The 72,089-nt window shown below is 45.2% G+C and overlaps 2 protein-coding genes across 2 annotated transcripts; both read left to right on the forward strand.

The window, feature by feature from the left end:
- Positions 1-17,430: 17,430 nt before the first annotated feature.
- Positions 17,431-36,745, forward strand: LOC310872335 (protein NLRC3-like; the record flags this gene model as incomplete). The annotated part of the gene is made up of 7 exons (XM_083784114.1): positions 17,431-17,524; positions 17,989-19,825; positions 22,969-23,145; positions 24,304-24,432; positions 25,039-25,088; positions 26,693-27,260; positions 36,631-36,745. The coding sequence occupies exons 2-7, from the start codon at positions 18,072-18,074 to the stop codon at positions 36,743-36,745; spliced, it is 2,793 nt and encodes a 930-aa protein (XP_083640240.1). The 5' UTR covers positions 17,431-17,524; positions 17,989-18,071.
- A 737-nt stretch (positions 36,746-37,482) lies between these two features.
- Positions 37,483-45,481, forward strand: LOC310872395 (uncharacterized protein; the record flags this gene model as incomplete). The annotated part of the gene is made up of 8 exons (XM_083784246.1): positions 37,483-37,510; positions 37,652-37,701; positions 38,084-38,298; positions 39,751-39,986; positions 42,689-42,811; positions 43,372-43,513; positions 44,758-44,790; positions 45,237-45,481. Exons 1-8 carry the CDS (start codon positions 37,502-37,504, stop codon positions 45,479-45,481), a joined length of 1,053 nt encoding a protein of 350 aa, XP_083640372.1. The 5' UTR covers positions 37,483-37,501.
- Positions 45,482-72,089: the final 26,608 nt, after the last annotated feature.

Raw genomic sequence — 72,089 nt, forward strand, 5'->3', positions numbered from 1 at the left:
TTGTGGGGATTAGCTAGCATATAGTGGAGGATATTAATGACACGATCGTTCACTTGATGGTACAAGCACCAAATTTGGCACACAAGTGCTTCAGAACCTACTATCTCAGAAAAGTACGTTGTCCACTTGAAAAAACTAAATGGCCACCATTTTTCAAGATGGCCGCCAAATGAAAAGGGCCTTTTGTGGCGGTTCTGGACAACCGTGGGTCCGACCGACTCGAGACTGGGCACTGCACTCGGTTCTCGGGTTATGTGGATTACAGATGTACAGACACACACAGACTTGAATATATGTCAATGGTCAATGCCCATTGGTTTTTTTTTAGATGATGGGTAAGAAGAGAGAGATGTGATGTCAGGTGGTGTGGGCTAAGAAGTGGTCAGGGCTATATGAGATGTACAGTAAGTGCAAAGAGAGATGGTGAGGGAGGGAGAAAATTATTTGTACCAATTGACCAGACAGTAGACAGTAGTGTAACAGGTTAAGGTGAGTATAGAGATGGAAATGTTCTAGCAAGAGAAGCCAATGTATTGATAATATGGGACATAGTATGTGTCAGGAGTTATTTGTGACAGAAGGCTACCAGTGAGAGGGAAGATGTATACGATGGTAGTGAGACCAGCCATGCCGTACGGTTGGAAACGGTGGCACTGATGAAATGGAGGCACAGCTGGAGGTGGCAGAATGAAGGATGCTATGGTTCTCATTAGGAGTGAAAAGGAAGGACATTATCAGAAATTACTGAATTAGAGGATCAGCCCAGGTTAGAAGGTTTGGGGATAAAGCAAGAGAGGTGAGGTTGAGATGGTTTAGACATGTGAAAAGGAGGGATGAGGGTAAATTGGGAGAAGGATGCTGAAGATGTAGCTGCCAGGTAAGAGGATGGCCAAAGACGAGGTTTAAGGATGCTGTGAGAGATGACATGAAGGTGGCAGGTCACAGAGGAAGATGCAGAAAACAAAAACAAATGGGGTCCATGTGTGGTCTAGCCCTATGGAATGTAAAATTCAAGCAAGTACTAATGAAAAGTATTTAAAATATATAGTTTTGATGCTCATCCTAGATCCTACTACTATAGGGGATGCAAAGCAATAAGTCCGTTTATCCGTCCGACTTCTCCTACCAAATCACTCCGTTAGCACACATCTCTCTATGCACAAAAAATGATGCATGCCACAGAAATCCATCTGCACTACATTGCATCCATGTCATATTTACTGTACAAATATTGCTTTTGTATGACATACTGTTATTGCACAACATTTCACTGTGACACAAATTACATTACAATTTCCACATTAACCGAACCCCTCCCCTTTTCCCTGCACGTGCACACACACACACACACACACACACACACACACACACACACACACACACACACACACACACACACACACACACACACACACACACACACACACACACGGTACTGTACAGTACACTACAGTATGGTACCATGCAGTACGGTACAGTACAGTACAGTACAGTACGGTACAGTATGATACCATACAGTAAGGTACAGTACGGTACAGTATGGTACCATGCAGTACGGTACAGTACGGTACAGTATGGTACAGTACAGTACGGTACGGTACAGTACAGTACAGTACAGTATGGTACCATGCAGTACGGTACAGTACGGTACAGTATGGTACAGTACGGTACGGTACAGTACAGTACAGTGCCGTACAGTATTATACAGTAGTATGGTACAGTACATCACAAAGGTATAGCCAAATATATGCTGAAATGCAAAACCAATCTAATTTTGGTGGCCATCTTGAAATATCACCGCCATATTGGATTTTTGGATGGCTCGGTTTAAAAAGTTAAAGAGTTGACCAAAGGAATGTTCACGGCAAATGTCACGCTTGTATCACCAAGCGAACAACCGTTCCAATGATCTGCTAATTGCACAAATTCTGTGTGTGTGTACGTCTGTAATCCACGTAACTCGAGAACCGTTCGCCCCACCGACTTCAAATTCGACACACACGTTCCACACACCCACAGGGAGTGCAGTGCCCGGTCTCGAGTTGGTCGGACCCACGGTTGTCCAGAACCGCCACAAAAGGCCTTTTTTATTTGGCGGCCATCTTGAAAAATGGTGTCCATTTTGTTTTTTCAAGTGGACAACGTACTTTTCTGAGAGAGTAGGTTCCGAAGCACTCGTGTGCCAATTTTGGTGCTTGTACCATAAAGTGAACGATTCTCATGATATATTGACTTAATATCCTCCACTATAACATTGGTCATGATAAAACCATAGCTATCACTGCAGCGAGTAGCCAACATTATGCAGTGACAGCGTTATGTAGGTAGAGTAGGCTATTTCACGGCTTTTAAGAGCTCCAAAACTGCAGAATGTTGACATATCGTGGTCTGGGGGGTCGGACTGATGCCTGCTAATCAGCTAGCTTGCATCCGAGTTGTATCACCGGGGCACCCGCGATACATAAAAAAGAATAAAGCGCCGATGCGGCGCCAAATGAATGGGTAACATTGTATGAATGCAACGCCGTATCATATCGTTAGTTCACGTGAGGTAACGTTAACCTTTGCTAGAGATTGCGATATTTTTGGCGATGCAGATTGTTAATACATTCAAATAATATTGGTTATTATAATATTTTTCCATAATAAAGGACATAAAAGGCTTCTTACCTCGTCTGCCTTTCAACCCTCAGTGATGTTGCTCTGTTTGAAGTCCCGTTGAGATATCCCTTCAAACGAAGGGGATTCTACCCCTCGCCCTCGGCCCTACCCCTCGATCCAAAGACAATTGAGATAACCCTTCCCCCTCACGTGAACACGCATAAGCAAGGGCAAGGGCTAAGGGCCAGGACGAAGGGGGAAATTGGGATTGAGCCCAAATCTCAGCCACTTGTTCACTCACACTCCATCACTCCAGCATGGCGTTATGGTGTTACTGTAAAATTGGTGACCTACTGAAACACGTGACCATCTTGTGGACTTCACACAACACACATGGAGGTCTTTAAATACGTGGCCAGAACACCAGCTATAGGTTGAACTCTGATAATGAACAAACCGCAACGATTTACATTCGGACACTGACATTGTGCGATTGTCTACTTACTACACGATTGTCACATATTCCAGCAGGTCACCGATTACACTGTAACACCACAATGCTGGCGTGAGCCAGTGTGAGACAGGGAGTGGCCGAGATTTTGGCTAAGAATGTTAACCAATCATCTCTCCTCTTCCATGTTGCTGTGTGGCATGGTTGTTATGAGTCACCTGTAAGGTGTGGTTCTCAACATGTGGGCTGGGACACCCAGGGGGTCCCCACATGCTTTTGGAGGGGTCCCCAGATGACAGTAAAGTGGCTTTTAAGACCTTTACAATATACAAGAACAATTGACAGAGCATTACTGCATCAAAAAGTAATCAACAATATACTATATAACTATATAATATATAACTATATACTATATAAACTATATAACTTATACTATAAAAACTGTCTTGATTGATTAAACATGGGCTTTAGCCATTTTGACCTGAGGACGAATCTACGAATGTCTTCTACATCCTGACAGTTTTCTGAAAAAGCTATGTTTCTATGTCAGTCGTCAGTCATTTTTCAAAAATAGCAGACCTATAAGCAAGTGGCGCGCTACGAGCTTGTAGATCTGCTATTTTTCAATAGCTAAAGCATAACATAATGCTAACACCAAAAGGGGTTCCCGCCCAGAATGGGTTTTAAACATGGGCTTAAATTTGAGAAAGGGGCAAAAATGTGTGAGCTTGTAGATCTGCTAGTTTGACAATATTTACCCATGGACTCAAACTTAATGTAATGTCTCGACTCTTACATTCCAAGTGTTTTGTGGGGGTCCCCACAGTTCACATGTGAATGTTTTGGGTGGTCCCCAGTTCACATGTGAATGTTTTGGGTGGTCCCCAGTTCACATGTTAATGTTTTTGGGGAGTCACGGCCTGAAAAGGTTGAAAAATGAGAATCACTGAGGTAGATAACAGATAAGACTCTGCAGGGGGACCAGTTCTGTTGGATCACATCAAATAACGCAGTTGTTTCCTGGTGTATTGTGTCTGTAATGTCTTGACAGGTTTCCTGAAGACCAGAGATGAGTCGCCGTGAGGAGAGAGAGAGGAGGGAGCTGACAAACATCTCATCCACAGAGCAGAGATGAGACGCCGTGAGGAGAGAGAGGAGGAGGGAGCTGACAAACATCTCATCCACAGAGCAGAGATGAGACGCCGTGAGGAGAGAGAGGAGGAGGGAGCTGACAAACATCTCATCCACAGAGCAGAGAAGAGACGCCGTGAGGAGAGAGAGGAGGAGGGAGCTGACAAACATCTCGTCCACAGAGCAGAGATGAGACGCCGTGAGGAGAGAGAGGAGGAGGGAGCTGACAAACATCTCATCCACAGACCAGTGTCTCCAACAACCAGCTACATGTCTGTGAAGAGTGACACGTCTATGGGAAAACCTCCTGACTTCAGTGATGAACCTGGACCTCCTGATACACAGTATGTCAATCCTCCTATTAAGCGTCGCAGTCCCGCCCCCCCCCCCCCCCCCCCCCCCCCCCCCCCCCCCCCCCGAGAGACCCGGAAAAGAAATCCCTGTTCATTTTCCTCATAGACTTTTCAGAAAGTATTTATTTAAAGCTGTTTACGCCGCGGACAAAGACAACTCTTGTCTTGACAAATCATGACAATAAACACAATGTTTTGGGCCAAACAAAGAATTAGACAGTAGAAAAAACACTTTTTTGTTGTTTTTCTTCTTTGTAATTATTTGTTTGGTCCAAAATATTGTGTTTGTTGTCATGAATTGTCACGACAAGAGTTGGCTTTGTACGACGCTTAAAAGGTCTTTAAATAAACACTTTTTGAAATGTCTTTGAGGAAAAATGCATTGGGATTCATTTCCTGTGCCACTCGTCGTTCTGAAAGGGGGCGGGACTGGGCCTGGCGTCGTCATGAAAGGGGGCGGGACTGGGCCTGGCGTCGTCATGAAAGGGTCTCAGTGTGGTGTTCAGTAGACAGGCTGGCTGCTTGTGTGCATGTACAGTATGTGTACAGTATGTGTACAGTATGTGTACAATATGTGTACAGTACCACCTATACATTTAAACCATCACCTGTTAGTGTAGGCCTATTGTATATTTAGTAACTTAAAGATGCCACACAAGGTTACAGTACAATATTAAGCTTGATGTTTATTTCCCAAGTGAGAAACAGACTGGAAGCTCTATCGCCACATAATAAAGTCACTTCCTCCAAGCTGGTGGTTTCCTGTTAGACCAGAGCCATAGAGTAAGACAGGGTTACGACATTGAGGGGGCAGAAAGCTGAGTCCAGTGCATTCTGCCAACTCCTGGTCCAGGACTTTGTCACTGTTCGCTATGCTCTTCACCAATAGAAGTCTAGACGTAGAAGATTGGACTGAAGCCCCATGAAGTGAACGGAGTTGTCAACTCTGTCTTACTCTATGGCTACTACTGACTGCCTAGTCCTAGTCTGGTTTACTTGCGCCCCCTTCTTGGCCAGGCCCTGTAATAAAACAATAAGCCACATGAGGTCTCAGGTTACCATGAATTTTACAATGGGTGAGAGGCGTAGTGAGACATGAGCACATCAAGTGTCTCCAATCAGAATCAAGTATTGGGACTATAACCGTTTTAGAACTACAATTTTGACATGCCTAGTAAAACCACAACATAACAATTTCTATTATGTTTTTGGCCATTTTATTCAGTTTAGTTGTTGCTGCAATGCTGTGAGATAAAAGTAAAAGATGTTACCCTTTTGGAAGTAAAATGGAATGTAACAATACAAAATAAAAAACTAATTGACAATGTCATTCACACAATTTCTATGATTCCAGACATCTGTACCACAGAGCAGAGTCTCCAACTCCCAGCCTTCTGTCTATGAAGAGTGACTTTTCTAAAGACATTCCTCTTAACTTCAGTGATGAATCTGGACCTCCAGATACACAGTATGTCAATCCTCCTATACAATATATACACTAACACTATACAATATAACACTATACAATATACACTATAACACTGTAGTCTTTGCATACGCATGTAAGGTCGTCAGGGCTAGGGCAAGTGCTAAGGGCCATGATGGAGTTGTTATCATACAGAATAGGATAACAATAGTAGCCTATGACTGGTAGAACATGGGTGCAATTTGGGAGGAATAAAACACCTTTCTTTCTTTCTTTCTGTGTGATAAAAATACAAATGAAAAAATGTATTTTTGGGCAGACTCTTGTTGGAGCCTCATTCATTCAATGTCACTTTGACCACGCTTCCACCTCTTGGTTCTCCAACATCTCAATGTCACTAACTAAACTTCAGACCTCCCAAAACAACTGAACACATATTGAATACATTGACTTCTTTGTTTCTATGATTCCAGAAGTCTGTACCTCAGAGCAGAGTCTCCAACTCCCAGCCTTCTGTCTGTGAAGAGTGACTTTTCTAAAGACATTCCTCTTAACTTCAGTGATGAACCTGGACCTCCAGATGCACAGTATGTCAATCACTACTGTACAATATACATACACTATAACACTATATTCAGAAGGCTTTAGTCTTCATGCTGAATCAATAAATAGTCCCCAAATCTCAGATAAAATATGTAGGCATGTGCCCCCAACATATTGGTCGATCAGCACATAAAAAAACGATATATATATATATATATATATATATAAAAGCAGAGTGCACTTGTATGCCTAAATGCATGCATTATAGGCAAGTTAGTCTATAGAGTCCCATATACAGAAACTGCCCCGCAAGCCGACACCTTTTTATTTATTTATTAGGATATTTCTATCATGCGCGATTGAGGCTGCTCACTCGGCAGCCTTCTACTCGAAGTGCAACGGTTGTGAGCTTGTAGATCGGATCTCGCGGACTCGCGCTGCATGTTAAAAAACAAATTCACAGTTATAATAAGAACATAGGCTTATCTGCATTCTGCACTGTACGAATCCAACATAGTTTAGTGTAGACAGTAATGCCTGCAGTAGGCGGCGGCAGGCCTAATGAAATTGTTTTGTTACGGAGATCCTTGAGTCAGTTGACTGTCGGTGTGTGTGTGTGTGTGGGGTGTGTGTGTGTGTGTGTGTGTGTGTGTGTGTGTGTGTGGGGGGGTGTGTGTGTGTGTGTGTGTGTGTGTGTGTGTGTGTGTGTGTGTGTGTGTGTGTCGGAGGGCAGACAGCAGCGTGCTGCCGATCCGATTCACATTGGAAAATGAATAGGGCTAATTAGCCCTATATAAAAAATAGAAGACCAATATTAGCCTAATGAATGCAGCGTGTTTGAAAGTCGGCCAGTCATATCAGTTTTAAACCAGCTCACCTCCACTTGTGAACATGACGGACACACAGACAGAATTTATAATAATGTATATTGATATTGATCACATGGATGCCACACACAGAATAGTTTAACTCACTGGATAAACTCACTGGATTATAATTTCTTCAGACAAGAGGATCCCAGGCCTACGAGGTAGGCCTATAATATATTTACTTATGAATGTATGGGCTACTGTTCTTTATCGCGCAACAGTGTCGAGGGCCCATGCAGCCCCCCTCCCTCTCTCGTCTCTCTCTCTCGCTCTCTCTGAAAAGACGACTTTTGCATTGACATATCCGATATTTTAAATATCGGATATGTTTTACCTCTGCAAAGGTGTGAGTGAGCACCCGCCTTGGTCCCGAACTTAATTAAATAAATTATAATTATATTGCTTCAGCGGAGCACGCACCTTTGTAAGCTTGGATATAGCAGTGACCGCGGCTGTGATCTCAGACAAACTGCTGTCTGCTGAGTCATGCTTGAAGCCTTTTATGGTCGATATGGGGTGTGGATCAATGCAGATGAGGTTGTCGGTTGCTTTTCCGATCACTTTGCACCCGCTGCTTTCAGTATGACATACACCTGCGATACGCCAGCGCACCTGTGGTACACACCACTCTCTGAATAACACGTCATCTCAACGTAGCTTGATCGGACGGATAAATACGATATCTGTTTCCGTCACCGTTACACTCTGGCGCATTTCGTTTTTGAAGAATCAGGACCAATAACACTATACAATATACACTATAACACTATATACACTATAACACTATACCACTATACAATATACACTATAACACTATACAATATATACACTATAACACTACTGTACAATATATACACTATAACACTATACAATATATACACTACAACACTCTCCCTACAACATAAAAAGAACATAAAAAGAATAAACAGGCAGACAAACTGAAATCAACAACCAATTCTTCCAAAGCCCCTCCCGCCCCAAACAAGTCCCGACGCTCTCTGTCGCGTCCTGCTACAACGTTTATAACCCAGAAAACAATCCACAACCCGCCCAAAGTCAAGTGCGCGCAACCGCGCTAAGTATTAAATAAATAAATAAATAAAGTCCGCGTTCGTCCTCTTCCTTAATTGAATGCGGCACGCCCGCGACAGTCTTTAGTAGTTCCAAAGAAAGTTCCAAAGAAAAGAGCTCCTCCGCTCTGAACTAAACAAAAAACAAATGGGATACCCCTTAAAGTTTGTAATCCAACAGAAAGCCTTTGGCTCGATCTCACCGGTATGTAGGTTGTTCAATCTCCAATGGCAGAAAACCCCTGACCGGACTCCAGTCCAAACGCCGATCACCCGACGGAGGCAGCAATTAAGCGGTTGCGTAATTCCCCGACGGTCCCGACAGTTCAGTTGCTATAACGGCTGCAGATAGCGCGATCAAACTTAATACTTTCATCCGACTGCTACCTGGCGCTCCTCTTCCCCCGTGTAGGCCTACACATTCATTCAGATTTTTTCCCCCTGTTCCCCGTGTGTCACTTCCTCCCTATGTCACCTTGTGTGGGTGGTGACATCAGTCTCTGTCACCTGTCACTCATCACTGTCCAAGGCCCATTACCATTCTTATGAATAGGAGAAAATACTATGCATCACACATATTTCTTTTCATAAATACCAACATGTATAAGGAAAACAAAGTAGAAAAACATTACAATGTGCTTCGTCACCCCCCTTCGTCACCCCCCCCCCCCCCCCCACCCAAGCTGGAAGCTGTTCTTCAAGTCCTACCAAAGTAGGGTTTGAGGTTGACCACATTAATTGTGTCTACTTTATTGTTGTCCCTCCATTTCACACGGTAATTTACCGGACCTGTCAGACTCGTCACCTCAGCTGGACCTGACCATTTAGGCGCTAGCTTGGACGAGAATGCGTCTATTGCTTTTGAGAGTGGGTGTGCTCTCACCCAGACCAAATCACCCGGCTGGAACTGTACATTTTTTTTAGTATTTGGCTTGTCGGGCCTGAGCAACACCCACCCTTCGTTTGACCTCCTCTATCATGGCTTGCTCTCTAGGCTATAGGAGGGCTGTGTGGGCATAGGTGGGGACAGCACACGACCCATGGACAGCTCAGCAGGAGTACGGCCGGTGGTCTCATGCATGGCAGTATTGACTGCGTATCTGAACTCGGGCAACCATTGGTCCCACTTGTTGTGCTGGTCTCCGACGAACGAGGCGATCATGGTCTTGATGGTCCTGTTTGCCCTCTCCGTGAGGTTGGCCTGGGGGTGATAGCTGGTGGTGAACTTGTGTTTAACCCCCTAGGTCTTGCAGAGATCATCAAAGACGCTTCCGGTCAGTTGGGGGCCTCGGTCGGAGATCAGATACTCAGGGACCCCCCACCGGGTGAATATTTCATCCTTGAGGATCGCACTAAGTCTCTGGGCCTTTCCATCTCTCAACGGGAACATCAGGTCGATCCTGAGAGCCTCTCCTGCCTGGCTCACCCGGGTGGACTGCATCATCCCGGATGGTTTCTGATTATCTGGCTTGTACTGGTGGCAAACCAGACACCTCTTCACATGCTCCCAGACATCCTTCCGGATTGTGGGCCACCAAGCCACCTCGAGAGCACGCAAGAGAGTCTTCAGCTTGCCCAAGTGTCCACTCATGGGTCGGTCGTGGAAGTACTCCAGGAAGCACTGGACAAGACTCCCAGGCACTACGACCTGGTATTTCAAACCACCGTCCTTGGTCGGCATCCTCCGATACAGGACTCCCTGCAACTCCTCATAGCCAATCCGATCTGTCCGTTGGTCGGAGGGATCCAGTTTGTCCCGTAGATCTTTGACTTCCGGATCGGAGCCTTGTGCTTTGGCTAAGTCATCCAGGGTGGTGGGGAGTTCCGAGTTGCCGGCCACAGCCACTACTGCACAGAATGCGGGCTGCTCGGTAGGAGTCACGGCCCGAGACAGGGCGTCGGGGACGATGTTCAAGTGACCCTTCCTGTAGTGGATGTTGAACTGGAACTCCTGGAGGCGTATAGTCCAGCGAGTGAGCCTAGAGGAAGCCTTCGGGTTGCTGAACGCCCACGTGAGTGCGGAGTGGTCGGTGTATACATCGAAGTCCACCCCTTCTAGGAAGTACTTCCACTTCTGCACCGCCCACACCAAAGCGAGACATTCCCTCTCGGAGGCAGAGTCCCCGAGAGGTAAAGGCGATCACCTTCTCTAGGCCGTCCACCTGCTGGGTCAGCACAGCTCCCAAGCCGACACCACTGGCGTCGGTATGCACCTGGAATGGAAGTGCCAGGTCGGGCTGGACCAACACTGGTGCCTCGACTAGCGCCTGCTTCAGCTTCTCAAAGTTCGTCTGACATTCCTCTGTCCAACTCCATCTTACCCCCTTCTTCTTCAAGTGATTCAACGGCACCACCAGGTCCGCGAAGTGAGGAATGAATTTGAAGTACCACCCCGCCATTCCTAGAAATCTCTGCAGTGACTTCAAGTCATGGGGTGCTGGATACTTCATCACGGCAATGGTTTTTTCTGGGTCCGTCTCGACCCCTCTGGCAGAGACAATGTGTCCCAGAAACTTGAGTTGGTCACAGTAGAAGTGACACTTCTCCAGATTCAGGGTGAGGTTTGCAACGTGCAGTTTGGCGAACATGGCATCAAGGTCTTTCAGATGCTGCTCAGGACTAGGGGAGAACACTATAATATCATCGATATATACAAAGCAGCATCGTGTCTTGAGCTCCCCAAGCACCCTCTCCATCAATCGCTGGAAAGTTGCTCCGGCATTCTTGAGCCCAAAGGGCATGGTTCTGAACTGAAACAGTCCAATGGGTGTTATGACCGCCGTCTTGTGCTTGCTCTCCTTGTCCATAGCCACCTGCCAGTATCCAGCCTTTAGATCCAAAGAGCTAAATTGGCATGCCCCATGCATTGACTCCAGGATGTCATAAATCAGGGGCATGGGGTAGGCATCTTGCTGGGTCTTGGCATTGAGCCCCTTATAGTTCACACAGAACCGATTGCTCCCATCTGGCTTCTTGACCAACACCACGGGTGCGGCCCAGGCAGAGTCTGAGGGCTCCACGATTCCCTTGCCCAGCATCTTCTGTATCTCGTCCTCGATGATCTGGTGTTTGAACGGTGAGACTCAGTAGGCTCTGCACCGCACGGGTATCTCATCCATGGTGTGTACCTTGTGGGTGGCGACGTTCGTCCTCCCCAGCTGCCCGGAGCACACGGAAGGCCACTTTAGGAAGAGGCACTCCACCTCAGGAGGGACTTCCGGGAATCGGGGTAGCGAAGCACCCACCGGATTCCCCACCGAAGGCGTCACTGGCACGGCCAGATACAGGTGTACAGACTGTGGGATCGGTGAGGCCCGGGAGGCAAAAGGATGGTATGTGTAGCCATCTGATCCCCAGACCCCATAGGTCTTGTCGCCAAAGTTGATGACCGTCTTGGTCTTGAGGCAGAAATCAAGGCCCAACATCAAGGGGAAGGTTAGGTCGTGGTCGTCAAGGACGTATGTATCCACAGACCACATATGACCATGCCAGTCAAAGAGCAGCTTCACCTTCCCCACAGCCTGATGCTGTTTTCCGTCCGCGAGGATGAACGTCCGATCCTCACACGTCTTCAGCTGCTCGTCGGCACGGCAGATCTGCTGCCAGCTGCCCCTTTGCATCAAGGTATACGAGCAGCCCGTGTCCATCACAGCGTCGAACTCCACGTCTCTCGTGGCAATGGGCACGAACAGTTCCTCCTGGCTGTGTTGCACCATCTTGACGTCTGCGTGGGTCACATGGGCTCCTTTACCGGATGCCTTCTTAGATCCTTTGTCACTGCTCTGCTGATTCACCTTCTTCCAGTAGGCACCGGAGGCTTCACAGTCCTTCTCCACCAAGGAGCCAACCTTCACCAGCTGCTCCACCGTTTGCACGGCCCCGCAGAGACAGCCAGCAACCCGAGGATTGCAGTTATTAAGGATTTTCCTCGCCAGCTCACTCTCAGTGATGTCTGGTTTCCACTTCAGACATAGTGCACGGTAGTCATAGGCAAAGTCACGAAGACTTTGGGCAGGAAGCTGCAGCATGTCACGCAGCTTCTCTTCCACCTCAGATTGATAATCGGTGGGTAGGAAGGCCGCCAGAAAGGCTTCCTTAAACCCCGCCCAAGACGTACACTTCTGTCTCTCGGCTGTCCACCAACTCCTGGCGGACCCCTCCAGGACACTCGAAAGTGTTCCCATGAGTTCCACATGGGCCTAATGGAGAGGAAGTTCTCACAACCCTCCACAAAGTTCAGGATATCGGAGATCTCCTTAGATCCGTCATACTTTGGAAACTCCATTCTGATGGCTGGCTTCATGTACTGGTAGGCAGTGGCTGGCTGAACAAGCGGTGCAGTAGTGGGCTGGTCAGCAACTAGACTGGAGGTCCGCCCCTGGAATGCCGTGATGGGAGGCGCAGTAGCTGGAGATGGAGCAGTAGCTGAGCTAAGGGGCTGTCCCTGAGGCGTGGCCGCAGCTATGCTGACAAGCTGTCCCTGAGGAATAGCAGTAGCTGTGCTAAGAGGCTGTCCCTGAGACGTGGCCGCAGCTATGCTGACAAGCTGTCCCTGAGGAATAGCAGTAGCTGTGCTAAGAGGCTGTCCCTGAGATGTACTGACGGGACGAGCTGCAGCTACGCTAGGGGGCTGTCCCTCAGGTGTAGAGACGAGCTGCCCAGGGAAGGGCAGGCTCAGAAAGTCAGGCCCCTGTGGTGTCGGGGGGGTATAACTATAGGGGGTGCTAGTGGGAGGACCGTGAGGTGTCCGACCTCCATAGTAACTGAGGTCGGGGGGCGGTGGTGCACGGGCCCTCGACTGGCGTGACGCGAGGGCACCTTTTATTTTGGTGACCTCAGCATTCCACTTTCCATCTCTCCTCATTAGACACTCCATCACTCCCTGCTCTAACTGTCTGACCGAGTTTCTGACGAGAACTTGCATGTCCTCCATCCTGCGGTCAATGTACTCCCTTAAGACTTCTTCCCTATTGATAGTACTCTGAAGTGATTTGTCGAATTCCCCATGCACATGCTATACCTGATTATCCAGGATCTGTAGCTTGTCTCTAACCATGGCAAACTCACGCTGCACTAGGGTGTCAGGGCCCTCGATCTCCTCTTCCTCCTCTGATTCATCCCCACCCTCCTCATCTGAAATGTACAGCGAGCTAATGAGTGAACTTAGTTCACCTACAGGGTTGCGGTGCCCTTGAAATGACCCCAATTGCTGCATTGGAATGCTGTCTTCCCTGACCTCTGGAACACCGGCTGTCTCCTCTGCCCCAGGTTCTGGGTTCACATTCTCACCGTTTCCCTCCATTGTGTTTTGTATGTCTTTTTCAGATTTTCTTTTTTTAGTAAAGATTAGTGTAAGTTTTTACAGTGTACTTTTGGGGTTTTTTTTTGTAAAAGTTGGCGTTAGTTTTTACAGTGTAGTTTTGTTTTACCGTCGTATAACAAACACAGATTCAGGCTCTCTCTATTAAATATACATTCCTAGATCCCCGTATGGGCCACCACCTGTAACAATCGCCCCTTGTGTCTTAAGGCAAATTATTAACTAAACAACAGATTCGTAGGGATATAGTTCAAATTATTTATATAGAGATGCTGCAAACGTATACTGTCAAACAAAACGGTGTACTATCAAACCAAGCACTTGGCAAAGTGCGTCTGTCCCTGTCGCTCTCCCTACAACATAAAAAGAATAAACAGGCAGACAAACTGAAATCAACAACCAATTCTTTCAAAGCCCCTCCCGCCCCAAACAAGTCCCAACGCTCTCTGTCGCGTCCTGCTACAACGTTTATAACCCACAAAACAATCCACAACCCGCCCAAAGTCAAGTGCGCGCAACCGCGCTAAGTATTAAATAAATAAATAAATAAAGTCTGCGTTCGTCCTCTTCCTTAATTGAATGCGGCACGCCCGCGACAGTCTTTAGTAGTTCCAAAGAAAGTTCCAAAGAAAAGAGCTCCTCCGCTCTGAACTAAACAAAAAACAAATGGGGTACCCCTTAAAGTTTGTAATCCAACAGAAAGCCTTTGGCTCGATCTCACCGGTATGTAGGTTGTTCAATCTCCAATGGGAGAAAACCCCCGACCGGACTCCAGTCCAAACGCCGATCACCCGACGGCGGCAGCAATTAAGCGGTTGCTTAATTCCCCGACGGTCCCGACAGTTCAGTTGCTATAACGGCTGCAGATAGCGCGATCAAACTTAATACTTTCATCCGACTGCTACCTGGCGCTCCTCTTCCCCTGTGTAGGCCTACACATTCATTCAGCTTTTTTCCCCCTGTTCCCCGTGTGTCACTTCCTCCCTATGTCACCTTGTGTGGGTGGTGACATCAGTCTCTGTCACCTGTCACTCATCACTGTCCAAGGCCCATTACCATTCTTATGAATGAAAATACTATGCATCACACGTTATATTTCTTTTCATAAATACCAACATGTATAAGGAAAACAAAGTAGAAAAACATTACAATGTGCTTCGTCACACACTATACACTATAACACTGTACAATATACACTATACACTATAACACTATACAATATACACTATAACACTGTACAATGTATACTATAACACTGTACAATATACACTATAACACTATACAATATACACTATAACACTATACAATATACACTATAACACTATACAATATACACTATAACACTATACAATATACACTATGGCCCTCATTTATCAATCAAGTGTAAAATCTGCCACAGATTCGAGTGCAGGTTTCGTAGTACACCCACGTCGCCACAGCATTTATAAAGTGATCGCAAACAGCTGATCCTTCCTTAATTTCGTTCTGACACTGTACAATATACAATATACACTATAACACTATACAATATACACTATAACACTATACAATATACACTATAACACTATACACTATAACACTATACACTATACACTATAACACTATACAATATACACTATAACACTATACAATATACACTATAACACTGTACAATATACACTATAACACTATACAATATACACTATAACACTATACAATATACACTATAACACTATACAATATACGTACACTATAACACTATACAATATACACTATAACACTATACAATATACACTAACACTATACAATATACACTATAACACTGTACAATATACACTATAACACTATACAATATACACTATAACACACTACAACTAGCCTAGGGATAGAAAAACCGTTTAGCTGACATTATCTGGTTAATTATTAGCCACATATCCAACCCAAAATATAAATGTAATAATGAATGAATGAATCAATGATGGATTTTGGGTTCTACATAGGAACCAGGTGGCTCCGATGAGGATGTAAATATGTAATCATGTCCACAGAGAGAGGCGTGGTGAGACTGAGCAGAACCCTGGACTGAAGACACCCAGTCAAACCAAACCTGGACTGAAGACACCCAGTCAAACCACACCTGGACTGAAGACACCCAGTCAAACCACACCTGGACTGAAGACACCCAGTCAAACCACACCTGGACTGAAGACACCCAGTCAAACCACAGCTGGACTGAAGACACCCAGTCAAACCACCACTGGACTGAAGACACCCAGTCAAACCACACCTGGACTGAAGACATCCAGTCAAACCACACCTGGACTGAAGACACCCAGTCCAACCACACCTGGACTGAAGACACCCAAAAAGGAAAGGAAAGGTACTATGTTTACCCAGGGTAACTGGACTAAGCTCAAGAACTTGTTTACAGCCAGGCCCAGTCAAACCACACCTGGACTGAAGACACCCAGTCAAACCACACCTGGACTGAAGACACCCAGTCAAACCACACCTGGACTGAATACACCCAGTCAAACAACACCTGGACTGAAGACACCCAGTCAAACCACACCTGGACTGAATACACACAGTCAAACCACACCTGGACTGAAGACACCCAGTCAAACCACACCTGGACTGAAGACACCCAGTCAAACCACACCTGGACTGAAGACACCCAGTCAAACCACACCTGGACTGAATACACCCAGTCAAACCACACCTGGACTGAATACACCCAGTCAAACCACACCTGGACTGAAGACACCCAGTCAAACCACACCTGGACTGAATACACCCAGTCAAACCACACCTGGACTGAAGACACCCAGTCAAACCACACCTGGACTGAAGACACCCAGTCAAACCACACCTGGACTGAAGACACCCAGTCAAACCACACCTGGACTGAAGACACCCAGTCAAACCACACCTGGACTGAAGACACCCAGTCAAACCACACCTGGACTGAAGACACCCAGTCAAACCACACCTGGACTGAAGACACCCAGTCAAACCACACGTGGACTGAAGACACCCAGTCAAACCACACCTGGACTGAAGACACCCAGTCAAACCCCACCTGGACTGAAGACACCCAGTCAAACCACACCTGGACTGAAGTCACCCAGTCAAACCACACCTGGACTGAAGACACCCAGTCAAACCACACCTGGACTGAAGACACCTAGTCAAACCACACCTGGACTGAAGACACCCAGTCAAACCACACCTGGACTGAAGACACCCAGTCAAACCACACCTGGACTGAAGACACCCAGTCAAACCACACCTGGACTGAAGACACCCAGTCAAACCACACCTGGACTGAAGACACCCAGTCAAACCACACCTGGACTGAAGACACCCAGTCAAACCACACCTGGACTGAAGACACCCAGTCAAACCACACCTGGACTGAAGACACCCAGTCAAACCACACCTGGACTGAAGACACCCAGTCAAACCACACCTGGACTGAAGACACCCAGTCAAACCACACCTGGACTGAAGACACCCAGTCAAACCACACCTGGACTGAAGACACCCAGTCAAACCACACCTGGACTGAAGACACCCAGTCAAACCACACCTGGACTGAAGACACCCAGTCAAACCACACCTGGACTGAAGACACCCAGTCAAACCACACCTGGACTGAAGACACCCAGTCAAACCACACCTGGACTGAAGACACCCAGTCAAACCACACCTGGACTGAAGACACCCAGTCAAACCACACCTGGACTGAAGACACCCAGTCAAACCACACCTGGACAAAGTAAGAATCTGCACTCATTGAAAATTCATAGTCAGACTAAATGTGACCAACTTTGACTGGGGCCCATTGGAGAGTCGATTTCAGCTCTGACACTTATTTCAAACATGCTCTAGTGAAGAGTCTGCCTGTGCTATTAACACATTTTGGATTAAACAAAAATATTAGTTTTTCTCCTCTGGTGAAAAGCTGGAGGCTGCTCGATGGCAGGCTCTCAGTCAAATCTGGTCACAAATGGTCAAATGATCTGTCTGTATCAATTATATCTAAGTGCAAATAATGAAGCTAAACATCTATCAACTCAACAACTGGACAAAAACAGCTGATCTTGTGTCGTTACCTTTGGCAAAATGTTTCTTATCAAAAAGCATATTATCTGGGGCTAATTAATTAGTAATGTGTGCTGAAACATGTAACGTTATAAATTAACCTGAATGTTTTAAACATAAATGTTCTTCTCATTTCAGATGTCCGTCTGCAGGTTGATTTGAACGATTATAAGGTCAGTTTGGAGGTCAGTTTGGACAGTCTTGATAGAGTGAAAAACCACATGACGGAAGAGTCTGGAGACTCCTTCACCAGCACCTACTCAGAGCTCTACATCTCAGCGGGACAGAGTGAAGGGGTTAATAGCCAACATGAGGTGATACAGCTTGAGAGAACTTCCAGCATGAAGACCTTCCATGACGATGACGATGCAATCAACTGCTGTAAAGTCTTTGAGATCATCCTCCCTGGCAGAGAGAAACCCAGCAAAACAGTTCTGACAAATGGCATCGCTGGCATCGGAAAAACATTCTCTGCGCGCAAGTTTGCTCTGGACTGGGCAAGAGGTTTGGAGAATCAAGATATAGATCTCCTGGTTCCCTTTTCATTCCGGGAGCTGAACTTGGTCAGAGATAAGCGGTACAGTCTTCTCAACCTGATCCATGATTTCCACCCAACGTTAAAGAAGGTCACAGCAGAGCAGCTCGCTGCCTGGAAAGTTTGCTTCATCTTCGATGGCCTCGATGAAAGCAGGTCTCCGTTGCACTTCGACAAAAATGAAATCATCTCTGATGTCACAGTGACATCATCGGTGGATGCTCTGTTGACAAACCTCATCAAGAGGAATCTGCTCCCCTCGGCCCTCCACTGGATAACCACCAGACCCGCAGCAGCCAATCGGATCCCTCCTGCATGTGTTGACATGGTGACAGAAGTGCGAGGGTTCACAGACCCCCAGAAGGAGAAGTACTTCAGGAAGAGATTCAGTGAAGAGAAGCTGGCCGACAGAGTTCTCTCACACTTGAAGACATCGAGGAGCCTCCACATCATGTGTTACATCCCACTCTTCTGTTGGATCATTGCTACCGTTCTGCTGGACATGTTGAAGAAACACACCATGATAGGACAGCTGCCCAAGACCCTGACTGAGATGTGCTGCCACTTCCTGTTGGTTCAGACAAACACGAAGAAGCAGAAGTATGACGAGACTCATGATGTGAACAAGAAAGAAACAGAAAAGGAGACTCAACAGCAGCTCACTAAGACTGACAGGGATGTTCTTCTGAGTCTGGGCATGCTGGCTTATAAACACCTGAAGAAAAGTAGCATCATGTTCTACCAAGAAGACCTGGAAGAGTGTGGTCTTGATGTGAAAGACGCCGCGCTGTACTCAGGAGTGTGCACACAGATCTTCAAAACAGAGAGTGTGCTGTTCCAGAAAACGGTCTACAGCTTTGTTCATCTGAGCTTCCAGGAGTTTCTGGCTGCAGTCTACCTGTTCCACTGTTTCACACAGAAGAACATGGAGGTCCTGAAGACATTCCTGGATTATGACTACAGTGGCCACTCCCTCTCCGACTTCCTGAGAGCTGCTATAGAAAAGTCCCTGGAGAGTCAAAATGGCCACCTGGACCTCTTAGTCCGCTTCCTTCATGGCCTCTCACTGGAGTCCAACCAGAGTCTGTTAGGAGACCTGCTGGGTCACACAGAGAACAGTCCAGAGGAGATCCAGGAAGCCATCCAGAACCTGAAGAAGATGTTAACTCATCGTGACACCTCTCCTGACAGATGTATCAACATCTTCCACTGTCTGATGGAGATGAACGACCACTCATTACATCAGGAGATCCAACAGTTCCTGAAGTCAGAGAACAGAACAGAGGAACTGTCTGTGACCCAGTGTTCAGCTCTGGCCGTCATGCTGCAGATGTCAGAGGAGGTTCTGGAGGAGTTGGACCTGACAAAATACCAAAAAAACGCATCAAAGGAGGGGCGAAGGAGACTGGTCCCAGCTGTGAGGAACTGCAGAAAGGCTCGGTTAGTAGTTAACACATTGATTGACTGCCAATCACGTCATGTTACGTCGCATCGAATCCATGGCTTGACTGCCAAGCACGCAGTATTGTGTCCTATGGTCTTTTCAGTGGATTAGTATAGATGGCGCTCTTCATCAACGTTCTGTATGAATGATGCTAGGTTGCTAGGCAACAGATAAAACCAGAAATGAACCAGAAGTGAAAGTCTGCCTCCCGTCCGCCTCAATTTAAACAGAAATGTGCTTTGGATAAAAGTGATACATAAATGCACCATTTACAATGACTCAGCATTTTATACAGCCGGTTCCATGTTTTCCCGATCTCAACCCTGTCTGCATGCACAGGACTGCTTCAATCTCAACCCTGTCTGCATGCACAGGACTGCTTCAATGTCAACCATGTCTGCATGCACAGGACTGCTTCAATGTCAACCCTGTCTGCATGCACAGGACTGCTTCAATCTCAACCCTGTCTGCATGCACAGGACTGCTTCAATGTCAACCCTGTCTGCATGCACAGGACTGCTTCAATGTCAACCCTGTCTGCATGCACAGTACTGCTTCAATGTCAACCCTGTCTGCATGCACAGGACTGCTTCAATCTCAACCCTGTCTGCATGCACAGGACTGCTTCAATGTCAACCCTGTCTGCATGCACAGGACTGCTTCAATGTCAACCCTGTCTGCATGCACAGGACTGCTTCAATGTCAACCCTGTCTGCATGCACAGTACTGCTTCAATGTCAACCCTGTCTGCATGCACAGGACTGCTTCAATGTCAACCCTGTCTGCATGCACAGGACTGCTTCAATGTCAACCCTGTCTGCATGCACAGGACTGCTGTAATGTCAACCCTGTCTGCATGCACAGTACTGCTTCAATGTCAACCCTGTCTGCATGCACAGGACTGCTTTAATGTCAACCCTGTCTGCATGTACAGGACTGCTTCAATGTCAACCCTGTCTGCATGCGCAGTACTGCTTCAATGTCAACCATGTCTGCATGCACAGGACTGCTTCAATGTCAACCCTGTCTGCATGCACAGGACTGCTTCAATGTCAACCCTGTCTGCATGCACAGTACTGCTTCAATGTCAACCCTGTCTGCATGCACAGGACTGCTTCAATGTCAACCCTGTCTGCATGCACAGGACTGCTTCAATGTCAACCCTGTCTGCATGCACAGCACTGCTTTAATGTCAACCCTGTCTGCATGCACAGTACTGCTTCAATGTCAACCCTGTCTGCATGCACAGGACTGCTTTAATGTCAACCCTGTCTGCATGTACAGGACTGCTTCAATGTCAACCATGTCTGCATGCGCAGGACTGCTTCAATGTCTTCACTATAAAAGCATGCAGCTTTCACAAGTTGGCCCATAAGTTGGAAAAGGATTAAGAATTCTGTGGCATTCCACAGCAATTCTTTCCAAAATCTAAAACAAAAAATATAATAAGGAATTAATTTGGTTAATGGTAATGGAGAAATTGTAAAAGTTGTAACTTTATTAATCCCAAAGTTATTCCCAATAGGTATAAAGTCTGCGGTTCTATGGCTATGGGCTGTGGCAATCATTTAGAAAAACAAAAAGCAAAGAAAAAAAAAGGAAAATAACAAAAATTGTTCATTTTTTGGAACCATGAACTTTATAAATATTGAATGATGAACTGAACTAGTTCACTAGTCACTTAGATGTTCTTGGCCGCTAAGAAATAAAACATCGGGGTGCCATTACTATTCCAGAGGTTCTCAACCCGTGGGCCGCGACCCAAATTATTTTCCAAAACATAATTTGCAATTCAGTTGCATAAATGCAGTGTTTGTATTGGGGGTGGGGAAGCGGGGCGGGGGTCGCGAGACATGGCCAAAGCATCCCTGGGGGTCCCCAGCCCAAAAGGTTGAGAACCCCTGGTCTATTCCACAATACTGTTTATGTATGGATAGGAGATGTTTTAGTTAACTTCCATGACAGTGAACTATAGGTATCATTCATTTTGTATTGATAATCTCTTATTTAATCTGCATTTACAGACTTGTTGGCTGTGATCTCAGTAAGACATGTGTTGAAGCTGTGTCTTCAGCTCTCAGCTCTAATCCTTCCCATTTGAGAGAATTGGACCTCAGTAAAAACGACCTGCGTGACCCAGGACTAGTGGAGCTGCTCTGTGCTTCACTGAAGAGCCCACACTGTGGACTGGAAGTTCTAAAGTGAGATACATTTACCACATTTATTATGATCACTTCTGTTTTATTATGTACTGTATTATGTGAATAGAATATGAATGCTGTGGTGAGAATGTATTAATATGCTTGATATAATGGTAACCCAAGCCTATGTGTCTGAGTAGACGTTAAAATTACCCCAAACATGTTTCAAAGTGTAATATCTCTTTAAGGCGAATGTATCATACTGTATAGAGTTTCTGACTATTTTGGACTTGCGACCCGTTGTAGCTACGCCACAGTTATCAAGCTTCTTAATAATATTATAATAATTAATATTACGGAGGAAAGAGCAGAACATCGTGAAAATAGCAGATCTTCAAGCTCACCGTGAGGCGTTGTGAGCTTGTAGTTTGGTATTATTTTCACATTAATGTAATGGCTACAATTCTAAGTGATTCTAAGGCTGGGGGGGGGGGGGGGGTCCCGACTCCCCAGTTCAAATATACTTATGTTGGGGGGTCCCCAGTTCAAATATAATTATGTTGGGGGGTCCCCAGTTCAAATATAATTATGTTGGGGGGTCCCCAGTTCAAATATAATTATGTTGGGGGGTCCCCAGTTCAAATATAATTATGTTGGGGGGTCCCCAGTTCAAATATAATTATGTTGGGGGGTCCCCAGTTCAAATATAATTATGTTGGGGGGGGGTCCCCAGTTCAAATATAATTATGTTGGGGGGTCCCCAGTTCAAATATAATTATGTTGGGGGTCCCCAGTTCAAATATGATTATGTTGGGGGGGTCCCCAGTTCAAATATGATTTATGCATTTATACATTTACAATGCATATTGTAAATGTGTTGCATGTATTTTCAGATTTCCATATGGGGCTATTACAGTCAGCAGGTTGTTAACTTCCATGACATGAGTGAACTAGGTATAATTCGTTTTTATAATCTCTTATTTAATCTGCATTTACAGACTTGCTGGCTGTGAGCTCAGAAAGACAGACGTTGAAGCTGTGTCTTCAGCTCTCAGCTCTAATCCTTCCCATTTGAGAGAATTGGACCTCAGTGAAAACGACCTGCGGGACTCAGGACTAGTGGAGCTGCTCTGTGCTTCACTGAAGAGCCCACACTGTAGACTGGAAGTTCTAAAGTAAGATACATTTACCACTTTTATTATGATCAATGTTTTATTATGTACTGTATTATGTGAATATAATATGAATGCTGTGGTGAGAATGTATTAATAAGCTTGATATCATGGTAACCCAAGCCTATGTGTCTGGCTGTATCAAATATGAATGGACATCATCAACGGCGCACAGCCACTCCCCTGACAGAAAGGCCGGGGTGGTCATATAAGAACACAGTTCTTATATGAAGAGACCTAAAATCGCCCTATGGAGATTACAATGCAAATAAAAAAATACATGAACCTGTGTATTGGCGCCCTCTACTGAAAGTAACGTCAGACTTTGGTGCTCTATATATTAACACTTTAAGGGCTATAGAAGATATAATCAGACCACCTAGGCTGACGGGATTGATCAATTACCTTTGGAGCATAACGCATATACTGTAAGTATTTGCAGCTTTTATTCACGAAACCCGGCGGAAAATAGTCCCATGGTTTGTTGTTGAAGAGAAAAACATGCCGCCATTACGATGTGAAACGAAAACAGCCTCCACAGCATGTTGTCGTCCAAACAAACCCCCCGTTCACTTGCATTGAACTCATTTTCCCAGAAGCCCTAGCAGCCCAGAGCATGGCTAGATTTCCGGTTTCGTCATCATAACGCAACGGCCTCGTCACCAGGTCCACGACAAATCCGCTCTTTTTTAATTATTAAAAAACGGCGAATTAAACACATTAAACAACTAGCGGGTTTAGCGTATTACGCAGCACCGACACATGGATTAAATAGCGGGGAACACGGGTTAGGCAGTAGTGTTAATTAATATTAATGCTACGAAAGAAAGAGACAAACTTTGTAATAATAGCCGATCTGCAAGCTCACTGTTGTGAGGCGTTGTGAGCTTGTAGATTTGTAATATTTTCGCATTCATGTATTGCCTACAATTCCGAAGGGTAGCAGTTGGAATCGGAATATGATTACGGTATGTTGGATGCCAGGGTTTGTTTTAATTCAACTAAAGCATCCAGGTGTGAAGGCACCCTAAGTGGGACAAGAGAGTCCTTTAATAGATGCTGGAAGCAGGTTCTAAATCCAGGAATAATGGATATTGTAATTGTGTTATTTATTAATGAATTCATTCATTTATTTATGTATGTTTTAATCTGGTGTTTCAGACTGGCTCACTGCTTGTTGTCAGAGAGATGCTGTGAAGCTCTGGCCTCAGCTGTAAGCTCTAATCCCTCCCTAAGAGAGTTGGACCTGAGCCTCAACGTGGTGAATGATTCAATTCTGGAGAACTGCAAGTGAGTAGAGTTGGGCTGTGTCCATGTTGGACAGTGCAGTGTTTCCCTTAACAGTGTATTCACTCTGACACGACATCACAAAGCATGCAGAGAGAACAATGCAGTGCCTCAAAGAAACTGGAAATATTAACCTAGCATTTGTACTCAAAACTAAACAACAACAACAAACTAAATCTAATAACAAGACATATCCAATATGTAAAGTTTCTGACCGAGGCTAACTCATTGATTTATATATTTTTTTAATTAACATTTTCAGTTATTTCATGTCATATGAAAGCAGGGAATCATATCTTCAAATTTATATATTGGTTGTTCAGTTTAACCACCCGTTTTGGAGCTATGGCTTATAGAGTAATGTCTTATATAGAGTAATGTCTTATAGAGTAATGTCTTGCAGAAAACAAGTTGAGAAAACAGGCTTGAAAGGTTCACTTCTGTGGACTCTAACATTACATCTAGCTACATGTTTAAGCACTTATTTCAGCTCTGACATTTATTTCAGACATGCTCTAGTATGTGAATAGTGACAGTCTGCCTTTGTTTTTAACTCATTTTGGATTAAAAAAAAAGAACATTGATGCATTGTTGTTCTACTTCCTACAGAGTCAAACATGGAGGAGAAGATTGGTTTAATTCTACACTCATTTCAAAACGTGAGTATCTGTCTGTGTCAACATCACACATTAAAGGTATATTCAGTGATTTCACTTAATTCAAATATCACTTATTTTTTTGTTTTGTTGTGATAATCCTCTCTACTATAGAGTGTGCTGACCACATAAGGAGTTCCTCCCTGTCCCCAGTTAACCCCTGGGGGTCAAAAAACCTTAGGTTTCGTTTTTGGCTCTCTATCCTGATTGGATGAAAGGCTTAGGTCCCAGCCAAAAACGAAACCTAAGGTTTTTTGAGTGAAATCACTGAATATACCTTTAACATTGTATACACTGTTGTATACTTGGTTGATGTTGTCCTGAAAACTCTTGTGCTCTCTACTCTCTGCTCCCTGCCTGGTCCTTAACACCATCAAGATGAGGTCATGTGGTTTGACAGAAACAATGGGCCTCATTCACTAACCTGGTCGTAAACAACATGTATTTCATCTATATTGGCACAAGTTCAGTTCTGACGTGCGATGCATGAAAGGTGGTGCAGAGCCGTGATCACAGGTGGATCTCGTTTTGGTTTGAAAGTCACAAGTGATCTCCCGTGTCGATCATTGGCATGGTTCCACGCTCCATTTAACACCATACAAGACAACCGGAAATATAAATCACACGTGTGTGAACTGAGCGGTGCACTATACATTTACTGTTATAGTTACTGTACTGCACACAGAGAGACAGACAGGTACACAGAGAGACAGACAGGTACACAGAGAGACAGACAGGTACACAGAGAGACAGACAGGTACACAGTAACACAGAGAGACAGACAGGTACACAGAGAGACAGACAGGTACACAGTAACACAGAGAGACAGACAGGTACACAGTAACACAGAGAGACAGACAGGTACACATAGAGACAGACAGGTACACAGTAACACAGAGAGACAGACAGGTACACAGAGAGACAGACAGGTACACAGAGAGACAGACAGGTACACAGAGAGACAGACAGGTACACAGAGACAGACAGGTACACAGAGAGACAGACAGGTACACCTAGAGACAGACAGGTACACAGAGAGACAGACAGGTATACAGAGAGATAGAGACAGACAGGTACACAGAGAGACAGACAGGTATACAGAGACAGACAGGTACACATAGAGACAGACAGGTACACATAGAGACAGACAGGTACACAGAGAGACAGACAGGTATACAGAGAGACAGACACATAGAGACAGACATGTGATTGGGGGGGGGGGGGGGGGTCCCCAGATGGCCAAAAATGTCAAATAGTGTAAGAAAGTGGAAAATATTGTGAAAATAGCAGATCTACAAGCTCACAATGCCTCAAACTAAATGGAATGCCTAGAATTCCAAGTGCTTGTCAATGTTGGGTCCTGAGTTAAAATGTTATTATTTTGGGGGGACTAAAACTGTAGATCTGTGTGTGTGTGTGTGTGTGTGTGTGTGTGTGTATGTGTGTGTGTGTGTGTGTGTGTGTGTGTGTGTGTGTGTGTGTGTGTGTGTGTGTGTGTGTGTGTGTGTGTGTGTGTGTGTGTGTGTGTGTGTGTGTGCGCGCGTACATGCGTGTGCGTCAGTCAGTGAATGATGTATTTAATGTTTACTGTGTTGTTTTCTCATCAGATTTCCAGCGTCTCACACTGGACTCAAACACAGCACACTGTGACCTCTCTCTGTCTGAGGACAACAGGAAGGTCACACGGGGGTCACAGAGGTCAGGGGGTCAGCGTCCTCCTGATCACCCAGACAGGTTTGATGTCGATGAACAGGTTCTGAGTTCACAGAGTGTGACTGGACGCTGTTCCTGGGAGGTAGAGTGCAGTGGAAGGGTTCGTATAGCAGTGGCTGACGGAACAATCGGCAGGAAAGGATATGGTGATGACTGTTCGTTTGGAGGGAATGATAAGTCCTGGAGTCTGTACTGTGATGGTGTTAATGGTGACAGTTACTATGTCAGCCACAACGGACAGCAGACTGTCCTCCCTGTCTCTGCCTCTAGAGGCTCCAACAGAGTCTCAGTGTATGTGGACCATCCTGCTGGGACTCTGTCCTTCTACACAGTGTGCTCTGACTCACTGAGACACCTGTACACCTTCCAGACCACGTCCACTGGACCTCTCTATGCTGGGTTCAGGTTCAGGTTACCCTACTCCTCCTCCTCCTCCTCCTCCTCAGCGTGTCTGTGTGAGCAGTAAGTATAATGACACACACACATTTAATTCCAGACCACGTCCACACACACACACACACACACACACACACGTAACACACACACGTAACACACACATAACACACACACACACACACACACACACACACACATACACGTAACACACACACACACACACACACACACACACACACACACACGTAACACACACACACGTAAAACACACACACACACACACACACACACACACACACACACACACGTAACACACACACACACGTAACACACACACACACACACACACACACACACACACACACACACACACATGACGCAGCATTTTATACAGCCGGTTCCATGTTTTCCCGATCTCAACCCTGCCTGCATGCACAGGACTGCTTCAATGTCAACCCTGTCTGCATGCACAGGACTGCTTCAATGTCAACCCTGTCTGCATGCACAGGACTGCTTCAATGTCAACCCTGTCTGCATGCACAGGACTGCTTCAATGTCAACCCTGTCTGCATGCACAGGACTGCTTAAATGTCTTCACAATAAAAGCATGCAGCTTTCACAAGTTGGCCCATAAGTTGGAAAAGGATTGAGAATTCTGTGGCATTCCACAGCATTTTTTTCCAAAATCTAAAACAAATATATAATAAGGAATTCATTTGGTTAATGGTAATGGAGAAATTGTAAAAGTTGTAACTTTATTAATCCCAAAGTTATTCCCAATAGGAATAAAGTCTGCGGTTCTATGGCTATGGGCTGCGGCAATCATTTAGAAAAACAAAAAGCAAAGAAAAAAAAAGGAAAATAACTAAAATTGTTCATTTTTTTTAACCATGAACTTTAGTTCAAAATATTGAATGATGAACTGAACTAGTTCACTAGTCACTTAGATGTTCTTGGCCGCTAAGAAATAAAACATCGGGGGGTGGGGGGGGGGGGGGGGGGGGGGTGGGGGGATTATGCCATTACTATTCCAGAGGTTCTCAACCCGTGGGTCGGACCCACATTATTTTCCAAAACATAATTTTCAATTCAGTTGCATAAATGCAGTGTTTGTATTGGGGGTGGGGACACATGGCCAAAGCATCCCTGGGGGTCCCCAGCCCAAAAGGTTGAGAACCCCTGGTCTATTCCACAATACTGTTTATGTATGGATAACTAGATAGGAGATGTTTTAGTTAACTTCCATGACAGTGAACTATAGGTATCATTCATTTTGTATTGATAATCTCTTATTTAATCTGCATTTACAGACTTGTTGGCTGTGATCTCAGAAAGACAGGTGTTGAAGCTGTGTCTTCATCTCTCAGCTCTAATCCTTCCCATTTGAGAGAACTGGACCTCAGTAAAAACGTCCTGCAGGACTCAGGACTAGTGGAGCTGTGTGCTTCACTGAAGAGCCCACACTGTAGACTGGAAGTTTTAAAGTAAGATACATTTACCACTTTTATTATGATCACTTCTGTTTTATTATGTACTGTATTATGTGAATAGAATATGAATGCTGTGGTGAGAATGTATTAATATGCTTGATATAATGGTAACCCAAGCCTATGTGTCTGAGTAGACGTTAAAATTACCCCAAACATGTTTCAAAGTGTAATATCTCTTTAAGGCGAATGTATCGGCTACTTCATCATACTGTATAGAGTTTCTGACTATTTTGGACTTGCGACCCGTTGTAGCTATGCCACAGTTATCAAGCTTCTTAATAATATTATAATAATTAATATTACGGAGGAAAGAGCAGAACATCGTGAAAATAGCAGATCTTCAAGCTCACCGTGAGGCGTTGTGAGCTTGTAGTTTGGTATTATTTTCATATTAATGTAATGGCTACAATTCCAAGTGCTTCTAAGGCTGGGGGGGGGGGGGGGGGGGGGAGTCCCGACTCCCCAGTTCAAATATAATTATGTTGGGGGGGTCCCCAGTTCAAATATAATTATGTTGGGGGGTCCCCAGTTCAAATATAATTATGTTGGGGGGTCCCCAGTTCAAATATAATTATGTTGGGGGGTCCCCAGTTCAAATATAATTATGTTGGGGGGTCCCCAGTTCAAATATAATTATGTTGGGGGGGGGGTCCCCAGTTCAAATATAATTATGTTGGGGGGGGTCCCCAGTTCAAATATAATTATGTTGGGGGGTCCCCAGTTCAAATATAATTATGTTGGGGGGTCCCCAGTTCAAATATAATTATGTTGGGGGGGTCCCCAGTTCAAATATAATTATGTTGGGGGGTCCCCAGTTCAAATATAATTATGTTGGGGGGTCCCCAGTTCAAATATAATTATGTTGGGGGGGTCCCCAGTTCAAATATAATTATGTTGGGGGGTCCCCAGTTCAAATATAATTATGTTGGGGGGTCCCCAGTTCAAATATAATTATGTTGGGGGGTCCCCAGTTCAAATATAATTATGTTGGGGGGTCCCCAGTTCAAATATAATTATGTTGGGGGGTCCCCAGTTCAAATATAATTATGTTGGGGGGTCCCCAGTTCAAATATGATTTATGCATTTATACATTTACAATGCATATTGTAAATGTGTTGCATGTATTTTCAGATTTCCATATGGGGCTATTACAGTCAGCAGGTTGTTAACTTCCATGACAGTGAACTAGGTATAATTAGTTTTTATAATCTCTTATTTAATCTGCATTTACAGACTTGCTGGCTGTGAGCTCAGAAAGACAGGTGTTGAAGCTGTGTCTTCATCTCTCAGCTCTAATCCTTCCCATTTGAGAGAATTGGACCTCAGTGAAAACGACCTGCGGGACTCAGGACTAGTGGAGCTGCTCTGTGCTTCACTGAAGAGCCCACACTGTAGACTGGAAGTTCTAAAGTAAGATACATTTACCACTTTTATTATGATCACTGTTTTATTATGTACTGTATTATGTGAATATAATATAAATGCTGTGGTGAGAATGTATTAATAAGCTTGATATCATGGTAACCCAAGCCTATGTGTCTGGCTGTATCAAATATGAATGGACATCATCAACGGCGCACAGCCACTCCCCTGACAGAAAGGCCGGGGTGGTCATATAAGAACACAGTTCTTATATGAAGAGACCTAAAATCGCCCTATGGAGATTACAATGCAAATAAAAAAATTACATGAACCTGTGTATTGGCGCCCTCTACTGAAAGTGACGTCAGACTTCGGTGCTCTATATATTAACACTTTAAGGGCTATAGAATAATATAATCAGACCACCTAGGCTGACGGGATTGATCAATTACCTTTGGAGCATAACGCATATACTGTAAGTATTTGCAGCTTTTATTCACGAAACCCGGCAGAAAATAGTCCCATGGTTTGTTGTTGAAGAGAAAAACATGCCGCCATTACGATGCGACACGAAAACAGCCTCCACAGCATGTTGTAGTCCAAACAAACCCCCCGTTCACTTGCATTGAACTCATTTTCCCAGAAGCCCTAGCAGCCCAGATCATGGCTAGATTTCCGGTTTCGTCATCATAACGCAACGGCCTCGTCACCAGGTCCACAACAAATCCGCTCTTTTTTTAATTATTAAAAAACGGCGAATTAAACACATTAAACAACTAGCGGGTTTAGCGTATTACGCAGCACCGACACATGGATTAAATAGCGGGGAACACGGGTTAGGCAGTAGTGTTAATTAATATTAATGCTACGAAAGAAAGAGACAAACATTGTAATAATAGCCGATCTGCAAGCTCACTGTTGTGAGGCGTTGTGAGCTTGTAGATTTGTAATATTTTCGCATTCATGTATTGCCTACAATTCCGAAGGGTAGCAGTTGGAATCGGAATATGATTACATTATGTTGGATGCCAGGGTTTGTTTTAATTCAACTAAAGCATCCAGGTGTGAAGGCACCCTAAGTGGGACAAGAGAGTCCTTTAATAGATGCTGGAAGCAGGTTCTAAATCCAGGAATAATGGATATTGTAATTGTGTTATTTATTAATGAATTCATTCATTTATTTATGTATGTTTTAATCTGGTGTTTCAGACTGGCTCACTGCGGCCTGTCAGAGAGATGCTGTGAAGCTCTGGCCTCAGCTGTAAACTCTAATCCCTCCCTAAGAGAGTTGGACCTGAGCCTCAACGTGGTGAATGATTCAATTCTGGAGAACTGCAAGTGAGTAGAGTTGGGCTGTGTCCATGTTGGACAGTGCAGTGTTTCCCTTAACAGTGTATTCACTCTGACACGACATCACAAAGCATGCAGAGAGAACAATGCAGTGCCTCAAAGAAACTGGAAATATTAACCTAGCATTTGTACTCAAAACTAAACAACAACAACAAACTAAATCTAATAACAAGACATATCCAATATGTAAAGTTTCTGACCGAGGCTAACTCATTGATTTATTTATTTTCTTAATTAACATTTTCAGTTATTTCATGTCATATTAAAGCAGGGAATCATATCTTCAAATTTATATATTGGTTGTTCAGTTTACCCACCCGTTTTGGAGCTATGGCTTATAGAGTAATGTCTTATATAGAGTAATGTCTTATAGAGTAATGTCTTGCAGAAAACGAGTTGAGAAAACAGGCTTGAAAGGTTCACTTCTGTGGACTCTAACATTACATCTAGCTACATGTTTAAGCACTTATTTCAGCTCTGACATTTATTTCAGACATGCTCTAGTATGTGAATAGTGACAGTCTGCCTTTGTTTTTAACTCATTTTGGATTTAAAAAAAAAGAACATTGATGCATTGTTGTTCTACTTCCTACAGAGTGAAACAGTGTAGTGTCAGCTAGTGGAGACGTTGTGTTAGACAGTTAGACATTGATGCATTGTTGTTCTACTTCTTACAGAGTGAAACACTGTAGTGTCAGCTAGTGGAGACGTTGTGTTAGACAGTTAGACATTGATGCATTGTTGTTCTACTTCCTACAGAGTCAAACATGGACGAGAAGATAGGTTTAATTCTACACTCATTTCAAAACGTGAGTATCTGTCTGTGTCAACATCACACATTAACATTTTATACACTGTTGTATACTTGGTTGATGTTGTCCTGAAAACTCTTGTGCTCTCTACTCTCTGGTCTTGGCCTGGTCCTTAACACCATCAAGATGAGGTCATGTGGTTTGACAGAAACAATGGGCCTCATTCACTAACCTGGTCGTAAACAACATGTATTTAATCTATATTGGCATAAGTTCAGTTCTGACATGCGATGCATGAAAGGTGGTGCAGAGCCGTGATGTGTGCAGATCACAGGTGGATCTCGTTTTGGTTTGAAAGTCACAAGTGATCTCCCGTGTCGATCATTGGCATGGTTCCACGCTCCATTTAACACCATACAAGACAACCGGAAATATAAATCACACGTGTGCAACTATACATTTACTGTTATAGTTACTGTACTGCACTGTGCTCTGTACTGTATTGTAGTGTACTGTGCTCTATGCTGTACTTTGATTATTTTGGGGAAAAAATTGTTTGTTACCGTGTGTTAGACAGGTACACAGAGAGACAGACAGGTACACAGAGAGACAGACCGGTACACAGAGAGACAGACAGGTATACAGAGAGACACACAGAGAGACAGACAGGTACACAGAGAGACATACAGGTACACAGAGAGACAGACAGGTATACAGAGAGACAGATGGGTACACAGAGAGACAGACAGGTACACAGAGAGACAGACAGGTACACAGAGAGACAGACAGGTACACAGAGAGACAGACACATAGGCCCTCATTTATCAATCGAGTGTAAAATCTGCCACAAATTCGAGTGCAGGTTTCGTAGTACACCCACGTCTCCACGGCATTTATAAAGTGATCGCAAACAGCTGATCCTTCCTTAATTTCGTTCTCACGTTAATAAATGTCACGGCTGAATTTGATCTGGCACGCCCTAAGAAATCAAGCCTCGCCCTCGTTTTTGCGACCTGAACCACTGCTATACGATCTGGAAACCATGGTTACCGTGCCTTTCTGCCCGCCTCACCCCCCTCTCTCATACACACACACACACACACACACACACAGACGCACACAAGCTGCACGCACACGCAACTTGCAAGCCCAACTAACTGGTGTGTTGTTAAATAAATAAACAACGAACACCTGCATGAATTAAATAAAGTTGTAGGCCTACCCTGTCTGTTCCCTCTCACCTCGCTTGCCTTGCTGTCATGTCCACGCACGCACGCACCTACATGACACATTAAATAAAGATGTCTGTTTCTCCTCTCGCTTCGTTTCCCTTGCTGCCCGCCTCACCCCCCGCACACATATCGCAATTTTTCACTGTATGAGTGTGTGTTGTTAGTTGTATATTAAATCATTAAAGTATTTTTAATTTAATATACAACAAGATATATTAGTGAACGAAAACCTGAACCTGTGAACCATAATTAAATAACAAATAGGCACACACACGCTGCTGTTTTGCAGGTGCTCCTCCTGTCCAGTGTGTCTGTCTGTCTGTCTGTCTGTCTGTCTCTCTCTATCACAGTGGTCCGTCCGACGTTCGACAGTCTATTTAGATTGCCTCGCAGACGTTAGTCACTGCAGTGGCCGCCGGCCGGGCTGTCAACTGTCATTATATGAATGTGCAGCAAAAACCGTATATAGCCTCATGTGGCTGGTGGTTGCTTGGCTGGGTAATATACCTATATATCTCCGATGCAGTTCCCACTTGCGCTGGGAGCCTGGCACGGTACATTTGGCATTGAGCGACGCGTCGGGTTTATTATATTGCACATACCGTAAGAAAGACATCGGCCTTCATGCTGTAGATTAAGCTACAGTAGGCTATACCACGTTGGGACTGCTGCACTATACTCTCCAACGTCCCGTCATGGAAATATTTCAGCACAGACAGCCCAAATCCTCGCATGTATGCGCTCATGCAAAACACTGTTTAAATGGCTTAAGCATCTCTTGCAACATTGTTTTTAATTGCGCGATTTTATCTCCTACTAATTTCATATGACACATGTATTCCTTAACATTTTTATTTATTTATTTTTTACATGTAGCCCATATACATTATACATACCTTTTATATAAACATTTTAGGAGTGAATACATATATGTTTAGATGCCTGTGACAGCCTCTCAGCAGTTCAGACAAGGCTGCTCCGCTTGTGTAAAACAGTAAAACAGCGTACGCCAGCTGAAGAGTAGACGTGACTATTTGTCCTACTCAAGTTCAATTTCAAGCTTTGCCGGAAATGTTAAATGCCGAAAATGTCGGTAATTTCGGCGTGCGCCCATATTTTGGCGTACGCACGGTTGATAAATGAGGGCCATAGAGACAGACAGGTGATTGGGGGGGGGGGTCCCCAGATGGCCAAAAATAGTGTAAGAAAGTGGAAAATATTGTGAAAATAGCAGATCTACAAGCTCACAATGCCTCAAACTAAATGGAATGCCTACAATTCCAAGTGCTTGTCAATGTTGGGTCCCCAGTTAAAATGTTATTATTACGTGTGTGTGTGTGTGTGTGTGTGTGTGTGTGTGTGTGTGTGTGTGTGTGGGTGTGTGTGTGTGTGTGTGTGCGTGCGTGCGTGCGTGCGTGCGTGCGTGCGTGCGTGCGTGCGTGCGTGCGTGCGTGCGTGCGTGCGTGCGTGCGTGCGTGCTTGCGTGCGCGTCAGTCAGTGAATGATGTATTTAATGTTTACTGTGTTGTTTTCTCATCAGATTTCCAGCGTCTCACACTGGACTCAAACACAGCACACTGTGACCTCTCTCTGTCTGAGGACAACAGGAAGGGCACACGGGGGTCACAGAGGTCAGGGGATCAGCGTCCTCCTGATCACCCAGACAGGTTTGATGGCCCTGTACAGGTTCTGAGTTCACAGAGTGTGACTGGACGCTGTTCCTGGGAGGTAGAGTGCAGTGGATGGGTTTATATAGCAGTGGCTGACGGAACAATCGGCAGGAAAGGATATGGTGATGATTGTTGGTTTGGACAGAATGATAAGTCCTGTAGTCTGATCTGTGCTGGTGATGATGGTTCCAGTTACTCTGTCATACACAACGGACAGCAGACTGACCTCCCTGTCAGAGCCTCTAGAGGCTCCAACAGAGTCTCAGTGTATGTGGACCGTCCCGCTGGGACTCTGTCCTTCTACACAGTGTGCTCTGACTCACTGAGACACCTGTACACCTTCCAGACGACGTCCACTGGACCTCTCTATGCTGGGTTTGGGTTCTGGTCCTCCTCCTCCGCCTCAGTGCGTCTGTGTGAGCAGTAAGTATAATGGACACACACAAATTTAATTCCAGACCACGTCCACACACACACACACACACGTAACACACGTAACACACACACACACACACATGTAACACACACACACACACACACACACACACACACACACACGTAACACACATGTAACACACACACACACACACATAACACACACACACACACACGTAACACACACACACGTAACACACACCACACACACACACACACACACACACACACACACACACACACACACACACACACACACACACACACACACACACACACACACACACACACACACACACACACACACACACATACACGTCTCACACACACACACACACACACACACACACACACACACACACACACACACACACACACACACACACACACACACACACACACACACACACACACACACACACACACACATAATTCCAGACCACGTCCACTGGACCTCTCTATGCTGGGTTCTGGTTCTGGACCTCCCTCTGCTCCTCCTCAGCGTGTCTGTGTGAGCAGTAAGTGTATGGACACACACACATTTAATTGTAGTCCTATTTTAGTCATTTGTACATTAATTAGTCTTAGTCTAGTCTTAGTCGACTAAATTAAGACTCAATACAATTCAAATGTAATAAAGAAGATCGTCACTGTCAGAGTCCAACCACCAGGGGGCAGAATGTCTTAAAGTCTCCACCAGGGAGCAGAATGTCTTAAAGTCTCCACCAGGGGGCAGAATGTCTTAAAGTCCCCACAGTGTGATTTTATTTGAACTGGGGACCCCCAAAATAGTCATATTTGAACTGGGGACCCCCAAAATAATCATATTTGAATTGAGGACCCCCAAAATAATCATATTTGAATTGAGGACCCCCCCCCCCCACACACACACACACACACACACACACACACACACACACACACACACACACACACACACACACACACACACACACACACACACAAAACAAATCTGTTTAGCATTATGTCACTCAAAGTTAACATTGGAATCTATAATTGTGTGTGTGTGTGTGTGTGTGTGTGTGTGTGTGTGTGTGTGTGTGTGTGTGTGTGTGTGTGTGTGTGTGTGTGTGTGTGTGTGTGTGTGTGTGTGTGTGTGTGTGTGTGTGCCCGCACGTCTCTAGACTCCATCATTCCAACATGGACACAGTGAGGACAGAACCCTCTAGACTCCATCATTCCAACATGGACATAGTGAGTACAGACCCTCTAGACTCCATCATTCCAACATGGACATAGTGAGGACAGAACCCTCTAGACTCCATCATTCCAACATGGACACAGTGAGGACAGAACCCTCTAGACTCCATCATTCCAACATGGACACAGTGAGGACAGAACCCTCTAGACTCCATCATTCCAACATGGACATAGTGAGGACAGAACCCTCTAGACTCCATCATTCCAACATGGACATAGTGAGGACAGAACCCTCTAGACTCCATCATTCCAACATGGACATAGTGAGGACAGAACCCTCTAGACTCCATCATTCCAACATGGACACAGTGAGGACAGAACCCTCTAGACTCCATCATTCCAACATGGACATAGTGAGGACAGAACCCTCTAGACTCCATCATTCCAACATGGACACAGTGAGGACAGAACCCTCTAGATCATTCCAACATGGACATAGTGAGGACAGAACCCTCTAGACTCCATCATTCCAACATGGACACAGTGAGGACAGAACCCTAGTCTAGACTCCATCATTCCAACATGGACATAGTGAGGACAGAACCCTCTAGACTCCATCATTCCAACATGGACACAGTGAGGACAGAACCCTAGTCTAGACTCCATCATTCCAACATGGACATAGTGAGGACAGAACCCTCTAGACTCCATCATTCCAACATGGACACAGTGAGGACAGAACCCTCTAGACTCCATCATTCCAACATGGACACAGTGAGGACAGAACCCTCTAGACTCCATCATTCCAACATGGACATAGTGAGGACAGAACCCTCTAGACTCCATCATTCCAACATGGACACAGTGAGGACAGAACCCTCTAGACTCCATCATTCCAACATGGACATAGTGAGGACAGAACCCTCTGCTCTGCACAATAATCACAGTGACTGAACATCAGGAAAGACACTGATCGTTTCCTGTCTGCTTTGTTGTGTCTTTCAGAGCCATTTTGAACCCAGTGTGCACGCAGAGCAGTCGACCAATCAGTACAGGTGAGTTATCCTAGTCAACCAATCAGTACAGGTCAGTTATCCTAAACACAGGACAGTCAACCAGTGTATTTTGGCAGCAAATTTCTATTTTAGTTTGAGTCACATTTTAGTCACCTGGAATGTCTTAGTGTTAGTCTAGTTTTAGTCGACTAAATGTCATAAGATTTTAGTCGACTAAAGTGTATTTTGAACTTGTGAAATGGGTCATTCTGCAATAAGAGTACTTTTACTTTTAGTACTTTAAGTATATTTTTATGCCAATACTTTTGTACTCTACTCACTCGAGTACATTTTGAATACGGGACTTCTACTTGTAACGGAGTATGTCTACATTGCAGTATTTATACTTTTACTTAGTACTTTTTTTCACCACCGGTCACAGGTTCAAGTTCGCCAGGTCCGGGCTGTTCCAGTGCAGCGAGACAGCGTTGGTGTTTGAAACGACAGGCGAAGGAGAGGTCCTCTACAGGACTGTTCAGTGGGAGGAGAGATGGTTCCAGCCAACAGGAAGGACTCCTGCAGGTCCTCTGTTTGACATCCAGTGTCCTCAGAAGTCTGTCTGCCAGCTACACCTGCCACACTGTGACATCACACCTGGTGAGTCAGCTACACCTGCCACACTGTGTCATCACACCTGGTGAGTCAACTACACCTGCCACACTGTGTCATCACACCTGGTGAGTCAGCTACACCTGCCACACTGTGACATCACACCTGGTGAGTCAGCTACACCTGCCACACTGTGACATCACACCTGGTGAGTCAGCTACACCTGCCACACTGTGACATCACACCTGGTGAGTCAGCTACACCTGCCACACTGTGACATCACACCTGGTGAGTCAGCTACACCTGCCACACTGTGACATCACACCTGGTGAGTCAGCTACACCTGCCACACTGTGTGACATCACACCTGGTGAGTCAGCTACACCTGCCACACTGTGACATCACACCTGGTGAGTCAGCTACACCTGCCACACTGACATCACACCTGGTGAGTTAGCTACACCTGCCACACTGTGACATCATACCTGGTGAGTTAGCTACACCTGCCACACTGTGACATCACACCTGGTGAGTCAGCTACACCTGCCACACTGTGACATCACACCTGGTGAGTCAGCTAGACCTGCCCCACTGTGACATCACACCTGGTGAGTCAGCTACACCTGCCACACTGTGACATCACACCTGGTGAGTTAGCTACACCTGCCACACTGTGACATCACACCTGGTGAGATAGCTACACCTGCCACACTGTGACATCACACCTGGTGAGTCAGCTACACCTGCCACACTGTGACATCACACCTGGTGAGTCAGCTAGACCTGCCCCACTGTGACATCACACCTGGTGAGTCAGCTACACCTGCCACACTGTGACATCACACCTGGTGAGTCAGCTACACCTGCCACACTGTGAGTCACTGTTGAGACTTGGATGGTCAGAGCGGCGTGATTACATACAAAGTCAATGCAAAGACCAGAAGTTGTGCGGACGGGCATGGCGCGAACAAAGCTAACAGCCACCTGGTGTCTATATCTATATCTAGATTTAAATGTTCCAGTTCATAGCCTACTGCAGGCCTGGTTGACTATAGAAGATTTAAATGTTCCTGTTCATAGCCTACTGCAGGCCTGGTTGACTATAGAAGATTTAAATGTTCCAGTTCATAGCCTACTGCAGGCCTGGTTGACTATAGAAGATTGAAATGTCCCAGTTCATAGCCTACTGCAGGCCTGGTTGACTATATATAGATTTAAATGTTCCAGTTCATAGCCTACTGCAGGCCTGGTTGACTATAGATTGAAATGTTCCAGTTCATAGCCTACTGCAGGCCTGGTTGACTATAGATTGAAATGTTCCAGTTCATAGCCTACTGAAGGCCTGGTTGACTATATATTTACTATATATATATATATACCCTCCGCTAAGCCCCACCCACTGTGGGTGGGGCTTAGCGGAGGGTGAATTGGTTTAGACATTGTGTTCAGATTTGGTTTACATGGAGTGGAATCTATAACTTTATGTTATTTCCCCCACAGGTGATCTGTCCGTGGCCCACATCACAGACGAGGGTCTGGAACTCTTACAACCGCAGAGAGTGACCCAGACTCATGTGGTTGTAAATGTGAACCATCTGTCTCTCTTTGGGATCCTGGAAAGAGTCTGGAGCTACTTTCAACAGAAACGTGCTCAGGTGTTGCTGTTCCGTCAAGAGTCACCGATACGGAGGACGATGAGTGTGTTACTGCTGCCCAGTAATGTGCCTTACAGAGAGGTAAATATATCTGTTAAGTAATGTGTCTTACAGAGAGGTAAATATATCTGTTAAGTAATGTGTCTTACAGAGAGGTAAATATATCTGTTAATTAATGTGTCTTACAGAGAGGTAAAATATATCTGTTGAAGCTGCTATAGCAATAATATGTCAACATTGTAATTACTTTTTGTGGGGGGATTTTTGTGGGGGATTCAGACAGCCAGCAAGGGGGGGGGGGGGGATTCAGACAGCCAGCAGTGGGAATTATTAATTATGTTTTTGCTATTTTGGAATTGGAATCCTGAAAAGTATTTTTGACTAAAGCCGGTCATGTTTGCATGATTGGAATTATAACAGAAATTAAATAAATACTATATCAGTATTCTGATATTAACCTGAGGGCCACATTAAGTGAAGATTGGGGCTGCATGTGGTCCCCGGGCCGCCAGTTGATATTAACCTGAGGGCCACATTAAGTGAAGATGGGGGCCGCATGTGGCCCCCGGGGCCACCAGTTGCTCATGTATGGGATACAGTGAAAGGCAAGCACGTTGATTTATTTATTCATTTATTTATATTTCTAACTCCATTACACCTATTCAACACCACGCCCAGATAACAATACATACATACAAATAAATCATTTGCAACCCATCTAGTCCAGACTCTAGACAAGGACAAGTCCCTTTACCCAACCCATCTAGTCCAGACTCTAGACAAGAACAAGTCCCTTTATAACCCATCTAGTCCAGACTCTAGACAAGGACAAGTCCCTTTATAACCCATCTAGTCCAGACTCTAGACAAGGACAAGTCCCTTTACCTAACCCATCTAATCCAGACTCTAGACAAGGACAAGTCCCTTTACCTAACCCATCTAATCCAGACTCTAGACAAGGACAAGTCCCTTTATAACCCATCTAGTCCAGACTCTAGACAAGGACAAGTCCCTTTACCTAACCCATCTAATCCAGACTCTAGACAAGGACAAGTCCCTTTACCTAACCCATCTAATCCAGACTCTAGACAAGGACAAGTCCCTTTATAACCCATCTAGTCCAGACTCTAGACAAGGACAAGTCCCTTTATAACCCATCTAGTCCAGACTCTAGACAAGGACAAGTCCCTTTATAACCCATCTAGTCCAGACTCTAGACAAGGACAAGTCCCTTTATAACCCATCTAATCCAGACTCTAGACAAGGACAAGTCCCTTTACCCAACCCATCTAGTCCAGACTCTAGACAAGGACAAGTCCCTTTACCCAACCCATCTAGTCCAGACTCTAGACAAGGACAAGTCCCTTTATAACCCATCTAGTCCAGACTCTAGACAAGGACAAGTCCCTTTATAACCCATCTAGTCCAGACTCTAGACAAGGACAAGTCCCTTTATAACCCATCTAATCCAGACTCTAGACAAGGACAAGTCCCTTTACCCAACCCATCTAGTCCAGACTCTAGACAAGGACAAGTCCCTTTATAACCCATCTAGTCCAGACTCTAGACAAGGACAAGTCCCTTTATAACCCATCTAGTCCAGACTCTAGACAAGGACAAGTCCCTTTATAACCCATCTAGTCCAGACTCTAGACAAGGACAAGTCCCTTTATAACCCATCTAGTCCAGACTCTAGACAAGGACAAGTCCCTTTATAACCCATCTAGTCCAGACTCTAGACAAGGACAAGTCCCTTTACCTAACCCATCTAGTCCAGACTCTAGACAAGGACAACCCATCTAGTCCAGACTCTAGACAAGGACAAGTCCCTTTATAACCCATCTAGTCCAGACTCTAGACAAGGACAAGTCCCTTTTAGTCCATAAATGTAAGCAACAATAACAACATTATCAAAACACTTAACACTTCATATTTTATATATTATATCTTCTTCCCAAAAGGACTTTCAAACTAGGAAGGGTATGGCCTGGTCAGCCTGCAATGACATGCATAAGATCTGGTCATCCCAGCTTAGTAAGATGTTAAAATATTTAGGACGACCGTCGAGCCGATTCTACTCTATGGCTCCGAGACATGGACACTTTCAAAGAAACTAGAGAAACGGTTGGATGGCACTTACACCCGCCTTCTGTGGTCGAAAGATTATGATAATTCTTGAACTTTGTTATACAGTCAAAATGATTTTCCTTGGATCATTACAGAATGAAATAGATATTTTAGAAAGCAAATCTGTTCTGAAACATTGATGTTCTATTCAATAAAGAGTGTTACCTTCACAAAAGGGTCTTTTCTGAGCTTCTGTTGCTGTCGGAGTGAACACTTATTAGCCCGTGGAACCCCATGAGAGAAGATGTGCCAGGGACCCCCATGAGAGAAGATGTGCCAGGGACCCCCATGAGAGAAGATGTGTACGGCTCTAGCAGTGATTCTCAACCCGTTTAATTTCAAGGACCCCCAGTTTGACATGCATTAGTCTACGGACCCCCATTTAATGGCATTTCTATCTCTGGGACCCCCAATTTGTATTGTAAAACCAATGTTAATTTAACTCTGAGAGTGTACAAATGGAACCAAATGGACCCGTTAGGGTGCATTTGGTTCCATTTGTACACTCTGGAACTCCCTCAAGGACCCAACTTTGGGAAACTCTGCCTACCTAAATACCGGCCATTATGAATGAACCATCTGATCAAACTGTGTTGGTCATTATAGGTGAAAGTATGAATGAACCATCTGATCAAACTGTGTTGGTGTCATTATAGGTGAAGGTAGTTCATGAAAACAAGCAACGCATCGAGCCGGTCACCGCCAACTGTGTTCTCATCCCAGACCAACGCTACAGTCTGTCAGTGCTGCAGTGTCCTTCACAGAAAGTACAACCTAAGGTACGTATTAAACCTAAGGTCTGTCAGTGTGTCCTTCACAGAAAGTACAACCTGAGGTACATATTAGACCTACGTTGTCTGTTTATTGTATGGTAAAACTGCAGTGTGAGTCAAGGAAACTGTTATTTTCACTCCTTCGCCACTACTAACATTATTACTAGTATAACCACTACAAAATAAATGTATTCTCTCAGGCTTATGGCATGTAGTTTTTGATTGTTGTTGGTACATTTTGTAAAGCGTCCTTGGGTTCATGAAAACTGCAATATAAATTCAAGCTATTATTATTATTATTATTATTATTATTATTACAACTCTACTACCAATACTAATATTATTACTGCTGCTACAATCACTACATAGCAGGCACTACTACCAATACTACCATTAGGATACAACTATAATCACTACTGTATCACTACTACCATTAGGATACAACTATAATCACTACTGTATCACTACTACCATTAGTATACAACTATAATCACTACTGTATCACTACCACCATTAGTATACAACTATAATCACTACTGTAGCACTAAAAAGGTCTCTGTTTTCAGGCTGCACCTTATTTTGAAGACTATGGACCAAATTACCATCCAACGTTCCTGGTGTCTATGGATGTCAATGCAGAAAACTTCTCAATGGAATTACTGAGCCCCGACTCTGGACCGGTCTGGCAGCAAGACATTACCCTGGAAGGTAAAGTTATGGACTTTCATTCAACCTTGGGATGTAGCAAGCCGGTCTCACCCAAATACGGTGAAATAGCACAGATTGGCAATTCAAATATACACACCTAGAAAACCCCCAAATCCGTACATATTACACTGACACTGAAATGCTCCACATAGGGGCCCCTCCGTCAGCCGTCTCTATGCTCCTCATAGGGGCCCCTATCTCCACATAGGGGCCCCTCCACATAGGGGCCCCTCCGTCAGCCGTCTCTACCCAACCTGAGCCACGAGGGACACCCATAGAGGTATAGAGGGAGGGCAGAATCCATTCTGTGGGTCGCCGTCCGGTCGTTTTTTTTTTTTGTACTGGCCAACGGGCCGACCGGTGCGAGAGGTCGGCCGGTCCGTGGATAGGTCGGCCGGTCGTTTGATATGTCGGCCGGTATATGTATAACCTTGAGACCCCCAAAGACCTCCCCGGGGGGGCGACACGATTCCAACGAGCCCACCCCCATCCAAAACGGTTGAGAAATGGCCGAATGGCCGACATATCCACGGACCGGCCGACATACGTATCAAACGACCGGCCGACATATCCACGGACCAGCCGACGTATGGCACCAGCCGGTCTGTAGGCCGGTACAAATGGATTCTGCCCTTGCTGGAGGTATAGAAGGATACAGCCCCGCCCCCCGAGCCATTCATTTCAATGGAAGTTGCTCAGTGGTGTTTTGAAGCACCCGGAAGACTGCCGGAAGTACCGTTATAACTCAACGGCTCCAATGAGCGGAAGTTAAGCCCGGGATGACGCACCGTTACGCACATGACGTCACCGAACGTCACGCCCACTTCCATGGAACGTGCTGCAGTTCCACTTTTCGCCAGTAGGTCGTGGCAGCGTCAACGTTGGATTAGCCTTACTGGGGGCTTGGGGACGCTACCGAGCACGCTGAAGCGCGCCAGTTGTCGCGTGGAACTTTGTGTAGTTCGGTAGAGCCGACTCAGCCCCGGTCGAGTTGCAACCCAATCGTAAATCATGTCAAACCCGATCTCACTCTCCCTCTGCCTCACGCGGTGAAATAGCAATCTGTCGCGGTCAAAACAGTAGTAGTGTAATATGTAGGGATTGTGGGGGTTTATGTATAGGGACTTACCAGTCCGTGCTATTTCACCGTGGTGAGATGGGCCTCGATGGTTCGTTTCTGTTCATAAGTTGAACACTTTTATTTCTTGCAGCACAATCTACAGGAGCAGCTGCTTCCATACCAGCACAATCTACAGGAGCGGCTGCTTCCATACCAGGTGAGTCTCTAGCTTGTAGATCTGTTGTTACTTCCATACCAGGTGAGTCTCTAGCTTGTAGATCTGTTGTTACAGCTACTTCCAGACCAGGTGAGTCTCTAGCTTGTAGATCTGTTGTTACAGCTACTTCCAGACCAGGTGAGTCTCTAGCTTGTAGATCTGTTGTTACTTTGGATGTTTTAGCGTGACGCTGTAGTGGGGTCATGTAGGACGTTAATTCATGAACAAACACGTTTAAATAAGGAGATAAGAGATTTCTGCAGCAACGATCTATAACGATATCTATAACGCACACACACTGTGTGAATATATATACTACCAGCACAAACTATCACTTTACTGCAATTTTTAGAATAAGAATTGTTAGCTCCTATATGGCACTTTCCATTTTAAAACAATGTCAAATGAAAACCAACAACTCAACGTTCAATCCTCCTTAACTTCAGCGAAACACTTTGTGGACCAACATCTGTGTTCCCTGGTGAGGAATGTGAGGAATGTGGGTCCCATCCTAGATGTACTCGTTCAGAACGACATCATCGACAATGAGGGCTGCAGCATTGTGCAGTCCAAGCCCACCACTCAGGGCCAGATGAGGGCAATCTATGCTCTCCTGACCTCCAGCAGAGGCAGAGACACTTTGTACAAAGCTCTCCAGGAAAACGAGCCTTCTCTCCTTGAAGATCTGTAAGTCATTTGCATTTAATTAACCCATTTTGGGGCGGGGCGGGAACCCCTTGTGGTGTTTTAAAGCATTATGTTACTGTATACTTTAGCTGTTGAAAAATGGCAGATCTACAAGCTACGAACTTGTAGGTCTTTTTTTTTTAATCGTGAGAATGTGCCTCGAATCTTTGAATATATATTATTACAGAGTGAACATTTTAACTTCTGGGGAGGTCCCTGGAACAACATATTATTTTCAGATGGGGGTCGATGGCCAATTATATATAATTGTTGGGGTCCTTGAAATGAAATATTGAGCACCACTGATACAGAAACATTTGTTGTTTTTGTTTACAAGTTACAAGAGAATGGAGCTTTTCGGGCCGTGTTATTTGAATCATTATAATTCATCCTCTTGATTCCCAAGAGCCCAACACTTTCATTCCAATGTCTACAGATTAATGAGAACCTTTGTGAACCTGTACATATTTATTAATGTACGATCAGCCCTTAAAACAAGGCTCCAGACCTTCCAAAACAAACTGGTCAGGCTACTACTTGGCCTCACTCCCCGAACCCACCTCACCCCTGCCCACTTTGACAGGCTGGAATGGCTTTGGGTTGATGACATAGTACAACATCTTGCAATGGGTCTGGTCCACAAGATTCACTACACCACTAAAATACCCATGTACCTGTCTAAATACTTCACCAAGATACCCATGTACCGGTCTAAATACATCACTAAGATACCCAAGTACCCGTCTAAATACTTCACCAAGATACCCATGTACCTGTCTAAATACTTCACCAAGATACCCATGTGCCTGTCTAAATACTTCACTAAGACACCCATGTACCTGTCTAAATACTTCACTAAGACACCCATGTACCCGTCTAAATACTTCACCAAGATACCCATGTACCTGTCTAAATACTTCCTTAATGAAGTCCACACCCACAACACCAGAGGGAGTTCAACAAACCATGGTCAACCCAGATTCGGCACAAACAAGGGACCAAATTAATATCGTTCCTATGCCACCAAAATGTGGGACGCCCTACCAACGGTCATTAAGACATGCAAATCCCTTGACTCCTTCACAACTGCCCTCAAAGGGCACCTACGGACGGCTGCAATTTGAAACTGGCCCCCGTAAAATCTGAATTTGTGTTTCTGCACAGATATGGTTATTCACAGCAGCGGTGTTGTTCTTCTCCTGTTAGGAAGTAAGTGATGCTGTTGGTTGGACCAGGAGTGCTGTGTTTCCCTGCTTGGCCACCAGATGTCCCCCTTCGTCGGGGGGGTGGACACACACACACGCACATTGTGATTGGCCGGAATGAGATGGTGTACAGTATGACGACGAGAGCGCCCCTCGCTTCACACAGGTGTGATTTTTATTGCTCTGTAAAGCTCTTTGAGCTGAACTTCATGTCATGAAAAGTGCTGTACCAATACATGTATGTAAATGTAATGTAGATCATTATTAAATATCACTGTCAGATGCATTCATGTTTGATTTGTGACATTTCACACAAACTGTAACTCACAATAATGCCAAATAAACTGATTTTACAGGACTGGACTTGGACTAGACTAGAAGTTAATGGTGTGCATTGTGTAACGATAACGATATGAACAAATCATATTTACTTATGGATGTGTTGTAAGATTCATGGGTTTGGACTACATACGCCCTACCAACAGTCATTAAGACATGCAAATCCCTTGACTCCTTCAAAACCGCTCTCAAAGTCCTCTCACACTTGAAGACATGGAGGAGCCTCCACGTCATGTGTTACATCCCACTCTTCTGTTGGATCATTGCTACCGTTCTGCTGGACATGTTGAGGACACACACCACGATAGGACAGCTGACTGAGATGTGCTGCCACTTCCTGTTGGTTCTGACAAACACGAAGATTGGAAGCAGAAGTTTGGTGAGACTCATGATGTGAACAAGAAAGAAACTGAAAAGGGGACTGACAGGGATGTTCTTCTGAAGCTGGGCAAGCTGGCGTTTCAACACCTGGAGAAAAGTAGCATCATGTTCTACCAAGAAGACCTGGAAGAGTGTGGTCTTAATGTGAAAGACGCCGCGCTGTACTCAGGAGTGTGCACACAGATCTTCAAAACAGAGAGTGTGCTGTTCCAGAAAACGGTCTACAGCTTTGTTCATCTGAGCATCCAGGGGTTTCTGGCTGCAGTCTACCTGTTCCACTGTTTCACACAGAAGAACATGGAGGTCCTGAAGACATTCCTGGATTATGACTACAGTGACCACTCCCTCTCCGACTTCCTGAGAGCTGCTATGAAAAAGTCCCTGAAGAGTCAAAATGGCCACATGGACCTACTTGTTCGGTTCCTTCATGGCCTCTCACTGGAGTCCAACCAGAGTCTGTTAGGAGACCTGCTGGGTCACACAGAGAACAGTCCAGAGGAGATCCCGAAAGCCATCCACGACCTGAAGGAGATGTTAAGTGATGAAGATGTCTCTGCTGAAAGATGTATCAACATCTTCCACTGTCTGATGGAGATCCAGGGCCGGTTCTAGCTTAGGGCCACAACCACTGAGGTCTTCTCCACATCACAGGGAGAAGATATTTTTCATTTTATATGTATCCCCTATCCCATACATGGGCTACTGGCGGCTAATGGCAGGTTAATATCGGAATACTAATATTATTGATTTCAGCGGTTACAATTCCAAACATGCAAGCATGACCCGCTTTAATAGTCTATATTAGTAGCTTAAAGGACCACTTCACCACTTTTCAACCTATCTTCATATACTAGGAGAAAGAGAGATATACTGCAAGTATTTTTACACAAAGTGAGAAAAATATTTTTACTCAAGGTGGGCGTGTCACCGGAAGGGGCGTCAACATTGGTGTACACAGTTGGTGGCATGACACCTCATGACAATAAAGCATCCTCACACACGCAAACATGAAACACCCACAGCTCAAGGCCATAGTGACCTGTAGGCCGATCTGCTTAGCCAACGCACAGGCTTCTGGACTGATTGATTCTTTATTGCAGACTCAGGGGAATCCATATCACAGTACAGTACAGCAACACAATAGATAAAAATAATAATAAAAAATAGAAAGAAATATACAATAAAAAGAGTTAAATCATATTCAGTTTCGAACATACAGACAAGTTCGCCAATGGTTCCATAGTCTGGAGGAGAACCTGACAGAACTACGTATTGTGTTAGTGATGACATTAATGATGTCATTTACTGACTCAGATACCCTACACATGAATTTGTACATAAGATTTCGTAGTACAGCAGAGCAGGTGGGAACCCCAACACTGACAAACATTTGGCTTGCACTGGAGCTTCTTGGAGCTCTCAGAAGCAGCCTCATACAGTCATTGTATGCCACTGTCAATCGTCTTATACTGGCCTGCTTGTAGCGGCACCACAGGTGGGCGGTGTACAGGGGTGTACAGAAGGATTTAAAAAGTGAGGTCTTCACTGGTACTGAGCATGCTAAATTTTCTACACAGCATGTTTCCTTGTGCATACAGCATCCGACGCTGTCTAAATATATCCTTGTCATCAGAGAGGTCATCCGAGTTGATGTACGGGTCAGCGCCTTAATATACTCCATGGGAGCAGAGGCTGAGCACATATTTAAATCTTTCACATTCACGGATGCAGCAGATGCAGACAAATATGACCCAGTGCTTACAAAATTTGACGCACATTTTGTCCCCAAACGTAACAGGGCTAGGTTTCACTCAAGAGCGCAGCATGCTGGCGAAAATGTGGAAGCGTTTATAAGGCAGCTCTATGAGTTAGCAGAAAACTGTGAGTTTGGAGCCCAGAAAGATGACAATTTGAGGGACAGGTTAGTCCTGGGAATCCGTGACAAAGCATCTAAAGTAAGATTACAAGCGTATGAAAACGTTACAGTATGGGGGTAGAGTCCATAGCCATCATTCTGCCATACTGGTCCCAGTGGAGCCCTTGACCATACAGGCTCATACATACAGTCTGCTCACACAATGAGCCACAGGCCAATATACCACCCAGCCATTCCTCTCATCTCCCCATAGAATGAGGCTCACATGCTGAGGATGCTTCAATGCAATAGAATAACATTATCCTTTCCTCATATTAACTGCATGCTATGTATGTCATGGATTTGATAATGACCACACTTTTCCACATGGCTGTCGGGGCCAGTAGTCTAAACTTTCCCAGCTTACTGACCCTGTGCTATTAACCCTGTGAAATAATAAATCTCGTACTAGCCTACTGTATGTAACAAAGTTTAACAAGATAAAATAAATAACATGCATTTTAAAACTGTTTTTAATATTTAATATCATATTGTCCATGTCCACTCTGATATAACCAGTCCTTGTCATTTCTTTCTGGACTTTGAAATACCACAATGTCCTGGGGTGGTGGGGGCACTGATATGCAAATTGTCCTATGACGATATCCTATGGCGATATCCTATGGCGCCATATCCTGGGTCCTAGATGTAGCGATGGATGCGTAAGGCCCGACTTACTCCCCTGCTTTCAAGCTGCTGCCAACCATGCATCTCTGGAGATTGGAGATGTCCTCAGAAGTGTAATTGAGCATATCTTGTGCTGCCTTGTTGTAGTCTGTTCAAGGCACTGGTGGTGTTCTAGTGTTGTGTCAGTCATGCCTTTGTGCTTTCCTGGTGAGGGTGCCGGCCGGTGCTATTCACGCAAGGACTGGCAAGAGGGACACAGCAGCAGGCTTCAAGCTGAGAAAGAGAGATACTAGAATGTCAAAGACAGACATTTTAACATTCTGCACAGCAGGTACACAACTCTGTACAAGCACAGACAAAAAGCACTGCCACTATCTGCCACTCTCTGGACCATTTGCATGTTTGCAATACAAATGAACCTGTGCATGTGCTGGGGTTTCATAAACCACTTGTTCTTGACAAGTCATATGGCATGGGGTGCAGCAGAATACTTTAATAATATTTGGAATGTATCAATACCACTTCAATTGAATCACTTAAACTCTCGGACCACCTCCTTACCAAAAATAGCAGATCTACAACATCACAACACGTCTCAACATGACGCGTTGTGAGCTTGTAGATAATCTCATAATTTCAGTTGCACCCTCACTGAAAGAGCTGTGTTTTTCCTGTTCCCTCCACCTTCTTCATGGTTACAGAGTGGGCAGGTAGAAGGTCAAGCAGATACTTAGCTCCCTGTCTAAATTCATAATGGTGAAGAGCAGCCCCAGGCTGACCATTATAATCCTAACGCTTCCTTTCACACATATTCACCCCCATAATTTAAATCCAAGGCCACTTCCTTGCACATTATCTAGGATCCATTTTAATGCATCATACAAGAACAAGAACGTCCCGCGTAAAATCTCTGGAGAAACGTCAGAAAAATGGGAGGAATGAAGGAAGTCTTCATCATTAATTAAACCGTATCTTTTGTAGATATGTTCCTTTGACTATTTCAAAGAGTGTCAACTGTAATTGTTATTTACAGGGCTGCACACAACTTTTTTGGTCTAGTACTCAGAAGAGCACCTGGAGGAGTTGCTTGGTGCTCCTAAAATGCGGCGACCCGTCTCGCCAGATGGATAAAAGAGGGATGAATAACTTATAGCAAAACAATATTTATTGGATGAGTGGGGAGTCAATGGAGGGTATTGCAACTCTAGATTTAGCCCTAGAATGGCTCTTGTTGTAGATTCATCCCATTATTAAAAATATATAAATTTGCTAAAATCTAGGTCCATGTGTGGTCCAGCCCTATGGAATGCATATTATAATAAAAACAAGTTAACAACTTAATACTTCCTAAGGATAATATGATATGAGCATCAAAGCAATATTTAGATTTTTTATTATTTTGTATTTAAATAACCAATCTACTAGCTCACAACGTGTTGCGACACGTTGTGAGCTTGCAGATCAGCTATTTTTTTAACATGCGACACATCGTACGGCGAAGCATACATCAGGCTTCCCTAGTTCCCTTTTGTTTTTAGATGAGGCGACGTACGTAGTCAGACAGTCAGAAACACATGGCTCCTCGGTGCAAAAATAAACAGTGTACACTACCCGACTTTACGATAATAAGGCACAGTATGTCGAGACACGGTGTTCATGTTGGGCAGCAGCAGTGCCAGTCCGCAATGCTTTAAACTCTTCCCACTCCACTATGTCGGAACTAAAACCTTAGTACCCGTAAAAAGTCGGTGGCCGGTGCCTAGGCTGTGAGAGACGCTAATATGGTTTCTGCCTCGGATTCGGGTTTTGAGACGGCATCGCACACGAGCAACCATGCTGCTCCAACAGCCGGAAAACAAACACAAGCACAGCGGCAAATGGGAAGAGTGCAAAGCATCCAAAGCATGACCTTTTACACCGGGGACTACAGTAGTTTGCTATCTGAAACGGAGAAGAGAAGACGAAACTATTTGTGTAAGGTTTTCCTGTCAACCGCCCTCCGCCTCCTCCCAGGCTCCTAGCAGAAAGCAGCATGGATCCTCCCCCTTTTGAGTAAGGACGCGCTGTGATTGGGCCAGTAGCCACTTTGAGTGGCAGTCGGTGGGAAATGCTCTCGCCACAACATTTTCTAGTATTCTGGCCATAATAATCATTCTGGGCGGCCCCAGCTGTTGGTACGCAGAAGCGCTTCCCGGCGCTTGATTGACAGCGCATTTTTAATTTTTACCGCGCATGCGCACCTGCGCACCACTTATGTGCAGCCCTGGTTATTTACAAGCTCGCACATTGTGCTGTCAAAACCCCAAATTGGCCTAATTGGCATCAATCATTGGTGTCAATCACTGATCATGAGTCAGCACCTGGTGACAATCACTGATTGGGGAGAGGCACTGAAAACAGGAAGTGTTTGTTCAGTATTCAGTATGAGAGCAGCAGCAGTGGAGAACACTGCATGGAGATCAGAAGCAGAAGAACTGAAAGACTAACTGCAAACATTGAAGCTGGGAAGACCGAAACCTCAAGCCATCAAGGGGAATGCCACTGGTGCGTTAATTGTTTCTGCATTGCAGTTTATTTTGTTGCTTAAATGTCATAAAAGTTATTCATGTTTTTGTGCTGCTAGGCCAAATTTAACTGCTATAATTAGCTATAATAGTTTGATTTAAGTTGCATATAGGCTTGCTAAGTTGATGTGATGATCTTTAATTGAATATGGAAGAAATATGAGTTAAAACAAGCTGTTTATTTGGATTACTGAAGTGTCTAGTGATTCAGTGCTGTAGGTTACTGATGCAACTATGGTTATTGAAGTGAAATGAGTGCATTTCAGTTATTGTTTTTGTTTGATTATGACCTTACATAGTTAATGGCAGCTTGTATTTTGTTTTTTTTGTCTTTCTCTGTTTAAGGTTTTCAACCTAACCTACAACTAATACCTATACCTTACAACTGTACTGTACCACAACCAATTTCAAAGTAAAAACAAACAAAGGAGGAAAGAAGTTGTCTTTTTGAGTTGACCACAGTTCCCCCTGTCGGCTAAGCGGTTTTTCAAGTTTGGGCATAAAGGTTTCTGGAAAAAATCCCGAATAACTTGACACATACCGTGGCACATTGTGAGCTCGTAGATCAGAGCTCTACCGAAAGTATAAAACAGGCAAGTGGTTAAATGATGTTTTGTAATAGTAATTTCAATCTACAAAGTTAACCTACGGGTGTAAATGATTTGTATAGTATTTGCCGCTGAGATGTAGGGGAGTATGCGTCTAAAGTATTTAAAATGGACATATACTCAAGTATAGTTCAGAACTTCCCTCTGAGTTGATGATGCAGTATTGCTGCCATCTTGTGGATTAAAGGAGGAGTTCATCCAAAACATGACTTATTTTCTATCTGTCACACACCCCATGAAGGCAATACCATAAAAACCAACGTGAAAAAGAATGGTGATAATACCGTGGATCGTGGATACTGCTTGACCAGGAATCGTGATATTTCATATCGCCCAGCACCCCTACCTTGAATTCATGGATATTGTTTTAGGGGTGTACGATTATGAAATTATGACCGATATCCGATCTCCGATTATTTGCAGGGTCATATCTGCCGGTACCGATTCTGACCGATTCCGATATTATACAGAGAACCACGATGGAAACAAGCCTAGGCCTAGGTGCTTGGCCCAAAGCCTGTTAAAGTATTCAATCAATCAATAAATAGCATACACTCTTTTCTGTCTGTTTTCACAACTGAATGACTAAGGTATGAGATCAGTACAGAAATTAAATAATTTATTTTTATTTTTTCATTGTTTTTGCTGGTGAAAACCGATTAAATAATCTGTATTTTGAGACCGTTCCAATACCGATATGGCATTTTTATGGCCGATTCCGCTTATGCTACCGATTAATCGTGCATCCCTATTTCTTTTTTGTTTTGTCTCATTCCTAAGCCAATAATTTGATGAACATCAGAGTGTCCAGCCAGGAGCCAGTAGAGATGGAGACTCCAATGACCTGCATTTGAGTCTCTGCCGCGGTCAACACATTAGTGGCTTAAGCTGCGTTCAGACCTGAATATATATATATATATATATATATATATATATATATATATATATATATATATATATATATATATATATATATTAGGGGTGCAACGGTTCAGTTAGACCTCGGTTCGGTTCGAACCTCGGTATGGGGGCCACTGTTTCGGTTCGGTTTCGGTACAGTAAAAAAAATTTACACCCGTGTGAAGTGACCCCCAGGAACGCGCCCAGGGGGCCGGGCCGGTTCCGGCGAGCCGCCCCGTGTCCGAAACGGTTGAGAAATGACAGAGTTACCATGTGCCGGTCCCTCTACTGTACCCTCTGTACTGTACTGTACTGGCACACACGAAATCATCATATATACAGTTAATAATGTGCGTGTGTGTTTGTTAGGTTGCGCACAGCTGGTGAAAAACAACCATGCTGTTTTCATGCTCATACCCAGCCAGCCAGCCAGGCAGTGGCTTACACCACTCAAAAAGTTTTATTTATAGCATTTTCTTTTCTTCTTTCTTTTTTTTTAACATATATTATTTTATTAGGCATTTCTGCCTTTTCATTATTTTAAAGGGGGGAAAAAAAACCTTATTGCCATTTTAATGTGCCTCATCATTATTTTCAAGGGGGAAAAAATGCACCTATGCGCTCACACGGGGCAGTAAGCACATGAGGAGAGGAGAGTGGTGGAGGGGAGGGGAGGATTCACACAGTGAATGCGTCGTGTACTCGTGTCGCACAGAAAAATACAAAAGTTTACAATAAGTCTACATGAGGATTTAAGGATATTATGCTTATATTATTAGGAGAAGGGCTTCTATCTACAGTCATGGATTGGACATTTTGTGGGACTTTTCTGACGGAATTAATGTCCTGCTGCGGGTTGTTTTTGCTCTCTCTCCCTCTTAATTAGCACTCAAACAGCGAGTGCAGATGCAGAATCAGATCTGAACAAATTTACTTCAACTCTTACGAGCTTACACTTAAGACGGAGGGCGGAGGTTGGAGGTGAGATTTATTGCAGATGAATAGATTACAGTATGGAGCTGGGATTGAGTGAATGGACAGAGAAGTGACTGACAGTATGATACAGAATGATAACAGAATGATGACAGTATGAGGAGGAGACAGTGGAGGAGCTTTGGCGTGGGCCCCCTGGGGACGGACCAGAGCCTCGGTTCGGATCCTGCCTGGCGGAGGCAGGGGGGGCTCTTGAGCCTGCCCCCCTGGGGCCGACCTGGTGGAGCCTGCTGCTGGGCGGTCGTCGGGGAGGTGGCGGGTACCTGAACGGAAGCACAGATGAGCGATTGGGAAATGAGGACCGCTTATAAAGGGGCGCGGACAAGGTAACGCAGATCTGATTGGAGCAGACGAATGATGGAGCGTTGCAGCTCTGAGTTGAACTATAGTTAGAAACTTGACTTCAACTCTTACGAGCTTACACTTAAGACGGAGGGCGGAGGTTGGAGGTGAGATTTATTGCAGATGAATAGATTACAGTATGGAGCTGGGATTGAGTGAATGGACAGAGAAGTGACTGACAGTATGATACAGAATGATAACAGAATGATGACAGTATGAGGAGGAGACAGTGGAGGAGCTTTGGCGTGGGCCCCCTGGGGACGGACCAGAGCCTCGGTTCGGATCCTGCCTGGCGGAGGCAGGGGGGGCTCTTGAGCCTGCCCCCCAAAAGGAATTTAAAGAACATACCTGGAGGTCGTTTACCGGCTTGGGTTGCCCTAGGGCGCCATTGGACCGCCTGGGGCCTGGAGGAGAGAGAGAGAGGAGCCTGCGGAGATGGGACCTTGCAGAGGCGGATGGGAAAAAGAGAGAGAGGGGTTAGCAGCGTAGGAGTGGACGACCTCTCGGCAGAGGGTTGCGAGAAGGAGCAGTGGCGTGAACTTTGGTTCACCTGGCGACGGTGGCGAGACGGGGAGGCTCCCGGCGGAGGAGGCCCGCGTGGCCGGAGGACGGGTCGACCGTCGTTTAGGAGGAAGTGAGTGGGCGTCCTGGAGAGGGAGAACATGTTTAGAAGTGGGCAGAAGAGGAGGTACCCGCCACCCGACACATCCACCAGTCAATGTAGGTACCGCGCTGGAAGATGCCATGGACTTCTGGGCATCATGCACGGCGGCGGAGGAAGGTCGGACGTAGGAGGAGAAGGCGGAGGACGACCATCGGCCCAGGGCCTGCAGGGTAGGGATGGAGACGCCGCTGGCAGCAGCGGTGGTGGCGGCTCCGATTCTCAGTGAGTGGCTGGAGTAACGGTCAGGCGGGAGGCCACATCTTAGGAGCAGGGAGCGGAGGTGAGAGGTGAAGGCGTGCTGGTGGAGAGGGAGACCATTCGGGAGGCTGAAGAGAGGAAGGTGGCCGGAGGAGCGTTGTCTGACGGAGAGGAAGCGCAGCATGGAAGAGAAGGGGCAGAAGTTTCCGGGGACCTTGGCCACCGAGACGAGGCAGCCTCTGTGGTCACGGTCAGCTTTTGAGTGTTTCAGAGATAGGTTGAAGCAGGTGGGGGTGAAGCGCAGGTCGGAGACGCAGACGTCTCTGGAGGGGTCGAACGCCGAGGACCTGGTTGTGTACTCGCCTACTCTAAGGAATCCATAGAAGGCGAGGAGAATGGCGGCTTCGAGGAGGAGGTCTAGATACGGAGTGAAGACTCCTTTCCTGAGTTCCGAGACGAGGGAGTGGAGAATGTTTAGAGTAATGGGGAGACGCTGGTCCGGGACGTGACATGACGATCGCCGAAAGCCCTTTAGGAGGAGTTTGATATGTGAGTTGGAGAACAGGCTAGGGAAAAGGGGGTCGCGAAGGCGGGCGTGGAACTGGATCCCTGCTAATAGACCGCTCATATAGCCGTAGCTGAGGTGGTTAAACTTGAAATTAAAGGTGAGAAAAGGGGTGACGGTCGAGACTAGAACTGGGAAGAGAGGAATGGAGTGACAGGCGCAGAACTGACCGAACTTGCGCCAGGCCGAGGCGTAGCGGGATACGGTGGCGGGGGCGAGGGCGGATCTAATATAGACGTTGACGAGAGCACGGAGGTGATGGATGGGGGGCATCAGGACAGAACCAGCTCTCGGTGCGCCGGGCAGATCAGGGGGAGTGGCTTGGCGGAAGGGCATCGCCGGTGGAACTCCTGGAGTTTGAAACGAGAGAGACAGTCGGCGATATTGTTAAGGTGGCCGGGGACGTGAGCTGCGCGGACCGTGAAGTTGAGCATGACGGAGGACCAGGTGATGAATCTCATAAGGGGCATGATCTGATTGGAGGAGGAGCGGCCTTTATTTATGACGAAGACTGTGGCCTCATTGTCGCAGTTGAACACTATACGCTTGCGAGCCCAGCGGGACCCCCAGAGCTTGCAGGCTACGGCGATGGGGTACAGTTCGAAGTGGGCTATAGAAACCGGTGGCTGAGTTAGTTCGACGGGCCATCTGTCGGAGAACCATTCCCTTTGGAAGATCCCCCCAAAACCTGCAGAAGGCGCCGCGTCGGTGAATAAGTGCATTTCGTGAGCCGGAGTTACGGGGTCGTGATAGAAGAGGGAAATACCGTTCCAATCTTGCAATAACTTTGACCGAAATGAGAGATCGGACTGACAGCCTGCGTCTAGAACAACTACGTCGCTGAGGGAATCGACGCTGCTAGCCAGCTCCAGCAGCCGGGATATGAACGAGCGGCCCTGGGGAATTATTTTGATTGCATAATTAAAGTGACCCAGAAGTGAAAGCAGCTGGCGCTTGGTGCGCGGTGAAGCGGCGCTCTGGATTAATTCTTTGACACGAGTTAGCTTTTCCAACGGGAGGGAAGCTTTCATTTCTACGGAGTCTAGGAGGATGCCGAGAAACTCGACGGACTTGGCCGGGCCGACTGTTTTTTCGGACGAGAGGGGAACCCCTAGGGCGTTAAACGTTTCTTTGAGTGAACGGAGGCTGGTGGGGGGGGACTGGGAGGGAAAATCTATTAACAGAAAGTCGTCGAGAAGGTGGAGGACGAAGGGTAGACGGTTAACGTTCAGCAGAACCCAGCAGAGCGCCTCCGAAAGCTGGTTAAAAATGTGGGGGCTGCTTCTACAGCCGAACGTTAAGCGAGTGGCGAAATAAAACAAGTTCTCCCATTTAACGCCGAAAAGGGACCACTGGGACGGATGGATTGGCATTACTTTAAAGGCGTCTGTGATATCTGCTTTTGCCAACCAAGCGCCTTGGCCTGCTATTTTAATGAGTTTTATTGCGTCGTCGATAGAAGCGTAATGCAGAGAAAAGTTTTCGAGCGGAATCATGAAGTTTACGCTGGGGCACAGGTCGTGACGGGGGGCTGACAGATCTATGATTAAACGTTTTTTCCCTGAATACTTTCGCGTAGCGATCCCGATGGGATTGCTGCGAAACGGATTGAAAGGCGGGGTGGGGTAGGGCCCTACCATGAAGCCTTTGAGAACCTCTTTCTCCAGGAGAGAAGCGACTATTTCTGGTTCTGACAGGGCAGATTGGAGATTAGGAAACACGTGAGAGTGAGTGAGGGGTGAGAGAACGCCGACGCGGAAACCTTGCGATAAGCCTGTGAGAAGATAGTCCGTGAATACTGGGTCGGGGTGAGATGATAGAGCGGCGGATAAAGCGTGAATGTGGATGGGGGTGGAGGGGTGGCTACTTAGAATGGTTTGGAGTATCGAGGAGTTTTGTGAGGTGGACCCTCCCTGCTGGTATCCCTCGGAGGGCGGGTTCGCCTCGGGCACACGGACTTTGGGTGGGGGTCTTTGCAGTAGCTACAGACGTGAGAGAATTGGCATTTACCGAAAGTACAGACATTTTCGTTAAAGTTATTACATATGGGCATGTTGTTAAAGAAAGTCACCTCTCTTCCGCGGGAGTCCCTCTGGCCCGGGGGGGGCTGGTCCTGGGGGTAGGGATCTTGAGAGTCGAAGGCGGAAGGATTCGAAGTTTTTGGGCGGTTTTCTTTTTTCACAGAGGGAGCGAGAAACACTGACTTGGGGCATGATTCGGCGGAGTGATCTACTTGGTTGCACAGATGGCAGGTAAGGGCCCTGTGGCCGCCTACGTGCAGAATGAGCAGCTCTGTGTCTAGGCACGCCCAGTTGAGTCTAGAATTGAAGCGAGCGAGGAAGTTAGCCGCTTTAGCTGAGAAGGCTTTATGATAATCGTAAAACATAGGGCCGCCGTATCTACGTTTGATTTCGCTAATGAGAGCGAGGTAGGAGTCTAACTCGGATCTACGCTCTGGGAAGGCATCACACAGGGTGTCCCTAAACAGGCCGAAGGCTATGACGAAGTCGCAGAAGTCGAGGGAACGGTTAAGGCGGGGATCGGAGGCGCGGAACACGGCAGAGAGCTGGTCGGAGCCTACCAGCTTTCTGTCGCATTCGGGAGTGGGGAGGATGAGAGAGGCTAGGTTAACGTCCTTCCCTTCGGTTATTTGGGCTCTGAGGTGAGAGGAAATGGCGGAAAAGGGAGAAATGAAATAATTACCGGCAGGGGCAACTGGCTGGGCGGAGGAGAGTGTGAACCCGGACCGCGGGTGGGGTGGCACTGGGTTGTTTGGAGGAGGAAAAGAGGACGAGAGCGTGGCGCTGCCGGCCGCTGGAGGAGGGAGCACGGGCGCTTGCTGAGAGAGCCGTGATTCGAGTGCCCCGACTGCGCTGGCCAGGGTGGCCATGGCTGACAGCAGCAGGGCGGTGGAGTCGTGAGATGGCGGCGAATGCGGATCTTGAACGGGGCCAGCGTAGGCCTGGGAGCCGCCGGGTTCGTCCTGGGTGAGCTCGGCTGAACGCGGGGTTGCATTTTTCTTTTTACCCTTACTCTTGCCTTGGCTGGGGGACTCGTGCTGCTGAGTCTGCGAGGACTCGATGGTGGCGAGAAGGAGATCCACTAGCTGAGAGTGGGTTAGGCCCCGTTCGGGAACGATGCCGTGGCCGGAGAGCGCGGCGTAAATAAGTTCGTCTGGCCAGTGGACATACTCGGCGGCAGCAAGCCTGGAGCTGCGGCGGTGAGAGGTGCTGTCATCTGGATCTGACATGATCGATGGGCGTTTACCTGACTACCTGAACGGAAGCACAGATGAGCGATTGGGAAATGAGGACCGCTTATAAAGGGGCGCGGACAAGGTAACGCAGATCTGATTGGAGCAGACGAATGATGGAGCGTTGCAGCTCTGAGTTGAACTATAGTTAGAAACTTGACAAAGACCGTGCTTAGAAGCCTGTTGGCGCGAGGTCACTCCGCTGTGTGTGTCTCTGTGTATGACGATCAATAATTATTCCAACAACGACGTTTAAAAACGAGGGCTGGAGTGGATTCTCCTCATCATGTGTGTGTGTGTGTGTGTGTGTGTGTGTGTGGGGGGGTGTAGGGGGTGGGCCGACAGTGCTACACTTCTGTGACCGAAAGAGTGCTAGACTTCTTAGTAGGACGGTGTGTGACCGATAGAGTCCTAGACTTCTAAGTAGGCCGGTGTGTGACTGAGAAATACATTCTTCGCAGCTGTAAGAAAATAATTAATGCAAACCGAAATAGCGCGGTTCATTAGAGCGCATTGAACCGTGTATGCTGTACCGAACGGTTCGGTTTTAAACCGAAAACCGTTGCACCCCTAATATATATATATATATATATATATATATATATATATATATTCGCCTCGGTTCGTCCCATTTGTGCTGTGCCAGCCAGGTCGTGCAGCGCCCGTTCGCGCAACGAGTCTTTGCATTGACCTTGTATGTCATTTAATCGCACTGCTCTAACCATCCAAGTCTGACCACAACTTTTAGTAATGTGACAAAAAAACGAAACAATAGCCTTGAATTCAAGTCTTCATGGGGTGTGTAATAGAGGGTATGCACATGACATCATCATCATACCTGGAAGTTATGCGGGAATGCCTACTGAGTGGGGAAAAAACTACTTTCTGGTATTGACAGACCATACATCCAAACAGAAAAGTCTATGCATTAAATTACTTTTGTCACTCACTTTGCCACTTGATTTCCCACTCGATCTGCCATTCACTTTATGCATGCGCATACCCTCTATTGATAGAAACTAAGAATTTGTTGGGGTGAACTACTCCTTTAATCTTCTCCTGTTCTGTATGGACACATCTAAATTTCATCATACATCATTATGTGTGAGTTAAACTGCGCTCTCTCTGCCTTCACAATCAAAGATGTATAAAGTTGTGTAATTTAGATGAATCTCTATGCATCTAAATTTAGATGCATCTCTATGCATCTAAATAGTATTCAAGTAAATGTACTTCATTACTGTCCAACTATTATAGAGTAAAAGTGAGACGGCGTACTCACCAGAGCCAGTAGGGGGCAGTCAAATCCCATATTATAATCCATAGCTGTCCAGAAGCCAGTGCTTCTCAAACATTTTTAAGGACCCTCAAATAATGATGTAATTGGCCCGCCAACTGAAATAGTTTGTGCCAGTGACTCCACTACATTTCTAGGAACGGAGAAAGTATTTTGAATTAACCACTTAAGGTAATTTTTATTTGTGATTTTAAAAGAGAGATTGCAGGCCATCAAATTATCTGTCTCTCTGAAGAAGGTCCAATTTGGTCTTTGTCGAGTGAAAACCACAAGGCCACTTTTGAAATAAAATAAATTGCAAAAGTATCAGATCTACAAGCTCAAACTGGGTTGTTTCACGACGCGTTTCGAGCTTGAGGATCTGCTACTTTTGATGCTTTTAATGTGACGCTGTAGTATGATATGATATATGAAATATATGCCCGACAGCAACAATTTCCAAATTGAATGTTACATTCAGTATGGCGGCTGGCTCAACTGGCCCAACGGGTGCAGACCGAATCAGCCGTTCTGGCTTATTAGCCAGGCTAATACTGAATAGCAGTGCATATACGACAGGTAGCCTATATAAAGGCATTTCCCATTTCAACCACTCTTGATGAATGGAGATGGGTTGTTTTCCACCTGGGAACAGAGTGGCATTCCGACGCATCGCCATTCCGACCATTGACTTCTATTGATCGGAATGGCGGGGTTTCTCCACTTTGGTAAAGACCCCGCCACTCCGACGATTAAAACACACCGCTATTCCGAACCGCTATTTCGACTTTGGTAAAGACCCCGCCACTCCGCCCGACATGGAAAGCAAAAAGCAGCACAGAGCAACCACTGAATATTCCAGCCACTGTCACTCCCGTCAGCGCTCCCGTTCATTAAACAAGCTTAGCGTGTTTTATTGTAAAATATTTGAGTTGGTATGATTTGTCAAAATGCAAATCACTGTGCGTCAAGTTGTATATTCATCAACATATTATTAGACGCACTCTTCCCCTTATAAGAACTTGGTGTGTGTGTGTGTTAGGGATGACATATTTGCACCTTCGTCAAAGCATATTAATCTGTCATTAATCCCATTTTATTAAATAAAGATGTAGCCTACATCTGCCTCGCCTGTTATTCTGTCAGCAAACACGGTCTCTGTGTGTGTGTGTGTGTCTCAAAGTCAAAGGGTGTCTATATCTGATTATGTCCATTTTAATAACCTTACACGGTCAGGAAGACATAGCCTATATGATATGTCTGTGCACGTTAGTTATATTCATCAACATATTATTATTATTAGAGGCTATCCAATGTGCTGCCCCTGCAGGCGTCTCACTTCAGACGCACTCTTCCCCTCTGACGGACGGGAGTCACGGGACACATGCACGCACGCCCCATGCTGTTTTCTGTAGCCTATATTGTTTTGCATACTTAACTATTTTTAGAATGAACATGCAAAGCAGCACGCAGCTGGGAACCCCATATTGCACAATGATGATGATTAGCTGGATTTAGGCCTATATTATTCACGTGTAGGCCTACTCTAATCAATCCACAAGGCCTCAGTTAATTGATTGCACGTATAGGCATATTGTGCGTTCCTCATAAACACTGTCTGGAGCGCAGGAATCACCTTAGATTGTTGTTCAAAGTTCAAAATGTCAAAATGCGTTGGCAGGCCGCAGGAAGGAACAACCCAAACAAGCTGCTCTGATAAATCTCAATATTAGTGGATTCATTCAACCCATTCAATAGACCCATACACAGAACCACTTACTTCAATAAATACTCTGTTACATTACAAGTAAGTCCGGTAATAAACATTTATTGAATTAAATCAAAAAAGGGCCTTATAGCTTACTTTGGGCACACAAACAGTATGCTAGGCTATACAATATATAGGCTTTTTCTGAAAAAAAAAATTATGTTTACAAATAAAATAAATACTTAAAATGGCGGAACTGCCGAACGAGCCTCCGCAGCCTGTTGGAGAAAATCATTAGATAATTAATTTTAGTCACTGCAATAGTAATGTTCTATAGTGAACACATTTTGTTGTGCACAAAAAGTTATATATGCTAATAACAAGCCCACGCCAGTCCATCGCATTTCAGCCTCAGATTGTCACTCCCCCAACAAGCCTTTTATTATTTAATTATGCTTAGCATCAAGAAACTCTCAAACCTTTTATCCAGCTCTCGCCATTTCCGTCGCTGGGGGGGGGTGCTGGAGAACCGCGCTCAGCGATGGCACAGACTGTCTCCAGCTGCTTCTGCTCGTCCTTTAGACGGCGGATGAACAGCCAAATTGAAGGGTGGCGCCTGTCCACCCGCGCGTTCCATCTGTGATGCCAACCTGAAATAATCAGATCTATAAAAACTAGGATACATTTGCGTGAATCAAATAGGCCTGCAATAGTCTTTGGAATGAGAAATTAAAATATTAATATGAATAATAAAATAGTTACCCTCCACCGCGTTGTTGCTGCGGTTGTCGCGGCGGCGGCGATAGACGCTCCACACACGTGGCAAGAAGGTCGCGTGCTCCCCTACGTACGTGTTCTCCATATACTGGATGAAGTCATCCAACGCAGGGTAGTCACAGAGCAGCCGGCGTGTCTGTCTGCTCGTGCAGAAGGTCCTAAAGGCGCGCCTCAGATGGGCAGTTGGGAGGTAGCCTGTGGCCATGGCCTTCCTGACCCATGCCTTCAGGTGCCTGTCCTGCCTGTATGGACCTGCAAAAGTTGAGTGAAGAAGTACAATTTAAGTCACAAAAATAGACCTATGGCCTACAAATTCATAAGCGCTCAACAATCTTTAATAATATATTTTACAAAAGAACAAAAAAGCTTCTAGCCATGAATGAAATGTATTATAACAAATGAACAATTTATAAGTATAATCACTCACCCGCCAAGCCAAGATCTTGTATCTTGCGCCAAAGGCTCTGACACAAGTGAAAAAAGCAACCCGTGGGGTTGCTGGCAGCTCAGCTCGGACGGCGTTCATGAGGGCCATCTCGAAGTCCATCAGGACTTGTTCAGGCCTCCATCTAGATGTAACGGAGGGGTGGGTGCAGTGCCGGCCTTATTGAAAATGTTGCCCCAGGCATAATATTTCCAGATGCCCCCCCTCCCGTGACCAATGTAGAGTAATTTATATCACAAAGGCTATAATTCACATGACTGATTTATTATTGTTTCACACTGGACGATTAGCTCCCTCCTGTGGCCATAAAAATGACCACAGGAGCGCTCCGTGCCTGCTTGAAAAAAAGCGAATGTTTCTGCGATTGGGCTGACGGCTCTGCTGCCCCTCACGCTCCTGTTGCCCCAGGCATTTGCCTGATCTGAAGGCCGGCCCTGGGTGGGTGGACGCAGGGACAGACATGGTATAAAATAAGTTAAAAAAGAAAAACAGTTTTAAATAAATTACACACACACACACACACACACTTACTGTTGTTGTGTAACCCGCTCGACCCTCCTCTTAACGTGACAGAGGACAGCTCTGTACATTTCCTCCGTCTTGCCGCTCATCAAGACCATTGCGAAAGCCACCACCCTGCCCAGGTAGAGGCCGTGGATGCTAAAAAATTGGTAGAACGGCCTTGGGCACGTCTTGAACGTCCCGTCCATATAGATCTAAAACAAAATTTATGTCATTATATGCATACTGATATAAATTAGACATAGGCCTATATATTATTGCGGAAAACCCTTATTAAAAAAATATTCGGCCCCAGCTCCTTTTACTCGATCAAGCATTGCTATAAATGTAATTATTATGGGAGAGGGGAGGGGTTAAAGTTCTCAAACTCTGCCCGAACCCGACCAGGCCCGACCAAGCCCGGCCCAACCCGACGTTTTAGGGCCGGGCCGGGCCCAAAACATATGCTAATTAGTCGGGCCTGGCCAAGCCTCGGGCTCTGTGATTTTCCGCGATTGTTCTTTTTTCTCTCTTTTTTTAAAAGTGTTATTATAATAAAAATAGCAATTCTGTTATTTTTGTAATGTGATTGTGTATACATGTATGTATTTATTATGAAGAGGGCTGCGCTAGGCGATTCACTTGTGACAGGAGGAGGACTGCAGACGGGGGTCGCATCGCACTGGCATTTCAGACTCAGAGGCCTCGTACACACATGTCAAACCATGTGACTCCATTGGAAAAGTATTGAGCCAGAGGCGGCCATGAAACACAGACAGAACAGATCATGTCTGTCCAGCATGTGTGTACGAGGCCAGAGCAGCATGTAGCTAGCTGCCCCGCAGTCCTGCACTGCGCGCAGGCAGTACAGTAGAGAGAACAGTGAACGGTGAGAGACTTGCTTGCTTGCCTTGCTACCGCTGGTTTCCCTCTGGTTTGCGCACCAAACGAGCTACTATTAAACCACCAGTTAACTTGCCAAGTTGCCATATGCTTAAATATTTTATAAAATCAATCGGATTATCACAGCTGAAGAAGCGTCGGGTTTTCGTCATGTTGCACCGAGTCTCGTTAACCCAGCTGGCTGCGATGAATAAAACCTAATTATTAATCAACGTCACCAAACGATCCATGATGGTGATATATAACTTATAACGCTACACGTAAAGCAACTTCACTTCAGAGGAAACTAAGGGAGGGATCTGCAGCAGCTATTCGTGTTTACTCACCAGTCACCACCACCACCACCACTGTATGGAATCCATTAGAATGATTGGAAATGGAAGTTATGGAACATTAATAGCCTCTTCTAATGTGAGTTACATACATCCTTTATTTCGATAAATCCGTTGATCTCCGTTCTCACTTTCACACTGAAACACGGCGCCGCTGAGCCAAAATTTTGTGCTGCTTTTTTTTCTCTATTTTTTTCTTTCAGGCTTTTGTCGGGCTTCGGGCTTAACATTATGGTAACTTTTAGGGTCGGTCCGAGCCTCGGGCCGACCCAGTTAGGGTAGGGTCGGGCCGGGCCACAATTTTTGGGCCCGTTGAGAACTTTAAGAGGGGTACTAACCTGGTCACACTGGCTCAATTTCGTGAAATTGGCCTCCGTCCCAAAGACTACGAAGCCATGCTGCCGGTTATTTTTGGAGAGGAACTCATCCCCTCCCCAGGTGAGTGCCCACTCGCCCTCCACTTCGACCTCCTGCAGAGTCTGCGGGATGGGAGGCATGAAGCTGGCCCGCTGTCTCTCCAGGCGCGACTTCACGGCATGAAAGGGGGGGCAGTGTTGCACGTCAGCCGTTTGGGCCACGACTCGGTCATAGACCCGCTTGACGGGGAGGGTTGGGTCTGCAGCCACCTGCTCGAGCATCTGCTCAATTACAGCAGTGGTGGCGACGAGGTCCTCTTCGGCCGCGTGGTCGTGGTTCCCTGGAGGACTTGTAACAATGGAAATTGTAGCCACCTCGTGTGTAGAAACACATTGCACCCCCGACGGGCGCAACGCCAATATATTTTGTCAGGCTTGGTTTTATTCCTGAGGTAACGAAAATTATTAGGGCTTTCCCTCCGCGACTGTTCGCAATTTGAATATATGCTTCAGCGTCCATGATGTAAGAGAATATATCTCACCATGGGACGCTCTTTTATACCCGTTAACTTGATTGATTAACACCTGATTCCAATACATTGTACGAATACCTCAAACTCATTGGCCGTGGCAAATTGAAAAATGTCAAGGAGTTAAAATGTTAACGTGCTGGGACATTGGTAGCACCAGCACCACCTTAGAAATATCTGTCCAAGGTGCTGAAGTATCATCGTATTTTATTAAACCAACTGCAACCCAACTACAGGTGCCCATTGCAGTTATATTTATGAACATTAATCGTTTTTCATTATACATAAACCTGTGCGTAAACGTGCGTAATACAGCTCTATAATGGGCTACCTATAGAGCGTTGAGGAAACCCTAGGCTACATACCAGTACAAAAAGATGGGGGCGGTGGACGACAACTATAAAAGAGGGTTTCATTTTGTCTGAGGATTATAAATGACTGCATGTCAACGCTCTATATGGTCCGATGTGGGTCACAATGTCAATATGAACACCATAGAGGCTCAGAGCTGTATTACGCACGTTTACGCACAGGTTTATGTAGAAAGAAAAACGATGAATGTTCATAAATATAACTGCAATGGCCAATGGGCACCTGTAGTTGGTTTAATAAAATCCATAACTTTGTTTAATTTAAAATTTACTGTAAATGCATTTATTTATTTTTTTGTAAACTAAAATAAATGTAGGCCTATAGGCTTTTGTAGCTGTAGCCTACAGTTTGTGTGCCCATGGCTATGGGTTTGATATAAGGCCCTTTTTTATTTCAATCAATAAATGTTTATTACCGGACTTACTTGTAACAGAGTATTTCTTGAAGTAAGTGGTTCTGTGTATGTGTCTAATTGTCTATTGAATGGGTTGAATGAATACACTAATGTTGAGATTTATCGGAGCAGCTTGTTTGGGTTGTTCCTTCCTGCGGCCTGCCAACGCATTTTGACATTTTGAACTTTGACCATTTTCAGCTTTTTTGCACAGTTGCGGTTGCACAGTTGCTTGTGTTGTTGACTGGTTGGTTCTTCAATTAGGTTGAAAACCTTCGAAAACAAAGAAACAGGTTTTAACAATGCCAAACAATAAACGTATCTTTTCAAAACAATAAGTTCCCTTTTTAAACATGCTTGATTTTAAACATTAAATATATATTTTAAATAATCAAACGTCTTTTAAACAATGCGTTTTAACAATAGTGTTTTTACACAATGAATGCCAAAATGTAAAGTCGACATTTTAACCAAATTATTAAAGTCATTTTTAATTAAACATTTCAGAACTGTAACCTTTAAGCTAGAATAATTTAGTAACAACAAATGTTATGTATTTAAGTAAGTAAGTAAAGTATGTATAAGAATTTAAAGGGAAAAACTGAACTTTAAGCTTGTAGATCAGCTACAAGTAACCTAGGCATTTGACATGCCTTTAAACATGCAGGTAAATCATATATTCACATTTTTGTAGTCTCTTAAATTAGTAAATATAAATTTAAATGCAAACTCAAACAAATTGAGGCTATACTTAAGGTTCCAAACTGAACTTAATCTACAGGCATTAGCCCATTAAGGCCAGATTTTTAACCACATTAAGCAGTAAGCATAAAGTAGAAGAAGAAAATACAGTAGACATAACAGACCATTGGCGTCTTTGGGGGTATAGAGCTCTTGGGTAGACCTTCAGCTTGCTTGTTTGTTAGTTGTGTGAGTGTCACCACCACCAGCCTTTAACAGGTGTTCAATCAGCCAAATGAGCACCAGCAGCCATCTTGCAGCTGATTCACTCTGGGAGATGTAGTCTGAGGTCTGAGGTGTCTTGAAGATCCATGCTCCATTTATGAGTTTTAACTCGACAACAATCTAAGGTGATTCCTGCGCTCCAGACATAGTGTTTATGAGGAACGCACAATATGCCTATTGATTGATTGATTGATTGAAATATGTATTAACAGTTTGTAGAATTTACAGTACATTTTAAGCACAAACTCAATACAAAGACTGTTAACTGTGAGTGGACGACCCAATTACACTTGTTTACAACAGGGTCCACATTGTTCAATTCATCAAAACATTTAGATACATACAAATAGACACTTCTATGTAGCTAAAGAACAGAACAGGAATTCATCATATAGGAAGCAAAAAGGGAAAAGATACATATACAGTGAGGGGAAATGGGGCGGGGGGGGGGATCAATCTAACTGAGGCCTTGTGGATTGATTAGAGTAGGCCTACACATGAATAATATAGGCCTAAATCCAGCTAATCATCATTGTGCAATATGGGGTTCCCAGCTGCGCACATCACTGCTTTGCATGTTCATTCCAAAAATACAGTTAAGTATGCAAAACAATATAGGCTACAGAAAACAGCATGGGGCGTGCGTGCGCGCGTCCCGTGACTCCCGTCCGTCAGAGGGGAAGAGTGCGTCTGAAGTGAGACGCCAGGGGCTGCACATTGGATAGCCTCTAATAATAATAATAATACTAATAATAATAATATGTTGATGAATATAACTAACGTGCACAGACATATCATATAGGCTATGTCTTCCCGACCGTGTAAGGTTATTAAAATGGACATAATCAGATATAGACAACTTGTGACTTTGACGCACACACACACACACACACACACACACACACACACACACACACACTCATTACGACCGTGTTGCTGACAGAATAACAGGCGAGGCAGATGTAGGCTATATACATCTTTATTTAATTTAATAAAATGATGGGATTAATGACAGATTAATATGCTTTGACGAAGGTGCAAATTATGTCATCCCTACGACACACACACACACACACACACACACACACACGCACACTGTCTCACACACACACACACACACACACACACACACACACACACACACACACACACAGCTGAGCAGACAATTATAAGTTCTTATAATTTTCACGGTGACCCGCCCCGCCCCCCGCACTCCTTTGCATTTGAATGCTTGAACTGCGCAAACGTAAACAGTCCGGACAGTGAGGACAAAAGAGGTGTTACAAATGATCATTTGGCATGCATTCTGCATTATGTGCGCCCTTGCCTGTGCGTCGGATGGCGGTGTTTAAATATCGGAGGGGGGGCATTGTTTGTGTATACATTTCCGAGGGTGCTTGTGTTGCGTCGGAACGGGGTGCGTCGGAATGGGGGGGCATCGGAACGGGGGTGCGTCGGAATGGGGGGGGCGTCGGAACGGGGGGGCGTCGGAACGGGGGGGCGTCGGAACGGGGGTGCGTCGGAATGGGGGGGCGTCGGAATGGGGGGGGGCGTCGGAACGGGGGGGCGTCGGAATGCCGGGGTGTAACCCTTCTGGGGGGGGGGGGTGCCTGGAACTACATATTTTGAGATGGGGGGTCCGTGGCCCATTAGAGATCATTCTGGGGGTCCTTGACATGAAAAAGTTTGAACACCACTGACACATAGAAACATGGGTTTTTCAGAAGAAAAAAAAATAGAAGCCTTTTTTTGGTAACACTTTACAATAACGACCTGTTATAAAGCATTTATAAACATTTATAAGCAGTTTGTAGATGAGTAATAATCATGAACAGACTGTTTGTTGACATCCGTAAATGTTTACCTAAACATTTATAACAATGTGAATAGTTTACTACTTACTAATACCTTACTAATAACGTATAAATGATGTTTAAACTTAGTTATAAATGTTTAGGTAAACATTTACGGATGTCAACAATGATTGTTCATGATTATTACTCATCTACAACTGCTTATAAATGTTCATAAATGCTTTATAACAGGTCGTTATTGTAAAGTGTTATACCCTTTTTTTATCGACCTCAGTCCAAAATGGGTTAAAGGAGTAGTTCACACAAATAATGACTCGTTTCCTATCAATTATACACCCCATGAAGCCTTGAATTCATGGGAGATTTGTTTTTATGGCATTCCTGAGCCAATAGTTTGATGACCGGCGGAGTCTCAGGTGTCCTAATGAGTCTCCTACTGACCTGATGACCGGCGGAGTCTCAGGTGTCCTAATGAGTCTCCTACTGACCTGATGACCGGCGGAGTCTCAGGTGTCCTAATGAGTCTCCTACTGACCTGATGACCGGCGGAGTCTCAGGTGTCCTAATGAGTCTCCCACTGACCTGATGACCGGCAGAGTCTCAGGTGTCCTAATGAGTCTCCTACTGACCTGATGACCGGCGGAGTCTCAGGTGTCCTAATGAGTCTCCTACTGACCTGATGACCCGCTCATCAAAGTATTGGCTCAGGAATGCGACGAAAACAAAAACAAATCTCCATGAATTCAAGGCTTCATGCAGGGTGTATATATGCTTTTTAATTTTGAGGAAAAGCTATAATTCTGAGAGTGTACAAATGGAACGAAATGAGAAATGGGACACTAAAGTGTCTGTTTCTCTAAAGGCTCATACATAGTCTGGATTTTCGGTGGTGAGGTGACCATCGAACTACAACATGACGTCACGAGCCGCGGTGAAGAGCAAACCACCGCCACCGCTCCAGCCCTTCTCTCTGTTTTTACTCACCACCGCTCCACGTTATTTCAGCTCCGGTGGTCAGCTCACCACCGGAGCGGTGGTCACCTCACCACCGAAAATCCAGACTATGAATAGGCCTTAAGACTACAGGGTTTAAGTGGTTAAATACAGTACTAGGCTAAGTAGTAAATATACTCAGTTACTTTCCCCCACTACACACGCTGGGTTGTCCAGGCCCGAGGGGACGGACGCCACGGCGCTGGACGGGTTGGTGGGAGTCTGCCCAGCACGCAGAAAGCCGCCAGGCTCACGCACATCATGGCCGCCAAGAAGAAGAAGAAGATCTCCGTGGAGAAGTGCGGAGGGAGATACTGCGTCTGCAGAATCGGATTCAGTTGTGTTACCATGCAGGTTTTTACAGGTGTATTTTTGAGTAGACGTTTTAGACAACTTTCAAATGATTTTTTTTATACATTTGAAAACTTGTATAAAGATGGAGCATTCTGCATAATGAGTATAATAATGAGTTTTACTTTTGGTACTTTAAGTACATTTTGAATTTCCGGACTTTCACTTGTGTAACAGACTATTTCTACATTGCAGTATTTATACTTGTACTTAACCCATTCTGGGCGGGAACCCCTTTTGGTGTTTTAACTAACTAACTAACTATGTTATACTTTAGCTATTGATAGCTATTAGATACCTGGCCATATCTGGTCAGTTGTTCCACGGCCAAATGACTGTA

The sequence above is a fragment of the Protomyctophum parallelum genome (genome assembly GCF_964188405.1).
Source record: "Protomyctophum parallelum genome assembly, chromosome: 1".
Classification (NCBI taxonomy): Eukaryota; Metazoa; Chordata; class Actinopteri; order Myctophiformes; family Myctophidae; genus Protomyctophum; species Protomyctophum parallelum.